Here is a 72,089-nt window from a genome sequence, read left to right as displayed (position 1 = left end):
CACATTTAAGGGGATCTGCTCAGTTCAGACCCATGCTGTTCACCTGTATTTAAGCAGCATAGCTGTTGCTGCCTGTGCAAAGCTCACAGGTAACTGCAGGTGTGAGAGAGAGGAACCATCAGTTCTGATGAGTAGTAGGTTAGAGTTGGTTCTAGCTGATCCATGTATATTTATAGCATTACAAAAGGGTAGTTTCTGAAGTTGCAGGAACTCTAGAAGACTTAGCGTGGGTCCAGAAAGAAAGAAATACGTTATTAATGACACCATTTGCATGAAATGTTTTTTTTAATAAACTCTTTCTCTAAGAATTTCAGAATTGCTACACAAAGACACTTTGGCCTTTACTGCAGCACCCCAGCATAGCACCGAGCATTTGCAGTCTTAGATGCCGGGTGGGGATCCTGTCTATGTGGTGGTTCCCTGATGGCTTTGTTCACCCTCATCAGCTTCTTCAATTCCTTACCTTGACGAGTCCTCCAAAGGCCAAAAGCCGAAGGTCTCTGTCACATTGCAAGGAGTTCAGCTGTTGGCAGATGCCTGGCACACCCCTCTCAGTAGAGTCACTTCCCCATATTCACTTTGCCACATTTCTTCCCTTTCTTCCCTTTTATGCCCTTTGAAGCCATTCACATTTTATAAGCAGATCACTCTAGTTGTCTCTCTGCCAAATTTTAAGGTCTTCTAAACAATCTGGTGTCACCCTCTCTCTCCATTTATTCTGTGTCATTCCTCTATTATGACCTTTAGCATCTCTTTAATCTCACTTCTTAACTTTTTCTTCTAAGATATTCAGTTAGGGGCCCTTTGCACTGTATCTTCTTATTTTTCTTACCAAAGATCCTTTTATTTTTAACGTATGAGACCCACCTGTTTTCATACGCACCTTTACCAGCAGCTTTCTCCAGTCCTCTTAGCTTGCTCCTCTTTCATTTCGCCTGCATCCCCTCTAGCATATTAACCGCTAAGTAGGTATGTTTCTAGTTAGCACATTTTTTCTGGGGCTTTTATTGTTGATCTTGTTATGTTAAAATGTCTTGTTCATTAGTTGTTTTTTTGTTTTTTTTTTAATTTGTTTCTCTTTCTTTCAAACTTGTGTGCTCCTTTCTAATAGACAGGAGACTGAAACCGAAATAATTACTGATTGCTTAAATGAGCAATTAGAGTACTTTCAAGTTTTAGTAAAAGTTATTTAAATTACCATGACTTTTTCTTTGAAAATTATTTTTTATTACCTGCATTTAAAAATAAATCTTAGTGTTACAGAGTATTATGTATTAAGACATCACCTTTTTAAAATAAGCTTTGGGCATAGTTATTTGTTGAAATTATGAGTTATTTTCTTATTAACATTTGGATTTTACAGTATAATATAAACTCTTTATGATGAAAAAGCAGTAGACCATTTTATGGTAAGGATGACGTCATGTGAAGAAAGTACTCTCACTTGAGAGTTTTGCCGAAAACTTGAAGATTTCATTCAATTTCCTTTCTTTTTGATTGTCTTTTAGTTCATCATTCTTGTTGTTGATAGCATTGACAGGGAACGACTAGCCATTACAAAAGAAGAATTGTACAGAATGTTGGCTCATGAGGTAAATTTTGAAAGCAAACTTAAACCATGGAGTAAGGTATCTGTATACTGGTGCTTTTTTACAAAGATTATGGGCTTTGCTGTTGGTTATTTCATCATTAACAGAATTTTATATTTTGATGAAAGTTTTTGTTTTTTGTGTGTGTGTTTTTTTTTTAAGATTTTATTTATTTGACAGAGAGAGACACAGTGAGAGAGGGAACACAAGCAGGGGGAGTGGGAGAGGGAGAAGCAGGCTTCCTGCCGAGCAGGGAGCCTGATGCGGGGCTCGATCCCAGGACCCTGGGATCATGACCTGAGCTGAAGGCAGACGCTTAATGACTGAACCACCCAGGCGCCCCTTGATGAAATTCTTAAAGTCAGAAAGTTCCATTACATTTTCAAACTTGAAAAAGCTCAACACGTTAATTTGTAGAGTATTACTGTTATTGACAAGATTTTTCAAAGTTTAAACCACTTATTCAAGCCTTAAAGAGTCTGATAAATTAAAGCAAGAAAGAGGAAAATTTAAGTGGTTTTTTTTTTCCTAAGAGTTTATAATAACTAAAAATTCTTTAGTGAATAGTATGAGATCACTTAATTCTATTTCAGATACACGAAAGACTTAGATAATAAAACACATTTGTCCACCATCCATTCAGTATAAGATATGAAATATGTGACCACCAATCTCATTTTCTTCCTTTCTCTCAATTCTGAAAGAATTACATTATCCTAAAAGTAGTGATTATCAATCCCATGTATATTTTTATACTTTCCCTACATTTTTGTCAGTTGATTTATATTTCATTGTTCATAAACTCTTACATAATGATAAGGATTTTTTTCCCTGTAACTCAGTTTTGGGTTTTTTTTGCACAATATTGTGATTATCCATGTCAGTACATAGAGCTTTAGTTCATTGTTTTTGATATGTAGTGTATGATTAAACTACATTTGATCTATTTTTTTGATCTGTTCTTTTATTAATGAACATTTAGGTTGTTTCTAAATTTTGATAGTATGAACAATTCTACAGTGACTATTAATGAATGCAGTTAGTCTATACCAATACTAGTAAGTAAAATAAGTATTACCCAGCCCTTACCCTCAGTCCTCTTCTTTAAATTTGGAGAAATTCTGTAGTATTTGGTAACATATTACCATATTTGGCCATTAGAGTATTGCTCATAGAGTTTTAAATCCGTGTTTAAGGTGCATGTTTATTTTACTTTTAGTTTGACCCCCTTGGCCCAACAATATAAAATAACTTTTGATTACCTGGCTTATGTTAATAAGCCTATCTCTGTTAGAGTCAGTCATTAAATCTCTATTATTTGAGAAAATTTTCATTTCAATACAACTTTTATTTATTTATTTTTTTGAGTTTTTATTTTTTAAGTAAGCTCTAAGCCCAACATGGGGCTTGAACTCACAACCCCGAGATCAGGAGTTGTGTGTTCTACTGACTGAGCCAGCTAGGCAGCTCTCAATAAAATTTTTAAATTAAATATTACTGCCTAATCATTGAAAGTAGGAGGATTTCATTATAACTGTCCAGTTGGGCATATCTGACCTTCCTGATGTATTAGTTTAAATTGAATCGTGGTATTTCTTGTATTAGAAATATTTCATATTGATTGCAGGATCTACGGAAGGCTGCAGTCCTTATCTTTGCAAATAAACAAGATATGAAAGGGTGCATGACAGCAGCTGAAATCTCTAAATACCTCACCCTTAGTTCAATTAAAGATCATCCATGGCACATTCAGTCCTGCTGTGCTTTAACAGGAGAAGGGTAAGTGTTAAACGATAGGATGGGAGGTATGACTTCTTTCAAATTTCTATCAACTTTTCTTTGATCCTGTTCCCTTTTTTGTTCTTAAAGATAGCTTTTATATTGTATTTCAGTTTTATAAGGTGGAAATTATTTTAGTCCGTTACTGTTGTTAAGTTACAGTTGAGCAGAGTTATTGACACATTTTTTTGTAACTTTTAATATAAACAAAAGGTTTTACCAGAAAAAGTCAATAACAAACATTTGAATTAAGTTGTCCCAATCCAGATTTTTAGTTGCTGTTCATTTCTTGCTTATATCATTGACTAGCTGGGGCGGGGACAACCGGAATGTTGCCTGGATTAAAGAGGAAGCTTCAAAGAAATTTCACATTTTCTATAAAGGCTTAATTAAGCATGAGCTCTCAGCTTTCCACAAGAGTACATCTCCTTTCCAATCAGGAGTTCCTTCAGGGGGCATACTTCGAGAGAGGAAACATTGGCGATAAATGCTTCTTAGAGTATATTCTTCTTTCCTAAGAACTTGAGTTTGGATAGAGTAGGCCAAAGAGAACCCAGCATGTTAGACATGACTTATCCAGTTGATTTCCAGGAGTTTATTTCTCCTCTAATCAACCTGACCTTCTTAGTTATGCTCATATTAGAAATAGCTTGTAATATAATAGTAGATGTAGACTTTTTTGACCTATGCTTCTGCGACTGGGCCATAAGCATTCCATTCTTTAGGATTTAGGAGGGTAAGGCAGAGTTCCTGTTGTCTTTCTATAGTGGTTTCAGTTTTAATCTTAAAAGGGCGAGAGGAGTAATTGCAATCTTGATGGTAAAACTGCCCAAACGGTTATCCTCAAGATGAGACTGAAACCATTTCCCAGTTACTCAACTATTCTGATTACCATCATTTTGTCTAAGTGAATCTTCCGCTTAAAAATTGCACTTCTTATGGTGTTACCTACATATTTCACTTACCTGTATAATCATTATCGCAGTATCAACATTTGGGTAAGATTTAAAAATACTAAGTATGCTTTAAATTCTAAATATTTCCATTTTGAAAATACTTCTGTCTTTTGTTTCAGGTTATGCCAAGGTCTAGAGTGGATGACCTCCCGGATTGGTGTGAGATAACTTTTTGCTCGAAAGAGACTGCTCTATTTATTCTGTGACATGAACATTTTCCTAGTACATTTGGCTGCTAAGGCAGCAGCATGTTTAATTTATAACAACACAAACCTCTATGAGCAACACTTGAATCAAGTGCAGCTGAACTGGAACATAAAAAGATTTTTTCTTAACTTTTTTTTAATGCACTAATCTTCAGTTGGATGAACATAATGTATAACTATGTTTTCAGCAACATAATTCTTCTGACTGCTGATTCTAATTATTCAATGACTGCCTTGTAAGAAATGTTTGTCATATGTTTAATGTTTTCTGAAGTATTGTAATAACTTTAATGACCAATTTCTTGACTACCCCCTCTCTCTACCAGATAATTACTGGTTTGACAAAGTAGTAGTGGAAATCATCAGGTACTGCTTGCAAACTTAACCAGCACTAAATATTTGCTCCCTCTCCAAACCACTGATCTTTTGGACAGAACTTATTATAGAGAAAGAAATCTGCCTAGAAGTTAGATATGTGTGTGTGTGTGTGTGTGTGTGTGTGTGTGTGTGTGTGTGTGTATGTGGAAGACTGACCATCATGAGACCTGCTTTTAAGTTAATTTCTCCCACATTATTACAAGTCATGGAATAATTTTAAGTTACTATTAGCATGGAAATTAAATAGGCTGTTTATCTAAAAGAATTAAATTCACTTTTCTGCCTCCTACACAGGTTTAGTTTTGGCTAAAAACTAATCAAGGAAAAATATTTGAAAGCCCAACTTTGATGGTAAATATTTTGGATAAATCTGATAATTTTAAAAATGTCACATTATTCAACACATACATTATCGGAAATTATTAAAGGATACCAGCACTACTATCAAAACAAGACACTTGGAATATATTTTACTATCAATTATAAGCAACTTTATTATCAGCAAAAAGTTCAACTATTCCATTTGCAAGGGAGAGCACATCTGCTTTAGGCAATAGCTAAAGCAGAAGTACAAACATTTTCGTTTCTTAAAAATTTGAAATTGTGTGAATTTGAATAGTGTTTCTACCACCAGCAGTATGTTACTTAGAAAACCATATGACTTTTCCATAAATCTCTCTTAGTTTATAGTGTAATAGGCTTAAAACAGTCGCCATCTTTATAGAACATGATGTTCTGAAGTCTTTTCCTGCGTTACAGGAAACTGCTGAATTTAATCCTAGCTTTTAAAGTATTACTAGGAGATTGAAAGTTAACTCTAACATCTTATAAATTAAAAAATAGGAAGAAAAAGTCATATCTATCAAAAGTCTATTACATATCATTCAAAAGTTTTCAAGGCAGTTGTCTAATATAAGCAGTAATATAAATAGTGCGAGGACAAGTAATTTTGATCCTCTATTTCAAATGTGTGATTTTGCTATAATGAAAGGGATAAAATGCATACTTAGAGAATAATACTTCATTTTTGCAGTATGAATACCTGTTCAAAAGTGGTATTTTAATTTTAATATTTTTTATTGTAAATTGGTTTTACTTTTGCTCTGTTTTCAGGTATACTTGATTTATTATATTTAGTCTAATTTAGTTGAATGTGGTAACATTTTCTTTCTATTTAGTGGTAGCACACCCCCTAGAACTGAAAAATGACCAGAGGAAAGCTTTCTGGACTTTGGGAACTAACGGTTTATTAACTTTGTCTTGAACCTTTTTCTTAGTGATTCTATACCAGGTAGAGAGTAAATTTTGTTTTTAATAAAATCCATAATCTAGAACATGAGAGAAAAGCAAACATAAATCAATATGGATGCTTTGTGGTATGTGTTTGGGGCAAGGGGCAGGAGGAAATATGAAGATACCATTTACCTAAAGCACACTTTGCCAGAGTTTCTGTCTTGGTTACAGAGTTTAGCCATAAATACTGAAGATAATTCTCTTAGCTCCATCCTGAGAAAACATATTTAACACCACCCCTGTATCCATTCTTATGAAATTTATCTTCTTATATCTAGTAAGATTGGCTGGTTCAGTTTTCTTCTATCAAATTATACGGTTATTTTTTTATATTACCACATCAGCATTATATTGAAAGTGTTTTTAATAGTTGATCATGTTTGTCAAACAACTACTAGTATAGATTCAAGTTTGCTGTTTAATTTTTTAAAATACGATTTATTTTCTAAATTTTTTAAAAAAGCATTTTGTTAGTTTGGGATTAGAAATGGTTTATGTTAGTTGTGTTAAAAATGAAATCGACATCCCACTAGTTTTTGTGGCAATGATTGGGAAAAGTTCAAATAGGAAATTCATGTAAGACTTTTTAAAGGTGTTTTATAGGTTCTCATTAGAGATTTCCTGTTACAGTGATATGAACACTGATTATCCTTTACTCCAAGAGAATGTTTTGTTTGACCCAAGCGGGTATCTAATACTAAAGCATTGATTCTGACATGCATTGTCAATTAACTATAAGATACTATCTGATGAAAAATGTAAATTTGTAATTAGTGCCTTTATTCACATTTTGAGATGAGTTCTCAATTTTGTACTATACCTGTTCTTTAGAAGTCAGATTAACAGCTGATTAACTTGACAATGAACTAATTCGAGATTCACCTACCCGCCAACCCTTCAGTTGCCTAGCAAAGTTTCTAGTACCTAGTGGAAAGCAAGGGACCCACCCACATTACTTTTGGGAGATTTTTCTAGATTTTATTTTTATTTTGAGGATGAAGAAATGAAAGTTTAACAAATCTTTTCAATATTTTATTGGAACTGAAATGTAACTGCCACCCAAATATGGCATTTTTCTTCATTTTGAACACTTTCTTCATATTTAAGCCCACTGTGCTTATTGCAGCGCATTTGGGAACTCTTAGAATTAACAGGCCCTTTTATATGGGAATATACTACATAATTTGTATTGTTAGTGTAATTTAATTCCTTAAAATCTGAAATTATATATATATATATAATCTTTTGGAAAACTCATGGTTAAATACATAATTTTTGCTTTTAGGTTCTGTGTTAGGTGTGCTTAAAGGTATAATTTCATTCTGTATTCATTAGAAGAAAGGTAATAAATTCAAGTTTTATTGTTAAAAATAATTTTTAAATGGGCACTTACCCTTAGAGCCAAAGTCATTTTGTTTAAGCATAAATTAACTTTTATTTTCTATAGCATCAAGAGAAAATAATTATTTTCCTATGGAAACAGTGAATGATACAGGCAGTGCTGTAAACAGTATTCTCGGAAGAGCTATGGGGAATCAACAAAGCAAAGAAAATTTTAAAGAAAACAATAAATCTTTATATTTTTAAAAATCTTTGGTGTAGTATCTTAGGACAAATTAGAAATAGAATTGTTTGTGACTAGCACTCATTTAATTCTTAGCTATGTAAAACTATATCAGTAGAAAAATGTAGTAGTAGTATGCCTATGGATGGGTAAATTCCATTGACATTTATATTTGAAGACCAGCTTCATGAGTCTCATCTTTTCATCTGTGGCTTTGGATCCAAAATATTTTATATCCAGTTCAATTCTAAAGGATCTTTTATATTTTGTTGGGATAAAGTCACTTCAAGATGCAGTCTTGTAACTTGTATCTAGTAGAATATTGTGCTGGCTGTCTAAAGAAGTGTATTTGAATCTTAATTTGACCCTTACTTGTCTAGTTGACCTTAAGATGGTTACTGTTCACGGCCTTTCTGTTTTTTCCCCATACTGTGGCACTTAAGCCAACTAGAACTCCTTATCTTTTGGTTTTAAAATCCTGAATCCTTATACACTACATTAAAGTCAAAAAACTAAAAATACTAGGGAAGGACACGTAATAGGAAATTAAGTTCACTTTTATCTATTCTTTGATTCCCACCTCATCATTTTGTTCAGTTTATGAATACAATCAAATAAGAAAACAAAGTATCAACTAGTAACTGCTACTCCGCTTCAGTTGAGCTAAGGCTAATGACAATGCAGAAGAGAAAATAAGCCATATTGCTAAGAAAATTCTTTTAAGCTGCTGATAAAACACCAGTGTTGTGTTTAAAATACTCTCTTCTAGAGTATAGCCTGCTTATTTTCCTGGCTTTTACTAATTAGAAGTGGTTGGTTTGTTCAGAGGGTGTTGGCTTTAGATGCTACCCCAAGCTCCCGGTGCTGTTTGACTTTTCAGTATTGAAACAATAGCGCAGCCAGGCTGTCAGTACTTTTACAGACGTCCGTGTAAATCTGAGAGTAGTTTACATTCAAGGTTGGTTCCTTCCGTAATGTCTCATCCTTACTCATTTAGCATTACTGTGAAGCCTGAAATCCAAGGCTCCCAAAAAGTATTTTTTTAAAAGTTCCAGGTAGCCAAAAATAAAAAGAGAAGGTCGATTAAAAATTTTTTTTCTCCATTTTAAAGTAGAAAAAATATTATGTTCAACAGATCCAAAATCAGTTTTAAATGTATATGATTTGGTAAAATGTTTGGGAAAGTTTAACTTGGGGGTATAGAGTTGTACCTAGAAACGAATGTCAAAACAGTTGATAGTAAAGATAAACATGAGGTAGAAAAATCTTCAAAAGGATATTAAGTAATAGAAAATGTGAATGAAGACAGGGAATTTCCCTCATTTAAGGCACTTAAAAATTATTAGAAAGTACGGTCTTTTACTGTAGAGCTAGATATCTTACTTTTAAAGTGGCCAAAGGACCAAAGACTGATCAGGTTTTTAGAATTTGTTAGTGTTGTCAGTCACATCTTTTTTACTTTTTTCTTAAACTGGTAACCTACATTGTCTCCTGGAAATGGAGAAGTAATAAAATGTGCCGTACATATCTTTTGGAATAGATAAAAGAGTTCTAGAAGAATGGAAATGTTCTCTTGCACAAACTTGTAAAATTTTAATTAAAAAGTTACCTCATTTTTCAATCCATAAGGTGCTTTGCTCAAGCTTGTGGGATGTTACACCCATAAATACCCCCTTCACCCAAACTGTGTTTGAAATATGCAAAATTCACAGCTAAGGGATAGCATTCCTTGGATATTCTATTTCGTTTTATTCTTGTTTGCCACCAGCAGGGCTAACGTGGTATAGCAGATTCACTTAATGTCTTCATTAAAGCACACAGGCAAGTGCTCAGCCAGTACTTAATTCGTTTCATTAAAAATCAAATAAGGGCAAGGAAAAACCCTAAAATCTGATCGATTATATTATACTGTGACTGTATTTCATTCCGTGTTGGGAAAATACCAAATGACTGTCATTTGATCTTGGTTGTGCATAATGTATTTGCATATTTTGTCCCTATTCATAAGAAATGATTATTTTAATCCTTTTACATTTTCCCTCAGGAAGTTCAAGGACTCGAGAAGCCCCTCTTTTATTCTCTTGGAGTAAACTGTTCAGTGTAGTTATGAAATTTTTAATTTCGATTAAAAAGTTTAGCTGCTATTTTGTTAAAAGTGGATTATAAAATGATGGTTATGATTTTTTTTCCAATTATGTAACAGTTTTAAATTTTACCCTATTTTTTGCACAGAGCATGGTTTTTAAAAAGAAAAGAAACAAAAACTAAAAGCAATTACCGCCTAGTCCCTGGATTTCTCCTAATCAGAATGTAATGGTTATAATCACACATTGCCATCTTCATATAAATTGGTGCTTTAGACCATTAAAGAGGAAACAGCAGGCCCTGTAGAATATACTTCTTGCTTCAGAATGTAAAACTGCTTTAAAGTGTATTTATATTTATGTTCATTTCTTAAGGTTTAAATACAAACTGTTGTTTCTACAAAAGCTGTAACAATATCTTAGCTAATTAGCTTGGTCAAAATAGATGGTATTAATATGGGCAAAATTAGGCATTGGATCTCTTTGTGGGTCCCTTGGTATTGCATAGAAGGGAAAAAAGAATGTGTTTCACGCCACCAACTGTGCTTCTTAACCCCAACCAAGCAACTGAAATGTGTGCTATTGGTCTAGTATATAGCATTAATAAAATTAAGAGCAAACCAATTACTTGATGCATTTACATCATCACTTCTTGAAAATGGTTCAAAGCATGTTCTGCTAATGGTGGGGCTGTTTAAAGACCTGTTTTAAATTTTTTTAATAGCTTTGTTACTGTCATAAAATGCTTTTATATGTTAAGTTTAGGTTGCTGGTACTCATGAATTTTTTGATCTCTGCAATTATGTTATAATGAGTTGCTTGCATGCCTACTCACCCAAGTAAAAAGGATGCTGTTTGCTCTGGAATGTTCATCTTTTAGACAGGTTTTGGCTCATTTGCAGTCATGGTGCAATACAGTGTAACATTCATTTGTTTTCAGCAGTTTTATTTTTGTCATAATAAATAATTACTTTTCCAATATGACACGAACCCAGTGGTTTCCTTTAAAGATAAAAATCTGTTTTAACAATCTGTTGCAAGTGATAGAAAACTACCTAAGCTAACAAAGCATTGGGAATTTACTATGAGAGTGAGGTCCTGTTGTGGGTGCTTACGGAACTCAAGGAAGTCCAGGGTACAACTGGGTTTTTGGAATAGGCTAGGACCAGAGACCCAGACTCAGGGATACGGAGGAGGAACCAGAAAGCTCTTTCTCTTAGCCATCTCCTTTTCACTTGTTTCCTAGGAAGTCCACATGGCAGATAATGTCCAAACCAAATAGTTCCCAGAGTTTTATCTTTGTACAAGTAAGAAATCAGATCATCATTAGGCTCTTAGTTATGTTGTTGAAAACGGACCTCCGTAGTTTGGAGTCACAATAGAACACGAAGACCGAGTTTGGGATAAAGAGGAACAATACTGATGTAGGAAGAGATGTTAGGGTTCGAAGCTGACGGCCAGGAAAGAATTCTTGAGACATCTTTGGTGCAAAAAGGGTGGTTTTATTAAATAAACCACCAGGGACAGGACCCATGGGCAGAAAGAGCTGCTACCCCAGGATTGTGAGGGGTGGCCCATTACATACTTCCGAGTTGGGAGGGGGTTAGGGATAGCGTAAGTCTTCCGGGTATACTGGAAACAAGGTTTCCAGGGCCCTGAGGGAACTAGCTATCATTAGGAAAAGGTCCTTTATTACTGTTTAGTAAAAACTCAGTCATGAGACCCTTCAGATGTGTATCGGTGGGTCGTAGGCTTGGGGGATGATGACCAACGTGAATCTTGGGGAGTAGAGATAAAGGAAGTTTCCAAAGGAATTTTCATATATGTTAAAGTAGACTTACAGGATTCTAGGGGTCGGGCTAAGATTGCCTCTTATCCTTAGCAAAGTATCGACATCGAGGCAGCTGAGTTCCTTAGAGGAACGTCACTCGGCCATTTTCAAGGACTTGTCAATGGTCTGTAAGGAGTAAGGGAATTTAGTAATTTTTCTTCTGCCTTTGTTTCCCACATCAAGTAGCTTTATTGCTTTGCTGGGCAAAGGAGGCTGCAGCAGGCTGACGTTCAAAAACTGCACGCAGCCTACCGGGAGGAAGGGGCTGGGTTGGGGGGGTAAGGGAAATAGAGGATCTAGCCAGTTTCGACAGGAGTTTGTACCTGCTGCCAGCCTTGTTGGTCATGTTTTCAGGGTGGTTCAGGGTTCCTGAGACAGAAGACCAAGAAGGAAGGAGAGGAGGTGTGCGGGAGAGAGGAAAAAGGTTACTTAGTTTAAAATCGAGTCTTGCCATGACCTTAATATGGCCATTTTGATTTTTGTTCAGCTTTTTGCTTTTAATCGGTTTCAGTTACGGTTTCATATTCCCCAGGGACATTGTTCATTTCCCTTCAGTGAGTCAGTTTCTCTTTCTGGTCTGAACAGCTGTGGCCTGGCAGAAGGTACATGTACCAGAGAAGGGGAATCCCTGGGCTGTAGGCAGGCAATCCAAGAGGGGTATGTGTGGTATAAAAGGAAATATATTTGGTCTTTGAACCCTGGTCCTGAGACAAAGCTCCTCAAACTCTTGGAATTTCCGGAATGATTGTAGTGTCTTTTGTCATTCATAAGAAGGCTCTTTTGAGCTCATGTAAATGAGGTGACTCAGGGTGGGCCCCTAGATAGGCTCAGAGTGGAGCTGGTCACAAGGAATACCAAATGATTAGAAGGTTGGAGCTTTCAGCTCTGCCTAAAGGCCTCTGGATGGGGAAGATGGAGGAGTGCTGCTGCCGAAGCTCTGTGAAAGCTCGTTTTTTAAGATTTTATTTTTTTAAGATTTCTAAGATTTATTTCTTAAATACACCCAACAGGGGCTCGAACTCACAACCCCGAGATCAAGTGTCACATGCTTCACCGACTGAGCCAGCTAGGCACCCCTCTGAGAACTCTTGGACAAGACTAATAAGCTTCCAGGTCAATGAACACACCCATATGCTGGGATGGTGGTACACCCCAGTTCCAAGGGGACCCTTTCAGACCTTGCCCTGTGTACCTCTTCCTCTGGCTGTTCTGTATCCTTTATAATAAAATGGTAAATATAAGTAAATGCTGAGTTCTGTGAGCCACTCCAGCAAATAAATCAAACCCAAGAAAGAGATTGCAGGAACCTTCCGTCTAGAGCCAGTGAGAGATACAGATGACAATCTGGTCTTGGCGTCTGAAGCAGGAGGGAAGGGTACCGTTTTGTGAGAGTGTGCCTTTAATCTGTGGGGTCTGCCTCATTCTCCAAGTGCTCAGAATTGAGCTAAATTGTAGGACACCTAAGTCAATGTCTGCTGAGAATTGGAGAATTGCTTGGTGGTGTTGGAAAAACACATTGGAGTGTGTACTCCACTGTGAAGTGTAATTGGGATCTTCTACACACTGTGTGTTCTTATTTAAAAAAAAGTTGAGGGCGCCTGGGTGGCTCAGTCGGTTAAGCGTCTGCCTTCAGCTTGGGTCATGATCCCAGGGTCCTGGGATTGAGTCCCAAACCGGGCTCCCTGCTCATGGAAGAATCTGCTTCTCCCTCTCCCTCTGCTGCTCTCTGTCAAATAAATAAAATCTTAAAATACATACACACACACACACACACACACACACACACACACATATATATATATACATATATGAGGAATAGCATTAAAAGACACTGTTAAGAGGATGAAAAGCCAAGCCACAGACTGGGAGATAACTTTAACATATCTAATAAATGGCTTATAGGCAAACTAAACAACACTTGAAACTCAATCATAAGAAAATCCAATTAAAAATGAAGATTTGAACCAACACTTCACCGAGATATAAGGCTGGCAAACAAGCACATGAAAGATGTTCATCAGCTGTCGTTAGGGAAAAGCAAATTAAACTCACAATGAGACACTTAGAATGTCTAAAAATCAGTGACCAGGCCAACAGTTAGCATGAATGAGAAGCAAAAGTGACTCTCATACACCAAAAGTGGGGATGTAATCAAAGGGACTATCATTCTGAAAAAGTGTGCCTGTTTCCTAAAAAGTTCAATGTATACTTACCATATGACCCTGCCATTCCATTCTTAGTTTTTGTGGTTTCCCCAAGAGAAATGAAAGCAAATGTTTCTACAAAGACTTACACATGAATGTTCTAGCGGTCTTGCAGCTTCATTTGTAATAGCTAAAGACTAGACGCAACCCAAATGCCCACTAACAGGGAGTGGACAAATTGTGGTACATCTACACAATGGAATATTTCTCAGCAGAGAAAGGAATGAATCACTGATATATGTGACGAAATGAGTAAATCTCAAAATAATCGCGCTATGATGGTATAAAATTCTATGAAATCAGCAGAAAGCTACTCAGAGGCTGGGATTTGAGCAGAAGGGAGGAATTACAAGGACAGTAGGAATAGTGGAGCGCTGATCAAGATAATTCGTTATCTTGATTCTTGTGATGGTGTGATGAGTGCATACACATCAGCTTTTCAAATTGTGCACACTAAACATGCATAGTTTATGTGTTAATTGTACCTACATAAAGCTGTTAATAGATAGGCCCGATAAAACCTTACTGAATTTGGGTGTTTCTCAGAAGAAATTGGAATGTTTGGCTAATGTCCTATAGTGTAGCAGAACTCTTAAAGTGAGGCACCCGACATTCCCAACCTATACAAAATTTGTAACTTTGTGTGTGATGTGGAGAAAAAGGAAAAAAACAATTAAATTTCCTTTGCAGCCATTGGCAAGTACTTAAGATAAGCAGGGTGACCTACCTCCAGGAACTCAACTGCTAGAGGCAAAAGGCAACCTTAGCTTGACATTAGCCTGACCTCCAGGATGCTGTAGATTTTCTTTAACATATAAAAATCCCTTTGGAAACATCCTTTATCTCTACTCCCCCCACCCCCATATATGTTGGAATCATCCTCCAAGTATAGGGCCCACTGATAGATATCTGAAGAGTCTCATGACTAAGGTTCTACTAGACAGTAGTAAATGATCCCTCAAGGTCCTGGAAACCTTGCTTCCAAATTCCTTAGAGACTTCTGCTATCCCTAACTCCCTCCCAACTTGAAAGTATATAATCAGTCACCTGTCACAACTCCAGTGCGACTCTTTTCTGCCCATGGGTCATGTCAGCATGTGTCCCCACATTCGGCACATGTCCCCGTGCTTTATAAAACCATCTTTTTTTCCACTGAAGACGTCTCAAGAATTCTTTCTTGACCGGACCCCAAGATTTCATATCAATATGTATGTGTAATTTTTCAATTAATCAGTTTAATCACATTCTCAAAGAGGTCTTTGAAAAAAGGAGGGAGTTAAGTCACGACTTTCGAGGAATGAATCTAATGAAATAATGAATATAATGAAAATTTATGAATATAATGAGAATTTATGATCTTGTCCAATATTAGATTATATCTCAACTTTTTAAAATTTATTTTTAATTTTTTTTAATTTTTATTTTTTATGATGAGCCAAAGGCAGATGCTTAACCTACTGAGCCACCCAGGCACCCAACTATTCCTCATTTATAGATGGCCAAATACAGGGGCATCGATAAGGGAGTCCTGGTTAATCACATGGTTAAACTGACTCAACAATGCTCTGTAGCTTCCACATACAATTTATATGTAGTTCTTTCTCTCTTTTTTTTTTTTTACTGGTGACACTTTTCTTTAATAATGCACAGCAATACCCACGACACAGTGCACCCATTACTTGGAATGATGATCGAAACTCCAGCTCTGAGAAAGATCCGATTTAAGGGAAATAAACACCCAAAACAGCAGCAGTGACTCTTAACAAGAGGAGTACTCAGGAAAGGAAGCAGTAACTACCTTGTCTGGGCTAAAAAGGTTGGAATATATTTTAAAAATGTACAAGGAGTTGTGGGAGTATCCCATAACTTGGAAGTAGTTACAACCAAAGGGAAAAGGCTCTTTTTTGATACTGGGGACACAAAAAGTAGGGGTGGAGGGGTGGGAGAAGAGTCAGCAATCACCATGGTTACCACACTCACCCTTCCCGACTGCCACTCTTGCCACAGGAGCTCAGATCTTAAACCAAGAAAAGATAAAACCTTCCATATAAAGGGACAGTCCATACCACTACTCATGCTGCCCTCCAGACATGCTAACAATCTAGCTGAGGCGCTAAGGTTAACACCCATCTAAATGCTCTATTCACCAAGGATGTTAAGAGTCCACCCTCCAGAACAGTGAAAAAGCATTGCCATTATTGCCCCCCCGGACCCCAATATCTCCTCCTCAGACACTCCTAAAATCAGACTTTTATTCTGGAGTGGCCTCATCCTCCAAACAGAACCTCTTGGTAAAAGCGTAATAGAAAACCAACAAGAATGATAACCCTTTAAAGACACCAGTTATCTAAAAACTAGTTATTTAATGACTACTTATCTTTACTGGGAAATTATGAGTTGGGAGGGGTGGTTAACAGGGATTCTGCTCCCAGAAGTGTTGCTTAGGATGCTCTTGCCAGGTTCTTTGTATGTAAAATGAGGTATAATGCTGATACTGGGCTGAGGCAATAAATTCAGAGTGAACCAACGGAATGTGCTTTACCAAGAAAAGGGACAAAAATTAAAAAGACAAGATAATTGGGGAAATCAAAGGAAAGGATTTCTGTGCTCACAGGCATAAAAGTCTTAGGAGTTCCAAACTAAAGCCATGCGGTAGACACTGACCTAACTAAGGTAAAGCCTCTAAATCCCATGCATTCTCCATTTTAAGTCCATCACCCACAAGGCTTCACCATCAACATCAACAGCTGTATCTCTACTCCAAGCCCCTCCCTTTACTTATCCAACCTATTTTCTGCATACAGCCTGTGTTCAGCCCTCTTCCCAAAGAGGGTGGTTCACCTTGAAACTCTGTGTTGTCAAGGCCCCTGAGGGCCTCCACTGCATCCTCTGCCCGCTCCATGTGTAGGAAGGAATAATCTTTCACGATGTCACATTCGATGACTGGACCACACTCCTCAAACTTGGCCTGAAGCTCTTTGTTGGTACACGTGGGACTGATGTTGCCCACATGCAACTTTGTGGAGGTTTTGCTCTTATTCTTGCTGGCTTCCATGTGGATGTTCACCCCTTGCGGCTTGTAGTGGCGCAGGTTGCATATGGCATCCTCGGCCACCTTTTTGTCCTCTATGTGCACAAAGCCGTAGTTCTTAATGATGTCGGATTCCAGCACCTTCCCATACCGCTCGAAGAGTGAGCGGATCTCCTGCTCTGTGGCCTCCAGGGGCAGGTTTCCAACGAACAGCTTCACCATCTTGACACAGCCCGCACGGAGGCGCGGACGCTTCGGACAAAACGCTAAAATAGCGACTATATGTAGTTCTCTTAATATCCCGGTCATTTTCTCATCCCTAGCCTAAGCCTGCTTGGAATGTGCTTCATGGGAGTCGAGTTTTTTGTTTTCTAAACCAAAAAGTCTGATGTCAAAGTATATTTTTGTAAAGTCTAAAACTCCCACTTAACTACATAGTGAGCACTTGTCAAAGATTTATTTAAGTTGGTAATTAAGGAAACAGCAGGCTATAAATCTGATTCAAAGGAGTACACATTAGAAAAACTTACATTGTCTTCATGTTTCCAACTAATTTTATATAGAGTCTGGGTCCTAACTGATTTGTAAATAGTAGCTCAAACAGAGCTGCACTATCTTGTAGAAAGTCAGATGGTTCTTCAGCAGACTTGGTAGACGATGCCCTAGTAAGACTTTGAAAGAGCATAGTAATCTTTCCGTCTTATTTCCAAGTTTTGGATACATTTTTAAAAGAATTTTTTTTTTATTTTATTAAAACCCTGGCCTATCGAAATATGGAATACAAAGTGGGCTGCAGGGAAGGGAATCAGCTAACCAAGTGACAGAACTTTTTTGGTGAAAAAGGGTGAAATCTAGTATAAATATCCAACTAGTGCAAAACAGGTTCTCTAACTCGCCATCTCAAAACCCAGGATGGTTTAAACCAGACTAATGATGCAGACCATCTTGTGTAACCAAGAGCTACTGGGAAACCAAACTAGAACGCTCTCTGGGCAGCGGTTTGGTAGCTTCGCAGAACTTGCCCCATATTACACTTGATTCAGGAAGCAGCCGTGTGTCACATGAGAGACTGTTTTGGTTCAGGACACCTTTAGCTCAGGAAGCTGAGAAAGGCAGAGAAAAAAACTTGTCCCCGGAAGCCTTCACAAAGAATGCAGTCCTGCTGGCAACTGGATTTTAAACTATAGTTCTGGAATACATTTTTGTTCTTTTAAGCCGTTAAATCCGTGATAATTTGTTACAGCAGCAGTAGGAAATGATTACAGGACCATATGTGTTTTCCCAAACTATTAAAGATCAGTGAACTAGGGGCGCCTGGGTGGCTCAGTCGTTAAGCGTCTGCCTTCGGCTCAGGTCACGGTCTCAGGGTCCTGGGATTGAGTCCTACATTGGGCTCCCTGCTCGGCGGGAAGTCTGCTTCTCCCACTCCCCCTGCTTGCAGAAGTTCTCTCTCTCTGTGTCGAAAAATAAAAATAAAATCTAAAACAAATAAATAAATAAAGATCAGTGAACTAGAGAAAATCTAGCAGAGATGTGTGGTTTTCGTGGCTCTTCCGGACAGAAAAAAAAAACAAAAAAAAAACTAGTTAGGTATTAAATGAATCAAGCCTTATAAATTTTAAAACCTCATTTTTCCTTACATTTTTAAGTTCAACTTTTTTTGTTTTAATTTTATTGGGACATAATTGACATACAGCACTGTATAAGTTTAAGGTATATAACATAGGGACCCGACTTACATACATTGTGAAATGATTATCATGGTAAGTTTAGTTAACATCTATCATCTCATACAGATACAAAAAAGAAGGAAAAAGTTTTTTTCTTACGATAAGAACTTTTAGAGTTTACTGTCTTAGCAGCGTTCCCAAATATACCCTTCAGCAGTGTTAACTATAGGAATCATGTTGTCCATTCCATCCCCAGCCCTGATTTATCTTGTAACTGGAAGTTTGTACCTTTTGAACTACCTTCAGAGGTCCAATTTATAATCTTAAATTCAACTTATAAATAACTATTAAAATGATCATAGTTCTAAGAGTTGGTTTCAAGGAAACTATTATTTAGTCCATTATCGAACATAGTTAATGAGGGGCGCCTGGGTGGCTCAGTCAGTTAAGTGTCTGACTTCCTGTCAGGTCACGGTTTCAAGGTGGGACTGAGCCTCCGCTTCTCAGTTGGGCTCCGCGCTCAGCGGGGTGTCTGCTTGTCCCTCTCCATCTGTCCTTCCTCCCATCCCCCACCCCTGCTCGTGCTCTCTCAAATAAATATAAATAAAATCTTTAAAAATAATTAAATCATCTTAAACAATTTTAAAGTGTATCTAAAGATATACTTGATTATTTTAAATACTTCAGATCTGACTAAACCTTCCCATGTACTTAGTTAATTCTAGCAAATCTAACAAATGTGTTAAATGTAATAGATCCTTGCTTTCTTATATATTCATCCTTAGCAAATTTTCCTATAACTTTTTAACTTAAAACCGACAAATCTAAAATCATGTATCCAGGGTGCCTGGGTGGCTCAGTTGGTTAAGCGACTGCCTTCAGCTCAGGTCATGATCCTGGAGTTCCAGGATCAAATCCTGCATCGGGCTCCCGGCTCGGGGGGGATTCTGCTTCTCCCTCTGACCCTCTTCCTTCTCGTGCTCTGTATCTCTCATTCTCTCTCTCTCAAATAAATAAATAAATTTAAAAAAAATAAAATCATGTATCCATTCATGTATTTTAAGTTAGAATCATAAGTTAGCGTGTTAGATTCTTTAATATGACAAATCTTAAATATTACACATATTCTACATACTAAGTAGGCATAGGATATTCTTAAACCTCACCCAAAAGCATTATACTATGGGTTTGACTTACTTAACCTCCGTATATTGATTCTTGGTTTAAAAGACCCTTCTTTAATTAAAAAGGACCCTTCCCGCTGAGAAAACAATTATATAGTCCTAAGCAAAGTTAACTTCTCATATTAGGGGCTGAGATTTTTGAGGAGATTTTGTGACTTGGTGCTGTAGTTACCCAAGAGGATTCTTCTGGCACAGAAACAAATATAACACGAATTCTGTGGTGGAGAATCCATGCCTTCCAGTGAGGTTGGTTATTCTGTCATTTCTTTCTCCTTAATCACCTTTTTTGGTAGATGACCTGAAGTATGTAACTTGAAGTCAGGAAACTTTATACTTGATAGCAATTGTCTAATCTATTTATTGTTTGATTCTATTCTGAATTATTTTCGTGTTCTATTTAAATTACAGCTGATTGAATTCTGCCCATTTAAAAAAAACAGGATTATTTCTGGCACTGGATCCAGTTGCTGAGCCAACAGGAAATGGGAAGCCAGTAGACAGTTACTGGGGAATTGGTAGATAGATGAGATGTAAGCCACAGTTTTTTTTTTCTATTTATTTTATTTTTTATTTTTTATTGTTATGTTAATCACCATACATCATTAGTTTGTGATGTAGTGTTCCATGATTCATTGTTTGCGTATAACACCCAGTGCTCCACGCAGAATGTGCCCTCTTTAATACCCATCACCAGGCTAACCCATCCCACCCTCCTCCCCTCTAGAACCCTCAGTTTGTTTTTCAGAGTCCATCATCTCTCATGGTTCGTCTCCCCCTCCCATTCCCCTCCTTCATTCTTCCCCTCCTGCTATCTTCTTCTTTTTTTTTTTAACATATAATGTATTATTTGTTTCAGAGGTATAGGTCTGTGATTCATCAGTCTTACACAATTCACAGCGCTCACCATAGCACATACCCTCCCCAGTGTCTATCACCCAGCCACCCCATCCCTCCCACCCCCCATCTCTCCAGCAACCCTCAGTTTGTTTCCTGAGATGAAGAATTCCTCATATCAGTAAGGTCATATGATACATGTCTTTCTTTCTTTGACTTATTTCGCTCAGCATAACACCCTCCAGTTCCATCCACGTCTTTGCAAATGGCAAGATCTCATTCATTTTGATGGCTGCATAATATTCCATTGTGTGTGTGTGTGTGTGTGTGTGTGTGTGTGTGTGTGTGTATACCACTTCTTCTTTATCCATTTATCTGTTGATGGATATCTTGGTAAGCCACAGTTTTTAAGAATGTGTTTGAGAGGATCAGATGACTAATTGTCATGAGTTAAAATAACATATACCATTTTGAGCATTCCACATGCCACGTCCTTTGCTAACCGCTCTATTATATTAGCTCATTTTGCTACAACAACCTTATGAAGGCAAAAGTATTTATTCCTATTGCACAGTTAGGAAGCCGACTCTGAGAGGTACAGTGACCTGCCCAAAGTCACAAGGTTAGTAAGCAGCACAGCCAGGATTCAAAACAGGTGTCTGTCATTCTAGAGTTGTTAACTATCATGGAGAAAGTTCTAGAAGCTTTTCATACTGGCTTCCTTTTCTCCTAATAACAGAATGAAAGGGACATGGAGAAGTTCCCTACCAGTACGCTTTGCCCGCTAAGGAGGCACAGACATAATGGAAGTCCCTTGGCTAGAGTTTGGATCCTGAACAGAGATCTTGCGCTCAGAAGAGGCAGACGGGGCTGCAAGAAGGATTCTCATTCTCGGGGGAATCTTAACTATATGCCTGATGGAACTAAATGAGGACTCTCTAAATTCGTCTGCTTAAAAACGAAACAGAAGTAAAAGTAAAGAAAAACAGTGGTTCTCTTTTGAAACCTGTTCTTTTCTGTTCCTTCCTTCCTCATTGGCATTATAATTTCCTTGTTTTTGTGAATTTGCAAAGTTGCGTAAAGTCCATAAAATGATGGTGCAACTTAATAAATAAGGTGAACATATGTCCCCACTACCGGTCGTTGTCTTCTCAGTCTCTGCAGTGTTCCTCCTGGAAAATGGCCGCCTTCCCTGGGTTATGGCCACCACTCTCACTGAACGTATTCAAGGCCATCTTCTGCCTCCGAATGGTGGGCCTGGGGCTGTGACTGATTCTCCCCAAAAGAACCCACAGAGCTCCTCAGAGAAGGGTTTGCACATTATTGCGATAAGGAGAGATGTGTTGGGGAAAAAGCTTTCGTCTCTCATCTGTGTCTTTTATTTCCTGGATCCTGTGGTATAGAGATTGTTCTGATATAAGCTAATAAGGAAAAACAAAGAGAAGCAAAACTCAGCACTGATAAATTTTACTGAATGAAATTTTACTTTAATGAAATCCTCAGCAGCCGTGGATGTTGATGCCAATGACACATAATTTCCAGAGACACCAGTGGATTCCCCCTCTGTGGATAGAGCCCTGCATTTCCAGTGAGTCTCCCCTTGGTGATCTCTTCCATTAAGAGACCGATTTCGACGCACTTTCTTGTGGGAGAAACTGGATACCCCTGCTTTTTAAGGGGGAAGAGCAATCTATGTGCCTACGAAGGTGAGAATAAAAAGGTTTTATGCTCCAGATTCAAGAAAAAGAGATTGTCCTTTTGCTGTAATCCCACAGGTCAGCATGAAACTCAAACCAACCCTAGTCAATCATTGATAGCCTCACATCGGTACATATGACTTTGACAGTCAGTTAGTGATGGCTCAGTGCTTTGGAAAGTCAGCCAATCAATAACCAACCAATCAATAACATGCTTCTACATTGGGGGAATTTGATAAAGAGTCTGAAATTCTCCCAATCTCTGAATTCCATTCAGACTGTATATAAGATCACCTTGTGCTTTGTTCATAGAGACTAATGCTTAGCATAGTGGTTCCCAGTGCATAGTGTCGGCATCACCTAGGAACCTGTTAGGAACACAGATCTATCAAATTAGAAACTTTGGAGGTTGGGGCCCAGTAATCTGTATGTCAACAAGCTCTTCAGGTGATGCTAAGGCATGTTAGGAAAACCACTGGCTTATAAGTCAGATTCTTTCTTGCTTTGAAAGAAAGATCTGTTTCAGACTGATGACCTCTTCCTTCATCAAAGTGAGACTGTTACTATTTCTGTAGGAAAGGCTGAGAGAGTAGATGGAGGGGAAAGGGTGGGGCTCATCTTACCATGGATGGAAGTGAACCCCGGAAAGGGAAAAGAAGGGTTGCTTTGGCTTAACATTGATTGGGAATTCCTGTTGAAAACATGAGATTGGCCACCACAATCCAAGCTTGCTAGAGTCACTCCAGGAAAGAGAGTTAGGTTGGCCGACTCCCATCTAAGAGCCTGGAAAAGTACAATGTCTAGGCTTTGAGGCAACTCTATATCTCCAGGCTAGTGGTGAGTGTGAATGAGACGTAAACCAGAGTATACCCTGAGAGTTGGTAAAATACCCTGAGACTGTGAATACCCTGAGAGTGGGCGAAAGCCTTGTGTATTCCCAGCAAGCAGGTATGATGGAAGGCGAATCTAACCATTGCCAGAAGTAGCCCTTTTCTTTTCTTCCTTCCTTTTTTTTTTTTTTTTAAAGAGAGAGAAAGAGAGGGTGCATGCTCTCGAGTTTGAGGGGGTGGGAAGGGAGAAGGAGAGAAAGAATCTCAAGCAGGCTCTGCCCCCAGCACGGAAGCCTAACTTGGGGCTGGATCTCACAACCCTGAGATCATGACCTGAGCCAAAAATCAAGAGTCCCACACTTAACCAACTGAGTCACCCAGGCACCCCACCCTTTTCTTTTTTTCTTTAGCAGATTTGTCATTGTCTGAGGTTTATTGAAAATATTACAAGCACAGCAGAAATACTCAAACAACTCCACGTGGGCTTTTAAAATTCATCCCAACTGTAGGCTGAGTGACCTGCAGGGTGGATCCACTGCCAAAGCCCAAGAGCTTCAGCGGTTCCTTAGGGTCACCATCTATTGCAGCGATCTTCTGATCCAGGGCTTAGACCTTAGGAACATAATTCTCTCTCCTTGTCCTGCAGCTGGTTGGAGCTACCTCTCCTAGGTATCTCTGAATCTGCTCCGTCAGATGTGTGGCGTAGCCTGCTGTCCGGTGGCGGAGCTTCTTCCTGGGAATAATGGTGATCTCCTCACACATGTGCTTGTTGATGTGGAAGCTGTTGTCCAGGCGCTTGTAGTACTTCTCCATGATGACCCAGTCTACCACCTTCATAGTTTTGGTGCGAGTGCAGCCCACGTTGGCGGTTCCCTGATTAAAAAAAGCTGCAGTAGGTTTTTTTTAAAGAGTAGTTTTAGGTTCACAGCAAAATGGAGTAGAAGGTACAGAGATTTCCCGTACACCCTTTGCCCCGTACATATGCACAGCCTTCCCCACCATCAGTAGCCCCACTAGAGTGGTACATTCCCTACAGTTAACGAACTTATATTGATATATCATTATCATTCAAAGTCCATGGTTTATCTTAGGGTTCACTCTCGGTTGTTGTACATTCTAAGAGTTTTGACAAAAATATAATGACATGTACCCAACCAGTATAGTATCCTACAGGGGAGTTTCCCCAGCTTAAAAATCCTCCCTGCTCCACCTATTCATCACTCCTCTTCCATTCAGGCTGCTGTAAAGAAAGGCCATCGACTGGGTCACCTGAACCACAGATATTTAATTCTCACAGTTGTAGAGGCAGGAAGTCCAAGACCAAGGCCCCGGCAGATTTGGTGTCTATTGAGGACCCACTTCCTAGTTCAGAGAGGGCATGTTCTCCCTATGTCCTTACGTGGTAGAAGGGGTGCAGGAGCTCTCTGGGGTTCCTAATGGACATAAATCCCATTCCTGAGGGCTCCACCTTCATGACCTAGTCACCTCCCAAGGACCCCACCTCCTTATACCATTGCATATGATTTTGGGGGGGAGGGGCGGAGTCTATATCACTCTCTGTTTTCCCTCTTCCAGGACTGAAGTACGGTAGCATAGGTGGTGTACTGCCCAACTCCAGGAGACACTGCTAACACAGACCACGGTCCCGTGGGACTGGTCTTCTGCCATGACACTGCTGTACAACAAGTTATTGTCACAGGTGGTCTCTTAATTGGTCTTGTGCTCAGTCCATTCTTGGTTCCTTTCTCTCTGTCACTCATGGATCCAGAGCAATCTTTCAAAAGCACAAATCAGATTAATTCTCCCTTCTTGAAACTCCTTGTGGCTTGCTCATTGTCTGTCATCTGTCTCCAGATGATGAGACCCCTGCACACTCAGCCATACCCTTTTCCCGCTAATCTTTTAGTTCCACAAGAGCATCGGGCCTCCTCCCATTCCGGAGCCTTTGCCTGGGCTGTTTACCCTCCTGGGAATGCTCTTTCTTTCTGCTTTGCTTATCCTTTGGATCTCTGTTTAAAAATGACTTCTTTAGAGAAGCCATACCTGATCTCTTGAGTAGACCAAGCCTGCTCCCAGTAAACTCTTTCTTAGTCCCCTGTATTTTTATAATTTTATATGATTGATTAATGTTTCATCCCCAGCAGACTATTAGCTCATAGAGAGCAGGGACTGTGTCTCTTTCATGTGGCATTCCCCCTCAGTTCCTATCACAATGCCTAGCCCATAGTAGGCATGTATTAAATACTCGTTGAATGAATAGGTAAATGAACTGGAAAAAAAAAAACTGGACTTAGATTGGGCAATGTGGGTGTTAGTGAAAGCACCAATAACCAATGTGTGATGTTGAACAGAGTATAGAATCTTTGTTGACCTCAGTTTCTTCCACTGGAGATGAAGAGATTGAAGATTATCTTACTGTCCTCTTTAGCTGTGAAGCTCTTTGATTATATGGATGGCCATCTGTTCCTGATTTTTTAAAAAAGTGTATATTAGGTTGTAGTATACTCTGAAAAGCAAATACTTTGTACCTGTAAAATGCCACATTGCAATTTATAATGCTGCTTAATGCTGGGTATATATATTTGGACGGGTAATTTAGAAAATTTTAAAATGTGGGACAGAAAATTTTGGTGGAAACCATCACAAAAAAGTTTCAGTTTAAGCTGATGCATCAACAGGCCAGGACCATGTTCTTAGAGACGTACTCAAGGTGGGGCTCTGCATTTGCAGGTGGCCAAGTCCTTGGAGGCCAGCTGGGGCCAAGTGAATTTGGCAAGGTGTACATCTCAACTTGATACATACCTAATTCACAGTTTATTTTTATTTAAGATTTTATTCATTTGAGAAAGAGAGAGAGAGTGAGAGAGAGAACACGGGGGGGGGGGGGGGGGGGGGAGTGGCAGAGGCAGAGGGAGAAGCAGGCTCCCCATGGAGCAGGGATCCCGATGTGGGACTCTATCCCAGGATCCTGGGATCATGACCTGAGCCAAAGGCAGACACTTAACTGACTGAGCCACCCAGGGCCCCCCCCAATCTACAGTTCTTTAGAAACAAATTGTTTTTTCTGTGTGGTGAAATCTGATAGTGTCGTAGAGGAAAAGAAACAATCTCTTTCACAATTCGCCCCCCACCATCCTTCTTATAAACAGAGTGTCTGTATATTTTAAACTTCAGGAGATATTAAGATTTAAAATATTTTCTAGGCAGTTAGTATGTGTCCTCTAGATGGCAGAACAGGATTTCATTTTGCACTGTTGAAGCCTCTTGGTCATTTAATTGAAGGTTTCTATTGCAGAAAAGTTCTTAGTGATTTTGTAACTGAAAGACTGAACATATATCTAAAAATGTCTTTTGTATGGATAACAAGTTGACCAATCCAAAGTCACAGGAAGAAGAAGCAAGGTGCATTAGTAGAAAATCTGAACAGTGAATTTTTTTTTAAAATCCAAAATGTTTGATGTTCTTAAGCTACTAAGTTATTTTGAATAAATTGCTTATTATTTTGCCAAAACGTAGATCCTGATAGACTAGCTTTAATGGACAGATAAAGACTTGTTGTTAATTTACCTTTATTGTTGCTACTTAATAAATGTTGCTGGAGTCCCTGAAAACTATTCTCCTTGTAGGTTAAAAATACTGTTACATTTGCCCTTATGCTACAAATTTGCTTACTAACATATTTTTTCCCCAAAGAAATTTCAACAACAAACTTTAGAATAGACTTGTCTTAGTTTTTAGGAATTTTGGATTAGTCACATCTGAAAGATGAGATTACATTAGCCCCATAAGCAATCATTTATAAGAGTTTATGATATTATGAAATGTCATTTCTGAATACAATTGCCATGGGGGATCTATTAGCTTCCTTCCATCTGTTAATAACTGATTCCTACCAGGGAATACATTTTCCATAGAGCAGACATTCAGTAAATATTTATGAATTTGAATGGACTTGAACACAGGTTACCTTCAAAGCTTGGATATAAAACATCTCAAGAGATGTACTCGAGAGTTGAAGTTTAATCTCTCGAAGAGGGATCACGTTTCTCCCACAAAAAGCTTGGATTTCATGTTTCCAAAATGAAGACCACTCTTATCCACTAATATGGAGAAAGTAATATAGACCAATATCTGGATTTTAGGTTTGCTTCTGTTGAGGTCCAAGGTCTATATGTTTTGTTTTAGGTAACAGACAAAAGTGATAGAGTCTGTGCTTTCTCAGTCTCTGATCATTTGCCTATGACTGACGAATCCAAGCAACAATGACAAATAACCATTGTCTGGAGGATGGGCAGCTGTGGCTTCTAAGAGAGACTTGCTGAAGATTCTGAGGCCAAGTCTGCGTGTGGAAGGAAAGACACTGTGATTGATGAGCCTTTTCTGTCAGGCGGAAGAACAGGGAAGAGGGGCAGGCACACCAGGAATTTGTCTTCTCCTCTGGGTTCTGACTGTGACGTCAGAGGGATCTCAGGGTCATTTCTTCAAGGGAATTTCAGTGATATGTGGCTTTTGTACTATAGGATTAGAGTAGTTCCACTAAGAGCGCTTTTCAGGGATGCCTTTCAGGAAGCTTTGCCAGACTTTCTCCACTTACATATCTCTGTTTGTGTTTTGTTTTTTTGGTTGGGCATGCATTGGAAGGCATTATTAGCTGAGAAAAAGGAGTTTATTACACATTTTAAGAAGCAATAGTACCGATTCCTTTCAATTTAGGCATTTGTTCATTTATTTCAACTACAGATACTTCTGTAAAGACTATTAGGAGGCAGGCACTTTGTTAGGGACGGCGTTTACAGTCCTGGGAGAAGAACGTTCTCACCGTCTTGGGGGTTCCTTTTAGATTTGAGTGCCTTTAAAATTACGTTATTGGAAGGATCTTCTAAGTCCAGTTGACTCCTAGAATGTGCCAGCTGGTGTCCTAGGTGCTGCGGATGGAACAGTGACTAAAACACTAAAGCACAGTTCCTACTTTCATGAAACTTTCAGTTGTGTATGCAGTATAATGTCAGCGAAGCATGTTATAAAGGAAAGCAGAAGAAGGTTAATAGGAAGGGAAAGGCTGGTCAGGGAAGTTCTCTCTGTGTATATATATATATTTTTTAACTTGAAGCAGAGCTATGAATGAAGACCTTTGTGAAGACCCATGGGAAGAGAGAAGAGGCAACCAGAGGAAAGGTCATGAGGCTCACACCTGGTGAGCCCATCGCCCACTGAGGAGGCCATGGCATTCAACCAGTGAGCCCCTAAGAGGGAAGGGGTAAGATACCAAATTAGAGATGTAGCCAGATACAGCACCATAGCAAGGACTTTAGCTTTTATTCCAAGCTTTTTGGGAGACGTTGGAGGGTTGTGAACAGAGCAATGCTACAAGCTCAATTCGTGTTAAAATATTCACACCGATAGAGTGTAGGCCAAGGAGAGAATGAGATTAGGCATGGAGACCAGAAAATAAAACTCTATTGTAAAGAGTGAGAAAGATTATTATAAAACAATATTTTTTGTTGTTATACTTTCTATGCAACTATATATAGGATTATCAAAATTCTCAGAGATTAAAACTTTATGTATTTTAAAAGAAATTCTAAGCGAGTTAGCCCTTGTATTGTTTAATACAATATAGCTCAAATATCTATATATCATATAACATCTTAGAATTTAGAAAACATATAAAAACCAGTGATTTCTGAATTTAGATATTAAGAGACACATAAGAAACATCCAGGGCCCATTTACCAGACTTTGCACAAATACTAATGACACACAGTTTGAGATTCCTGGTGACAAACAAACATGTCTAGGCTTCATCAAAACCTATTATTAGAGGACCTGAAGGTCCAAGCAGTTTGGATGGCAGTTCCAAGAATAGAGTATTAAGAAAGAATATTAATTATTATTAATACAAACCCAAATATGAATATATTAATAGGATTATTTGACCTTCAACTTGGAAATCAAGAAAAGATTTCCTCATAGTAATATTTGAGAAGGTTAAGGGGGGAGGGTGATTAGTGTTGTTTGCAAACATTTCTGGTTCTCCCCAACTCTGGGCATGTGAAAAAACTGAACTTCCTGACTCCTCATGGATGGGAAGCCATGTAAGACCATTTCACTTCTCCAAAGATACTTTAATTGACAGAGAAATATCAGATGGAATTTTAAAAACTAGCTAGTCCTATGAAGGATTAACTAGGAAAGTATACCCAACATAACTAAAGTAGTACTTGATAGTTGAAAAAGGCTATACTTTGTCCTTTTTAGATGGTTGTACAACTTGAATCTACTATAATTTTCATAAATTGATTGTTCACAATTTCCATCATCTATAGGCCATCTTCACCATCATGGCCTGAGAAGAATACCAAGCCAGGGTTCTAAATCTTATCTGATTTATAACACTAAAGTAACCCTATCGATCTAAACTTGAGAAGAAAATAAGAAACAAAACAGTTGAAACAGGATGACCAAAAACAAGGTGTCCTGGAAGAACACCAGTGGTAAGTAGTCTCTAAGAGGTCCCCCAATGATCCCTGCCTCCTAGTATTCGTGTCCGTGCGTGGTCCCTTCCCCTTGAGTGTGGGCTGCACTTGGAGACTCGCTTCTAATGACTAGAAGATGACAACCATAACTGCCACTTCTGGATTATGTTACAAAAGACTGCCTTCTATCTTTGGCTGCTCCCTCTTGTTTTCTTGCTCACTTGGTCAAAGGGAAGCCAGCTGCCATGTTGTAAGCTGCCCTGTGGACAGGTACCTGTGTAAGGCAATGAGAAAGTCCTCCTCACAGCCAGTGAGGAACTGAGCCAGTGAGGAACCAGTGAGCCCGTGAGGGACTTGAGGCCTTCAGTCCAGCAACCTGTGAGGAACTGAATCCTGCCAATAATCACAGATGTGTCCTTACCCCAGCCAACAGTGTGACTGCAAGGTCAGGAAAGACCGCAGCCAGCCACATCCAAATTCCTGATTGCAGAAGCTGAGATAATAAATGTTTTCTGTCTCAAGCTGCTAACTTTTGAGGTAATTTGTTATATGGCAATAAATAATACAATAGCTTAAGTATATCCTGGAGCACAATGCCAAAGAATATAAATGCAAAGCTATGGGCTTCTGAGAGTGTATTTTAAACGTGTCTGGGCTGAATCCAATAGCCATAAAGGAAATAGTCTTTTTAGCTAAATCATGAAGACCATGTGTCAAAAGCAGAATTACTTGTTAAGACCAAACTATACCTTGTTAATACTCACCCTTATCCGTGTGCAACTCTTCATTTCTCAGCTTCTCTTCCAGTTAGATTCACCATGTGGCTAGTTCTGTCCAGTGGAATGTAAGTAAAAGTGAACTGTTTTACTTCTGGTTGATTTCTTCCCCTAATAGACTGGTTCAACTTGAAACCAGAGGATGGTGAGGCCCCAAGATGGAAGGGGCATGTGGCAAGAGAGAGCAATAAGTTCAATGGTATTAAGCCACTAGGATTTCGGGTTTTATTTGTTCCCATAGTACAGCCTGTCATATCCTGGCTACTATATCCAGTAATAGTTACGATGTAAAGGGTAGCATGTCCATTGAAATAACAATTTTTAAGTATCCTGACTGCTCTATATACACAGAGACAATATCACTTGTCTAATTTGTAGGGCAGGTTCTTTGTATATTTTCATTTTCCCCCTAGCGAGAACACTTTTCTCCTCCTCCACAGAGGTTTGGTTACACAGTCTAGAGGGGACCTAGATGCAATCCGTGCCCTGGAAATTTGCCACCTGCATATTCCACTCCTGTCCCATTTAACCTTGATAACCAATTTACCGGGATATGAAACTTATATATTTCTGGTAGTAATTTGTGTGCTTGCTTTTCTTTTTCTTTTCATTTCTTTTAGGATATAGATACATTCTTGGATTCCTTCAGCTCTTTAGAAACTGACAAATGGCAAGAGTATATGCTTTAATAAAGAACTATCTGTTTTAATAAAGAACAATTTCTCAGTCCTTTTTTTAAAGTAATCTCGGGACACCTGGGTGGCCCAGTTGGTTAAGTGGCTGCCTTCAGCTCAGGTCATGGTCCCAGGGTCCTGGGATGGAGCCCCACATCGGGCTCCTTGCTCAGCAGGGAGTCTGCTTCCCCCTCTGCCTGCCACTCCCCCTGCTTGTGCTCTTTCTCTCTCTCTCTGACAAATAAATGCAAATCTTCAAAAAAAAAAAAAAAGTAATCTCTATGCCCAATGTGGGGTTCCAACTCAGGGCCCTGAGATCAAAAGTCACATGCCCTACTGATTGAGCCAGCAAGCACCCCATGATTTCTTAGCCTTGATTGGTATGGGAACAGCCTGGGACAAAAGGTGGGCCTTTGGTTTCACTTTTATCTTTTAGGCCACCATCTATACACCGTGTGTCTAGACATGGAATACTCTATGGAGACTCTGAAAGTCCTATGATGTCATGTTTCCAAAAGGAACAGTCTCCTGGTGCCCATCCATGCCCACCCTATAAAAGTGCATCAGAATGCTTGAATTTATTCATTCATATGTTAATCAACTAATTCAACAAATATGTATCCAGTGCCTAAAATGTGATAGGCTTCATGGTAAGTGGTAGGGACACAAAGCTAAGGAAGACCTGGTCTCAGTCGTCAGGGACAGTAGAGGCCATAGGAAAGAGCTATGGTAAAGAATCACTACGTAAAGAGCATTACAAAGGAGCCAGAGGGGCCATAGGTGGTAGTTTGGAGTGTGAGGGAAGGAGACCTGGGTCAAGGGGACACAGTGTCCGGGATTTTAAAGATTTTATTTATTTATTTTCTCAGAGAGAGAGAGAGAGGGAGGGAGAGAGAGGGAACACAAGCAGGGGGAGTGGGAGAGGGAGAAGCAGACTCCCCGCCGAGCAGGGAGCCCGATGTGGGGCTCGATCCCAGGACCCTGGGATCATGACCTGAGCCGAAGGCAGACGCTTAACTGACTGAGCCACCCAGGCGTCCCGAGAGTGACGTTTAAGTTGAAATCGAAGGGTAAGCGGGAGGTGGTGGGGAAGGGTGTGGAGAATGTGCTGTGTGGACAGAACAGACAAGGTGAAGGCTCTGAGATGAGGGGAAAAAAATGGATGAATGCACTGTAGGAAGGGAAATCAGACCAGTGTGGCTGGAGGTACGTGGGTCTTTCAGGGCCTAACCTTGATAACACATCATATAGTCGGAGAAACTTTGCAGAAAGGATGGATTCCCTAACTAAAGATTTCCAAATTCAACAGGGAAAATAAGAAAATTTTTTTCCTTTCAGATTCTGACTGCTTTCTTCCATATTGTCCATGTTCTGTAAAATGAACTTGACCGAATGCATTATTTTCGGGTTTTTTTTTTTTTTTTCAAGTTTCACTGATGGTTGAGCTTAGGGTGCTTGGTTCGAGCCAAGTACATTCCCGGCCATTTTATTTTTTCAGAATCATCTGTGACATATTAACATATTGGGGAAGCTGAGAGGTTAAAGGCTGATGCTTTAAACCGGTTGTAGAATAAATTCTGTGGTAAAGATGATGTTATATTTACAGTACAAATGTTAATAAAAGGATTCATTAAAAATCCTTGTAAAAAAAGATACTGCTATAAAGTTGTGTGGGCGTCTACCCTCTGACCCTGGAAACTCTCATGCCCAAACTTTAGTCAAAACACGGTCTTTGGTTTTTCCTGATTGTATCCCAGAAAATGTGAGCTACCAAGATGTTCTATTATTCTGTCTGCACTAGGTGATTATGTTTGCCAGCGGCTTGGAAATGAATCGTTGGCCTGGTCTAGGAAGGATCTCTTTAAAAGCAAACCATAGAATAATATTAGAGTGTATTGTTTGATGACTGTCAGTGGTGGGCAAGTCCGTGTGCTCCGAAACAAGGAGACTGCCAGTGGCATCAGCCTGAGTCCCAGGTGCTGGGCGATTCGTGGAATGACACCACTCCCTCCCCACCCCCTCATCTACATGTGGTGGCAGAACATCTGTGTCAGCAGCTCATTTATCAGCAACCAGCACCATTCGCACTGATAATGTCTGCAATTAGAGCCAATTAGTCCTGATTGAAAGTGAGGGATCAAAGGTGTTATGTAATTTGAGAGGGGAGAAACAACATCTGGAGTCCTGTCATCTTGGTGGGAGAGACGGGAATGAAATTCTGGGGAAGAGTAAATGCGAGCTTCTGTAAACAACAAGTTGTGGGGTGATTTCTTCAGGGATTGAGTTCCACGTAACTTTAGAGCTGCTTAACCGTTCTAGCTAGCATGTATTGAGTGCCGCAAGGATTGGGCTCAATGTTGACGTGTGCGAACTCGCCGAAAGCTCACCACAGCCCTATGAGAGGGATATTATCTTTGTCCCTTTACCTTTGGAGGTCCACAAACAGGGAGGGACTGCAGAAGTCAAGCACGCATACAGTGCCCAAGGATGAAGCTGACGCCAGCACTGCTGAGGCGCATGATGCTGGCCGTTAGTCCTGGTGTCTAGCTTCTCCCCCTCATCTCTGTGCTACACCACATTTCCAGCTCACCAACAGCAACACCGGGGATGAAGGACCCTGAAAGTTTCATGAACAGTAGGAAGAAGGGCTAGCTTAATATAACAGGTCAAGGTGCTCATCCACGTGATGTATCAAGGATGAGCTTCTTGGCTATCCCCTGATATTTCCTGCTATTTGCTAACTGATGCCTGGAATTCCAAAGCCTGAAACATTAGGCTCTAATCCTGTCAGAGCATGTCCCCCCTTCCTGTTAAAATGCAGGAAGGCTAGATCTTTAAGCTCTAAATAAGTAGTGGCATTTGTATAATATGAATGAGAGGCAAGTGATCTGGTCTTCCCAGGACATGGGCACATTGTGAGGCCACTGAATGGAAGAGACTACAGCAAGAAAGAGAGGGGGAACACAGGGTGGTGATGAGGGAGCAGAAGGCTAGCTGAGGATAAAGCACAAGCTGACACCCTGCAAACCCGCCCCCCCCACTCCTGGATGGGATCTGTGTGACGTTCCTCCAGGAAGCCCCCGACTACCTTCATGTTAATGCCTTTCTAGAGCGAAAAATAACCTTAACTTGACAATGGCAAGTCCACCAGTATCCTGTGAGTCTTCAACATTTGAAAATCCTTTTGAAACCTCCCTTTTCCTTACCTCCCCCAACTCCCATAGTATATAATCAGCCACCCCTCACAAGCCCAGGGCAGCAGCTCTTTCTCCCCATAGACCATGTCCCTGTGCTTTAATAAAACCACCTTTTTGCACCAAAAATGTCTCAAGAATTCTTTCTTGGCCGTCGGCTCAGGACCCCACCCCACCAAACCTCATGTATAGTCCAAAACCACATAAGGTTGGAGCATTTATTTAGACTATAATGTGAGTGGTGTCCCCAGAAGTACCCAACACTGTGGTGGGCACACACACATGTGTATGTATGTGTGTGTGTGTATAACTGAAGATGAACTGAGGACATATTTTGCTTCTTCGTCAAATACTTCTTACAGCAGTTTCCAAGGCATTTTTAAACTTTAAAATGTGCCCTTCTATTACACTGGGCTGTGTTTAAGGAGGTTTCTGCAACCTAAACTGACCCATTTAGTTCCTAAAGTCCAAGAGACTCAACAACTTGTCCACATGACCGCAGAGAATGTATGGGACATCGATACTTGGGTGTTATCCCATTCTGGTTAAAAAATGAAAATTAACAAACCATCAACCTCAGTAGTTCATAAATATTTCATTAAGCTTTAATTGTAATGGGAAATTTTGCAAAATTTGCCTAACGTCGAAGTTATAAAAAATTAGTCTTTTAAAAATTGTTCCTATAGGCAACCTGCTTTGAATTATTACTAAGGAGTAAAAACAAGGGCTGTGTTAGGGCAGATGATAGAAACTGAAAGCTGCATGCGGTTTTTCTAGCAAGCATTCCCAAAGGGGCCCTGGTGGCTAGGTACATGCTTTTGATTAAATTCACTGTTTCTTCTATTGTGGCTACAATGCCTGGGCCGGTGACCAAATGTGCTCCTTTCATGGGGATTTGTGCATTAAAAAATCACAGAAAGGTGCTCTCTGAAAATGTCATATTATATGAATGTTTTATAATATTTTGTGAATGCTGACCATTTTGGGTAAGGTTTTTGAACTTCAAGATAATTACACCCAGTGTACTCAGTATGGGCATCCAGAGGTTAGCAGGATGGAAAGTACATTGTAGTCACCCATTCCTGAAGGTTCCTTCTCCTTGTGGTATGTGTGCAATGCCCCTTTACTGAGCTTGATTTTACTGACAAGTGTATATTAGAGCCAAGCTGTGTGGGCTGGAGTCCTGGCTCCATCATTCCTTAACTGCTCAACTTCGGCAACTAGTTTAGCCTCTGTGTCTCAGTTTGCTTTTCGAATAGAAAGAGAATGATACTGATACTTTCCTTGTCAAATTGTTGTGAAAATTAAATAAGAGAATACATATACAATGGGCTTGGAATTGTGTGGCTCATAATAAATTCTTAAGAAATATTTATTACACTTGCCCTTTCTAATTTTCTTTTCCTAAACTTTCCCTTCAATCTTTCCTCCATCATTCTTACATCAAACATGTTCCTGACACCTTATGACATTTTCTATTTCATCTTTGAGATTCCTTCCAACTCTGAGTTTAAGATTCTAGGATTCTTTGACATGTCAGGCATTGCAATAGGTGTGTTGGGGAGTACAGATGAAGAGATGTGATCTCTGCTCTCAGATTACCGCCCTACAGAGGGGAGAGGACAGTTTCAGATAATCGACGCAGTAGGCAGAATGTGATACATGCTCTTACATATGTATCAAGTGCATTGGTGATACAGGAAGAGGGAGGGAAGAAAAATTTCAGTTGGAGAATGAAATATGATTTGGGATAGCTTTTCAGCTATCTTGGCCTTTGCATTTGATCTCTTTTTGAGATTTTATTTATTTATTTTGGAGAGAGAATGCGAACAGGAGGAGGGGAAATGGGAGAGGGGTAGAGAGAATGTCAAGCAGACTCCCTGCTGAGCAGGGAGCCCGGCACAGGGCTCAACATGGGGCTCCATCTCACGACCCTGAGATCATGACCTGATCCGAAACTAAGAGTCAGACGCTTAATAACTGAGCCACCCAGGCGCCTCTGCATTGCATCTTGAATGAGGACCTTTGAAGGTTTGGGAATAGGTGAGCAAAGGCTCCGAGGCTGGAAAGTGAAGAATGAGTCTGGAGAACTTGAGTAAGTCTATGGAACTGGAACCTAGATATCATCGCTGGCAATTGCAGCCTAGGAATTCATGATTCCTAAAGAACTAGCAGGACATGCTAAGATTGGATTTTGTTTTACAGATAATAAGAAGCGCTTGAAAGTTTGAAACAAGTAGGGCCAAAATCAGTCCTTATTTCTTCTTTCTTTCTGTTCTGTTCCTTCTTTCTCTTTGCTACTGATTAAAGGACTGCTTTTCATTAAAACAACTGGTCAACCCTACCTACCCTTTCCCTTTGCCTCACATTAAACTTGCTATGAATCCCTCTGGAGAAGGAGTACTATGTGTTCTGTTAAGGTGATTTATTCTCCTCTGGGAGCTTAACTTACATTTACATATTCTAAATGACAGACGCAAAGAGAACATTCTTTATAATATATATTCTAATGACTTGAGCTTCGTCAGTGATGACTTTTTTTAAAAGATTTTATTTATTAATTTGAGAGAGAGAGAGAGCGTGAGCTTGAGCACAGGAGTCATGGGGGAGGGTTAGAGGGAGAGGGAGAAGCAGACTCCCTGCTGAGCAGGGAGCCTGACTCAGGCCTCGATCCCAGGACCCTGAGATCATGACCTGAGCCGAAGGCAAACGCCCACCGACTGAGCCACCCAAGGGCCCCTCAGTGATTAGTTTTGAATAGAAACATTGTAGATTAAATTTGCCTTGAGTCAAATATTGATAACCCAAAGTAACTAGTGGATGTTGACTTATAGCAGCCTAAAATAGGCATTTTCTTTTGGAAGGGTGCTCCCTTTTTGAGTACTTGCATTATAAATCTGTAATAAGCACAACTTCAAGGTAACGTATGGAAAAAATTTGTGTTCTGAACACAAAACAATGTGATTTTCTATTGAGACGAATGTACTTCCATGTAAATTTGCTTCTTCAGTCAGTATTACAGTTTCGTATAATTTTGAGTTGCGTGTTATGAGTAGGACTCTACTTAATGCCCCCAAATTTAGCTACATTCTGTTAAAGTAGTAAACAAGGAGACCATTAGACCAAGGTGACTCTGACACCTTGGAGGCCTATGTAAGCAAACTGAAACCTAAGCCAGAGTCAATGAGAAACAAAACTTAAGAACATCTAATCACAGACAGCCAACTAGGTCTTCCCCAATAAAGCAGCCAATGAAGCTATAGCTAATCAAATAATTGCTTTGCTTTGTTTCTGCATCTGCCCCATAAGAGACTTCTTCTTAGCTTCTGTCCTTAGAAAGTTCCTAACCACTTTCAGCTTGGTGTTACTTGATTTAAATGAGTGTTTGCTCAAATAAACTCTTATAAATTTTAAGGTACCTCAGTTTCTGTGTTTTGTAAGCTCAGAAAGGAAGAACCAGCTTTCCCCCGTGCCATGTTTTTGTCTCCACAGCAAGTTACATAATCTCTCTGTTTCCTCATCTGTAAAGGAATAATTATAAAAGTAATTACCTCAAAGAAATGTTGTGATTATTAAATTGTGTATACACAGCTGTTTGAATATGTTTGACATGTAGCAAGTTCCATGTTTCAGTGAATGTACTATTTTATCAATAAGGATGAAGAGGCTTTCTTTACTTGGTAAATTTTCTTTGTTTATTATGCCAGGACCATCTTTTTATTTTTTTTCTTAAGTCTAATTTTATTATCTTAGAGCAGTTTTAGATTCATAGCAAAGGTGAGCAGAAGTATAGAGAGGGTCCCCAACGCCCCTTTCCCATGCATGCACAGCCTCTTCCACTCTCAGCATATACCACCAATGTGATATATTTGCTACAGTTGATGAACCCACATTGATGGGATTTTTAGGGCATTGAAAATACTCTATATGATACTATAATGGTGGATACATATCATCATATACTTGTCTGAACCCTTAGAATATACAACACCAAGAATGAACCCTAATGCAAACTACGCACTTTGGGTGATAGTGATGTGTTAATGTAGGTTTATCGGTTGTAACAAATGTGCCATTTTGGCGGGGGATGTTAACAGTGGGGGAGGTTGTGCATATGTAGGGGCAGGGGTATATGGGAAATCTGTGTATTTTCCTCTCAATTTTGCTATGAACCTAAAAGTGCTGTAAAAAAATAAAGTCAATTAAAAAAGAATCCTCTGAGCTCTACCTTTTCATCTTTTCCTTCTCCTCAATCCCTGGCAACCACTGATCTATTTACTATCTTAATAGTTTTGCTTTTTCCAGGCAATATGGTTGGAATAATACAACCTGTATGATTTTCAGATTACCTTCTTTTACCCAGTAACATGTATTTTTGGTTCCTCCATATCTTTTCATGGCTTGATAGCTCATTTTCTTTTCTTTTCTTTATTTATTTTTAAGAGATTTTATTTATTCATTTGCGAGAGACAAAGCCAGAGCACAAGTGGAGGAGAGGGCGAGGGAGAAGCGGACTCCCCGCTGAGCAGGGAGCCCAACTCGGGGCTGGATAAAGACATGAGCCGAAGGCAGAGCCTTAACCAACTGAGCCACCCAGGCGCCCCTCATTTCTTTTTGGTACTGAATAGTAAATTCAATTATATGGATGTCCCACAGTTTATTTTATTTTATTTTTTTTAAAGATTTTATTTATTTATTTGAGAGAGAGAGAATGAGAGACAGAGAGCATGAGAGGGAAGAGGGTCAGAGGGAGAAGCAGACCCCCCGCTGAGCAGGGAGCCTGACGTGGGACTTGATCCTGGGACTCCAGGATCATGACCTGAGCCGAAGGCAGTTGCTTAACCAACTGAGCCACCCAGGCGCCCATGTCCCACAGTTTATTAATTCATTCATTTATTAAGGACATCTTGGTTGCTTCCAAGTTTTTTGCAATTATGAATAAAGCTGCTGTAAACATCCGTGTGCAGGCTTTTGTGTGGATATAAGCTTTTAATTCATTTGGGTAAATAGTAAGATGTATAATTCGTGGATTACATTGTAAGAGAATATTTAGTTTTATTGGAAACTGTCAAAGTGGGTGGAAGGGGGTCTTCCAAAGTGGGTGTACCATTTTGTACTCAAACTAGCAATGAATACAAGTTCCTGTTGCTCCACATCCTTGTCAGCCTTTGGTGGTGTCAGTGTTTTGGATTTTGGTCATTCTAATAGGTATATAGTGGTGTGTCGTTGCTTAATTTGAAATTTCCTAATGATGTATGATGTTGAGCATCTGTTCATATGATGATTTGCCATCTATATATCTTCTTCGGTAAGGTGTCCAGTTCCTTTGTGCATTTTTTAATTGGTTTGTTTGTTTTCTTATTGTTGAGTTTTATGGGTTCTTTGTATATTTTGGATAGCAGTCTTTTATCAAAAATGTCTTGCAAATATTTCTCTCAGTCTGTGTCTTGTCTTCTCATTCTCTTGACCTAGGCCAATAATTCAAATTTAAAAAAAATTTGAATTAGAAAACAATGTCTTAACTAGAAACTTATAACAGAGTGAGGAGAAATAACATTGGAGCAGCTAAAGATTGTGGGTTTTTTTCCCCCAGTGTAAAATACTGTGGCTAGATTGTTTTTCTAGTCTTTTAAAGAACATTTTCATTTTAAAATAATTTCAGATGCACAGAATTGCAAAATTAGCATAGGGAGTTCTCTTTTGACTTTTCCCTTTGCTTCCCTTAATGTTAATGTCTTACATAAGCATGGTACACGATTACAACTAAGAAATTAATGTGGGAACAACACTCCTAGCTAAACTACAGGCTATTAGGATTCGACCAGCTTTCCACTAATGTCCTCTTCTATTCCAGGATCCAACACAGCATATCATGTTGTATTTAGTTGTCATGTCTCCTAGGTTTTCTTTACTCTTTTGTGGTTTCTCTGTCTCTCCTTGTTTTTCAAGACTCTAACACTTTTGAGAGTACCAGGTGAATATTTTGTAGAGTATCTTTCAATTTGTGTCTGTCTGATGATATCTCATGATTAACTGGACTGGAATTATGGAGTTCTGGGAAGAACACCACAGAAGTAACTTGCCTTTCTCATCTTGACATATTAATGGGTACATGATATCAACATGACTCATACTGATGGTGTTAACCTTGATCATTTGGTTAAGGTGGTATCTGCCAGGTTTCTCTCCTGTAAAGTTATAATTTTTCCCATTCCATGTTCTATTCATTAGAAGCCAGTCACTAAATCCAGACCATACTCAAAAAAGGACAATTAAGCTCCACCTCCCAGAACCACAGTAATTAATAGGCACCACAATAATTACTAAATATTATGGGTGATACTTTGAGGCTATGCTAATATCCTATTTATTTTTAAAGTTCTGACCACTAATTTAAGCATCCATCAGTGGAATTTCCCTGTGGCAATAATAACTACTGTAAAATTTTAATGATTTTCTATTTCTCTCATTTTTTTCTTTTTTAAAAGATTTTATTTATTTATTTGAGAGAGAGAGAGAGAGCATGCACAAGCAGGGGGAGCAGCAGAGGGAGAGGGAGAAGCAGGCTCCCCTCTGAGCAGGGAGCCCAATGCGGGGCTCAATCCCAGGACCCTGAGATCATGACCTGAGCTGAAAGCAGACACTTAACCGACCTAGCCACCCAGGCGCCCAGGATTTCTCTTATTAGCCCACCCTAAGACACTTTTGCTTATTAAGGCAGACACTGCTTCAGAGGTACGGGGAAGGATTTCCTTCAGACCAAAATATAATTCTCACTTGACCAATGGTACCTGACATCACCTCTGTGTGGGTGGAAGAAAACCCTTTATTCCAAGCATCATCTAAAACGCACACAACCTGCCCCACATTGACCCCCTTTTCTGTTTCACCAACTAGCTCAGACCTGCACTTTGACATCCTGATTAGGACCAACTCTGCCATCTGTTTGCGCTGTCTTCTCAGCTGCTCCTGGGGGGACCGGTAACATACCCCCTTCCTACTAGGAGCCCTGTTTGACTTGACTGTGAGAATAGCCACTGTTGAGCCAGGCCTAGATTCCCTGCCTGGCTGGTCTTTGCCACAAAACCGATGCCAAGCCTGGCTCCGAAAGGCTGGGCCTGTGACAGTCGACAGTCAACAAACGTGGCTTGAAAGTTAAAACTGAGCATAGAGAAAACCAGATCCTGGTGGAGTCAGCAAATTAGCATATTCCCCTGAGTCAGTTTCCCTTAAACTAATTAAGTTTCCCTTTGCTCACCACTCTTTGTTGAATTTTCTCAAGCTTTTTATGATTCAATGAAACACAAGCTTGTGGATTTCTTTGTATATTGCTTAATAGATCAGCATGTCAGCAAATAACTTCTTTACAGGGAGTTGGTGAAATGCAGGGGTGACTGACAATTGCTCAATGCCTAGAAAAAAACACATCACCAAATAGGGCAGGTGGGAAAGGAGTACAGTTACATGAAAGCTTAATCTGCAATTCTAGGTTTTAATGCACAGTGGATTAATATAAAAATGGAGAGTGTTCCTATTGATTTCTGAGAAAAAAAATCAGGCTATTCCTTTTATGTGGTTTATTCATTAAGCATTGACAAAGACACCATTTCACCATACTTTGGCTTTTCTTATCTTCATCAGAGACAGGAATTGATTTTTTTTTTTATTTGGGCCTGTCAAATCTGAATGTTGAAAATAGCTAGCAAATAAGCTAAAAAATTTACAGTGCTGAATGTGTGCCTTTTGCTGTTTGGCATAATAAGAGTTGAGATTTTAGAAAGAGGCTCTGTGGATAAGGCCTGGGTAAGAGGAAGAAGTCATTAAAGTTACAAAGCCTTAGTACTTTTACAGAAAATTGAACTTTAGGGAAGAAAAATCTGGTGGTATTTGTTACAGGGTTGATTGTTCCTAGCTGGTCTATGTTCAAATATTGAGCATCTTCCATGTGTGGGAATGATAGTGACGGCAATGGCAATCCATACGGTAGGTTTCCATGTGGGATTCACGTAGGGCTTTACTGACAGGATTTGTGCAGAGCCTGAGAGCCTGCCTGCATCATTCTGCTTCTAGAGCATTCAGCGATGTCCGCAGTTTCTCCCATTAGAATGACATTTATATTTTTGCATCATCATTTGGATTTCTAGGGGGTGAATGACCCTGTTATCAGGACAGAGAAATATCTTAAACATTAATAGGTATCAATACTCTAGATTAATTGCTTCCCTCCCCACAGTGAGAAAAATCCACTAAAATAGAATGCGTGTGCACTGGGTAGTGGACAGTGATTAAAAAGATGGGAATAGTTCTGCTGAAGGTGGAAGGAGGAGCAAAAATAAATATGCTGAACATTCTAGAGCAAGAGCTCATGTTGTGGCTCTGGAAGATTCAGATATTCAGGGGGTGATGAATGAAAAATAGGTCTTTGGATCATATCAACACATTTTTGCATTTTTCTTTTCTTTTCTTGTTAACCACTAACCATACTTGATGTTTCTTCTGTTTAAAATGCAATTTAATAAAAAGGGGGCACCTGCATGGCTCAGTTGGTTAAGCGTCCAACTCTTGATTTTGGCTCAGGTTGTGATCTCAAGGTCCTGAGATCGAGCCCCTAATTGGGTTCTGTGCTGGGTGTGGAGACTGCTTAAGATTCTCTCCCTCTCCTCTGCCCGCTCCCCTCAACTCCCCTGCTAGGACATGCTCTCTAAATAAATAAATAAATAAATAAATAAATAAATAAATAAATAAATACATAAAATGCAATTAATATGATTGAAAGCATAGTGATAGCAGGAGAAACCATTTCACCCAGACACAGATTCCTGTTCTGCATAAATTCCAGGCGATTCCAAGAATTTGTATCCAATTCTATAATACTGTAAGCACTATCCTGTTATTTAAAAAACTTCAAAGCTGTAGTCAAAACACAGCTAAAATATCCTATTACGTATGTTTTCTTTCAGAGGAATCAACCGATAAAACCGGAAACAGCCATTAACTTTAGGTAATCATCTGTGTCTGAGAGTTCAATGCTCCAAGAACTACAAAGAACATTTGCTGACAAGGTCATGCAAAAAGTTTCCCTGTTTTGATTTGACATTCAGAAACATTCCATTACACAGTGGCGCCAACTTGAGTTTTTTTTTTTTTTAAGATTTTTATTTATTTGACGGAGACAGAAATAGCAAGAGCAAGAGCACAAGCAGGGGGAGTGGGAGAGGGAGAAGCAGGCTTCCCGCAACGAACAGGGAGCCCAATGCGGGGCTCGATCCCAGGACCCTGGGATCATGACCTGAGCCGAAGGCAGACGGTTAACGACTGAGCCACCCAGGCGCCCCGCTTAAGGACTGAGCCACGCAGGTGCCCTGCCAACTTGAGTTTTTATCTTTACAGTCGTTCCTCCTCATCCCCAGGGCAAGTTCCAAGACACCCCTCCCCCCACCACCACCCCATGGATGCCTAAAACCTCAGATAGTACCCAACCCTATATATACTTTGTTTTTTTCCCCTATATACACATACCTATGATAAATTTAATTTATAAATTAGGCACAGTAAGAGATGAATACCCCAACTAAGAGTAAAATAGAACAATTATAAAAATATGCTGTAATAAAATGTGAATGTGATCTCTCTCAAAATATCTTAAGGTAGGGCACTCACCCATCTTGGAATGCTTTGAGGTGACAAAGCGCCTGCGCGTGAGTGAGGCGAGCCAATGACGCAGCATTGTCACGTATCGTTATGCTGCTCTTGACCTTCTGAGGTTACAAGGCTGCGTCAGGAGGATCATCTGCTTCCCACTGCGGTTGACCTCGAGTAACAGCCTTCGGAAAGCAAAGCTGTGGATAAGGTAGGACTATTCTACTACGTTGTGATTTCTGTTGTAAGGATTTGTATTGTTAGGAGGCGAAAAAAGCCACTTTTCCAAAAATGGCGTGAAGAACAGTCGTTTGTCCTTAGTACAGAGCACTGATAATTCGGTTTTCTCTCATTTCCTCCTTCTACTCTTAGCCCTTTACATTTTATTTGCAGATAACAACTGGAGTAATCTTCTAGAAATGTAAATACGATTATTTCACCCTCTGCTTAACTTTCCTTTTTTTTTTTTTTTTTTTTTTGTATTTAAAATTTAAACTCCCTTACCCCAGCTATGAAGCTGGAAGGAATGAGCCCTTTCTCACCAGCCTTAACTCATGACACTTTCCCATTTCCTTACTTGGTTCCAATCACACAGACATCTTTCTGTTCTTAGGTAAATTGCCAGCTTCCTTCCAACCTTACGCCTTTGTAGTTGCTGTTCATACTGCCTAGAAAGCTCTGCTCCCCAATTTTTGCATGACTGGCTGCTTAGTCAGTTTCCACTCACATGTGTTTCCTCCCAAGTAAGGTCTTCCTTTCCCTCCAAACCTAAGGGTAATTTGATCCCAGTCAACATCACATCACCTGGCTTTTTTCTTTTATACTGTTTTTCATGATCTGAAATTATCTTGTTCAATCCTCTTTTTACTTTTTGTCATCCTTTCACAAGAATGTAACTCCATGGAGGAGAGTCATTGTCTCCATTGTTTCCTTCCATACTTCCGGACTGATAACAATCTGGAGTTATGTAAATATTTCTTGAATGAATAAATTAATAAATTATTTCCTTTCTTGGTTGGTCAGTTGACAATCCATAGAAACTTCACAGTAGAAAAGGAGATGTATTCCAATTAGTTTGTATACACAGAGAGATTGGCAATTACCGTCACCAACTCCTAGGAGATTGGGTTTCTCTGGGCTTTGACCTAGTAGGGTCTCAAAAAAGAAAATGCTACTGGTTCATTAAGAATGTGATCTCTTCAGATGAGTCAATCAGACAACACAAATTACTAATTAAGTAAGTACAACAAATTAAAAGAGGGAAGGGAAGGGAGTTCAACAGAGGTTGGAAGGTAGACGTAATGTATAGATTAGCCTGGAGAATTCTTATTCTCATTGTCGATGCCGAGAGAAAGGTCTGTAACCTGAAAGGACACTGACAGAGGGCCTGGCAGTGACTCTCCAATGCTTTCTAAATGTGCCAGGAAAACGAAGAAATGTGAGGCATGTGGTGAGGAAGGCAATCTGTGTATTTAACCAGCATTTAACATTGAGTAAGGAAAAATTTTTGACAAAAGAAAGGGTTGGGGATGCAGTGATAGAGCTATCTATGGAGTGCTGGAGAGTGAGTCTCTGTGTGCGTAGCCTAGGGGGTAACACGTGGCTAAAACAGATAGGAAGGGTCTTCTGTAAGGGAGAAAAATTTCTAAAAATAGAGGTTGTGTTTAGAGGGAGAAAGGGACTATCTCAAGCTTTGTCCTTAATGAAGGGGGAGAAATGGAGTATAGTGTTGGGAGCTGATTGTAGGGAAATAAAACTCCCAGCCATTTTTGGACAGCAGTTAATAGAGTCAAATGTTTTCTTATTTATTTATTTATTTATTTATTTATTTATTTATTTATTTATGAGGGAGAGAGCACAAGCAGGGTGGGGGGGGGGGAGGAAGGGGAGAGGCAGAGAGAGAAGCAGACTCCCGGCTGAGCAGGGAGCCTGATGCAGGGCTTAATCCCAGGACCCTGAGATCATGACCTGAGCTGAAGGCTGATGCTTAACCAACTGAGCCACCCAGGCACCTCTAGAGTCAGATTTTTTCTGTCACCATTTTAAGCCACGGTGCAGATACAGTTAGCACAGAACTAACAATAACCTCCTTGGGCAACTGAACCCATTTCAAAAGCCATGGGCAGGAATTTTAAAACCTGGGTCTCCGTGACTGAACTTTGGAAATGTGGGAATGCCTAAAACCACACACATGTTTGTGATTATCCTCACATGTATTTATTTCTGGAGAAATTATTCATAACTTTTTCTAGGATTCTTAAAGGGGTCTGAAATCTTTAAAAGGGCAAGATACTCTGCTGGATGGCTTTGTGGATGCTACCCTTTTTATGAGAAAGATCCCCCACTTGCCCTTAGGTAGTGACAATCAAGAGGATTCAGCAAGGGGGCAAAAGACTAAAAGTCCTTCTATGGCTTGGTAAATTTATGAATGATCCCGCTACACTGAAAGTAACTCTGGCTATCCAGAGACTCCAAAAAGAGATCCTGTTGCTTAGTGCATATAACTATGTAGAGTTTGGCAGGTGGACAAATGACTCATTGCCCTTGGAAATACTAGGGAAAAGCTCTACTTTGCATCTGTCTCAGGTGTCAGTTTGCTTTTGATTGACATTGTGATCGCAAACAATTTAAAGTAAAGAAAGACAAAATGTCATCTATGGGGGCAGATGCTAGTATTAGAAGTCAAAAGTGTGAGGGAAGTGCTTTTAAAAATGTGCTATTTCTCTGTGTTCTTTTACGCCACTGTAAGCACAGGAAAAACATTTTTGTTCTTACTCTCATTTAAAAGTTAGTGACTGCAGCATTCATTGTAAGTGAAAAAACATTGTCCACCTGAATTTTATGGTGGGCACACAAGGGTTTGGCAATAAATGGTTTAGGGGGCCCCGTAACTTCAATTATTGTTGCAATTTCAAATAACCAAACAACTATCTTTGTGTGTGTGTGAAATACTATTTTGTGAAAACTCACAAGTGTTTATTAGAAATTCCCTATAAACATCAGATGTTTATTGTCCTGGAGCATTGGGCTCAAAATCTTTAATTTATTGGCTGTAATGAATTGTTCTAGTACCGAGATACTATTATGGCCCCTTTAATTCAGTTAGTGTATTTGGTATATGCAGATAATATATTAATTAAAAAAAAAGTTAGGGAGGCTTTTAAATAAGTATTTCCATGAAGGCCTGAAAGGGTCCATGCCTCTTCTCCCAGGGAGTTGCCTTGACACTGGGAAAATCAGATTTCATGAATATAACTTGATATTATCCTTTATTTACCCTGGAAAGATAAGATGGCAAAACAGCACACCCAATTCAATAATAGATAAGAAACACACACATTTTCCTTTCTGAGAGTTATGTAACCTTTGGGTCCATTTGGATGTTTAGAAAATTTTTCTTTTTGTACTTTGTGGGAATTTTAAAGATATATATGGCAAAGAGTTTATATCAAACAAAATGACCTACTTAAAATAGAAAAAAACGAACCAGTTCCATTCATCTGAGCCAAGCAGAAGCTGAAAAATCCTTGATGCTGATCTTCTCTACTGACGGTTTCACTTCAGAGTTTCTTTTTTAATTTTCTTTCTTTTTTTTTTAAAGATTTTATTTATTTATTTGAGAGAGGGAGAGAATGAGAGAGAGAACACGAGAGGGGGGAGGGTCAGAGAGAGAAGCAGACTCCCCGCTGAGCAGGGAGCCCGATGCGGGGCTCGATCCCGGGACTCCAGGATCATGACCTGAGCTGAAGGCAGTGGCTTAACCAACTGAGCCACCCAGGTGCCCCTTCTCTTTTAATTTTCTTGACACTCCTCATTTCAGAGAGACTGACATGTATCAGCTGGAACGCCCCTTCAAATGTGCACCGCAGATTCTCTCCAGGAGACCTCTTGGGCTCTTCACTCTGCGCTATTATCTGATAAGAAAGGACTCACGTCCAGACGCCAACTGTCACTCAAGCTCCCTCCACGCCAGTCATCCTTGAAAGTGACCTAACAGTGCGGGTCTGTCCCCACTGGCCTGGGGACGCCTCCGCTCCCTGGCTCAGTGGATCCACAGCAAGGCTCTCCTTTGCTCTGTGACCCAGTTGCCATCTAGCTTTGGGATCTTGAGGATTTAAGATTTTGTCACCTTCTTGGTCTCAAGTGTCTGCATCACCTTGTCATTCTCTACTTCACTCTACTTATGCCTCGCAGAACTCAGAGACCGTTCAGAACGTGAAAAGTTTAGAAAGGACTTCAAAAAGCTGAATAATCTGACTTCCAAGAACTACACTTTCCTCCTTTCTGGTATTCATTTCTTTGAGAACTTTTGCTGTTCTCCAGATTGTAGATGGCTAATGTGAGAATAATCCTCATTACTCACTTTCTAACAAGTTGTAAATTATTTGGATAGACATTGAAACTGTTGCTAATTAATTCTGCTTGTTTTCTCTTGGAGCCAGGAGGTGGGAGGGGAGAGAGAGAGAGATGTGTTTGTGTGCATACCCTTGTATATGTGCCATCCATGAAAAACTGGTATCCAGAATTCTACATTTTTTTATTGAGATATAAGTGACGTATAACATTATATTAGTTTTAGGTGTACAACATAATGATTCAATATTTGTATATATCATGAAATGTTTGCCACAGTAAGTCTAGTTACCATCCATCACCACACATAGTTACAAATTTTTTTTCTTGTGATGAGAACTTTTAAGATCTACTCTTACCAACTTTCAAATATCAAACACAGTGTTGTTAACTATAGTCACCATGCTATATATTACATCCCTAGGACTTCTCTATTTATAACCAGAAGTTTGTACCTTTTGGCCACCTTTACCCATTTTTCCTACCCTCACCCCAGAATTTTAGAATTTAAAGACCTATTTTCAACATGCCAAATTATTGTATCAGAAATCTCTATTTCCTTTATGCTTTTTTAAAATGAAAATTTCATTTGTGTGTGCCACACACACAGGTGCCACACCAGTCTAACACATGATTTCCTTAATCATCATCTTACCTTTTTAGAAGATTTTTTGTTTTGGTTTTGTTTTTAAATTTTATTTAAATTAAATTAATTAACATATAGTGTATTATTCGTTTCAGAGGTAGGGTTAGTGATTCATCAGTTTTATATAATACCCAGTGTTCATTACATCATGTGCCCTCCTTCATGCCCATCACCCAGTTACCCCATCCCCCACCCCCACCCCTCCAGCAACCCTCAGTTTGTTTCCTATGATTAAGAGTCTCTTATGGTTTGTCTCCCTCTCTGATTTCGTCTTGTTTTATTTTTCCTTCCCTTTCCCCTATGATCTTCTGTTTTGTTTCTTAAATTCCATATATGAATGAGATCATATGATAATTGTTTTTCTCTGGTTGACTTATTTCACTTAGCATAATACCCTCTAGTTCTATCCACATCATTGCAAGTGGCAAGATTTCGATTTTTTTTTTTGATGGCTGAGAAGAATTCTATTGTATATATATATGCCACATCATCTTTTTCCATTCTTCTGTTGATGAAGATCTGGACTCTTCCCATAGTTTGGCTATTGTGCACATTGCTGCTATAAACATTGGGGTACAGGTGCCCCTTCGGATCACTACATTTGTATCTTTGGGGTAAATACCCAGCAGTGCAATTGCTGGGTCATAGGGTAGCTCTATTTTCAAATTTTTGAGGAACCTCCATACTTTTTTCCAGAGTGGCTACACCAGCTTGCATTCCCACCAACAGTGTAGGAGGGTTCCCCTTTTCTCTGCATCCCCGCCAACATCTGTGGTTTCCTGTGTTACTTTTAGCCATTCTGACTGGTGTGAGGTGGTATCTCATGGTGGTTTTGATTTGTATTTCCTTGATGCTGAGCGATCTTGAGCATTTTTTCATGCATCTGTTGGCCATTTGTGTATCTTTTTTGGAGAAATGTCTATTCATGTCTTCTGCCCATTTCTTTTTTGGATTGTTTGTTCTTTGGGTGTTGAGTTTGATAAGTTCTTTATCAATTTTGGATACTAGCCCTTTATCTGATAAGACATTTGCAAATATCCTCTCTCATTCTGTCGGTTGTCTTTTGGTTTTGTGGACTGTTTCGTTTGCTGTGTGAAATTTCTGTATCTTGATGAAGTCCCAATAGTTCATTTTTGCCCTTGCTTCCCTTGCCTTTGGCGATGTTTCTAGGAAGAAGTTGCTGCAGCTGAGGTCGAAGAGGTTGCTGCCTGTGTTCTCCTATAGGATTTTGATGGATTTCTGTCTCATATTTAGGTCTTTCATCCATTTTGAGTCTATTTTTGTGTGTGGTGTAAGGAAATGGTCCGGTTTCATTCTTCTGCATGTGGTTGTCCAACTTTCCCAACACCATTTGTTGAAGAGACTGTCTTTTTTCCGTTGGATATTCTGTCCCACTTTGTTGAAGATTGACCATAGAGTTGAGGGTCCCTTTCTGGGTTCTCTATTCTTTTTTTTTTTTTTTTAAGATTTTATTTATTTCTTTGTCGGTGAGAGAGAGAGAGCACAAGCAGAGGGAGAAGCAGGTTCCCTGCTGAGGAAGGAGCCTGATGTGGGACTTGATCCCAGGACCCTGGGATTATGACCTGAGCCGAAGGCAGACGCTTAACCAACTGAACCACACAGGTGTCCCTGGGTTCGCTATTTTGTTCCATTGATCTATGTGTCTGTCTTTGTGCCAGTACCATACTGTCTTGATTACAACTTTGTAATATAGCTTGATATCCAGAATTGTGATGCCACCAATTTTGGTTTTCGTTTTCAACATTCCTTTTTAGAACACTTTGATCTTAGAAAGCATGCCCTAATTTATTCATACACTACAAATTCAATAATCCTATGAAATCATGTTATTAATTATGATGTTTTGAATAGATTTAGGGGAACTTTGTCAAAGCAGAGATGGTTTTTCTTTCTCTTTTTTTTAAGATTTCATTTATTTATCAGAGAGAGAGAGAGAGGGAGAGAGCACATGTGGGGGGGGGCGAGCAGCAGACAGAGGGAGAAGCAGACTCCCTGCTGAGCAAGGAGCCTGATGCTAGATTCTATCCCAAGAATCTGGGATCTTGACCTGAGCCATAGGCAGACACTTAACCTACTGAGCCACCCAGGCATCCCCATAGATGGTTTTTCTAATACTAGTTTCAATGTGACTAGATTCATATACAGTTTTATATAGGAACTGCTTACCTCTGCAGACAGATGGGACAAAGTGGGACAGAAACCTGCTGTCTAGTGGCTTGGGTGTCTATTAAAAACTGACTCCGGGCACCTGGGTGGCTCAGTTGGTTAAGCGACTGCCTTCAGCTCAGGTCATGATCCTGGAGTCCTGGGATCGAGTCCCACATCGGGCTCCCTGCTCGGCAGGGAGTCTGCTTCTCCCTCGGACCCTCTTCCCTCTCATGCTCTCTATCTCTCATTCTCTCTCTCTTGAATAAATAAATAAAAAAATCTTAAAAAAAAACTGACTCCATTTTCAAGTAGCAAATTTAAGAAAAGAAATAACAGTGATTCAGAATCCATTCAGCAATATCAAAACTCTACATAAAAATAGAAAATCTTTACTTAAAAGATATCAGGATATGCAATTCTATCAGTTATAATTTTCTCCCTATTAAGACTTGGAGTAATTTACTCATATTTGGAAGCTGAATTGACTCTGTCAGGCTACTAGAGTGTGAGCTTTCGATAAACCAGTGCGTGTCAAGATTTGCTTACTCTGTGAGGGAGCCCTCTCATTGTTGAAGTTGTGCCTGAAAAATGTCTGAGAGAACTTCCTGGACTTATTTTTGTTTGTTCCTCTCAAGTCTGAAATTCTAATGGTGACGTTTGGAATCAGGCAAACAGAATGTTCAGGTATTCTCAAAAATAAATGGACTTTCCTTCCAGCATGAGAATGTTGACCTGAGTCATGAGCAAACCACGTGGGAGAGTGGTCTGGTCGGAGAGCTTACCCACTCTCCAGTCATTTGAAAGATAGGATGTACTCCGAGGAACTAGCGAACAGTAATCAGACCAATTTTTATCCACCATTGTAATTCTGAAGGTTTTAAATGAAAAACTCAGTAATCTTATAAAATGATGTACTGTTAAACCACTATGATTTTGTACTTCATAAATATATAAGCACGCATACTGAAATTCATTTTGATAGAAAATTGATGTCTTTTTAATCAGAAAATTGGTGTCATTTATTATACCCCAAGTGTCATTCTATTATTCCTTTCTGGGAAGCCCTGAAGTAAGCTGATCAAAGAAAAGAGCACTACATTGTAAAATGATAAATTTTATGTCTGTTTGATATGAAAGAAGCTATGTTGTAAAATGGAAAAAAATAAATGCCTTTGTCTTTGAAGCAAACATTTTGGAAATGATTCCCTTACTCTTAGTAAATTAAAAGATAACATCTCTTGATCAGAAAGAATCACTCCTGGGGCCACTTTTCCTTTCCTCACCTCAGAAGATTTTTATGAGGATTGAGTGAGAAAATGTAAAACTGTTTATTCGTTCATTCTTTAAAAATTTTTACTGTATTCTCATTTTATGGAAGCTTCTAATAGCAAATCTATAAAATATCTAATCTGTAAAAGCAGCAGTTTACATGTCAGTGCATTATGTCTATTTTCTTTCACCTAGCACGGTGCCTTTGTAAGTAGTATATGCAATGACGCACAGGAAAACAAGGGGGAAAGGAACTGCTGACTTTCTGTTGGTGCATGCAGTGTCTTTTCCATTCCCTTTTCCATTTCCCTGCTATTTCTTCAGTGCAGTCTGTAGCAACTTGAGAATGGAAACAATCCCCCAAAAGTGGGCGACTTCCCGAGATTTGGAAGTGTCCTTTGGAATGGATGTTTTAAGTTACCAGAGTCTCACAGAAATCCCTGGAGTTAGATGCAGGTAGAACTAAGCTGAAATTCTGCCTTAGCATTATTTCATGGGTGGAGCCTTTACTTAAGATTGAGGAAGCCAATGTCTGTTCACAGGGTGGCTGAAAGCATTTATTAAATGAAACCAGTTATAAAGCACCTGGCATCTTGCTCAATATTGCAGGGGGGCCTGGCTCAAGAGTGTTGAGGGTCTTTTCATGACACAAGCCCCCTGGGGCTGTCTTTTCTGGGATGGGGTGTAAGACAGTGGGGTGGTCCTTTAAACTGTGAGTCGCCTTGATTTGCACTGGAACTGCTTGGCAGGGAAAATATCTCGTACTTCAGTAAAACTGATGGTTATAAATATTCAAGAGTATGTAACAAAGGAAACCTCTCAGTGAGCTCAAGACACTATCAATGCCATTCAGCCAAAGCCCACCAAGAACACACCTGTAGACGGAGCCAGGGATGCACACTTTGGGGACAGTGAGGCATTTCAGTAAGAAGTAGTAAGGAAAGACTTACAGCATTTGGGCCTGTGCTGGGGATTTGGGGGATGGTTTAAGAAAGCAGAGCTTTCCTCTAGATTGGCTGCTGTCAGGAAGGGGGTGGTGGTGGAGAGAGGTAGATAAATCTATGACTAGGTATTGTATTAGTCTGTTAGGGTTGTCTGGAACATTTGCCAACAGCACCAAGCAATTATCCAATGCTAAGTGGACACCAGCTGGGTGTCTTACAAATTTAACTTAATTCTCACACTATCTATGTGAAAACAGCATCAGATCCCTCAGGTTAAAGGCTCAGTCCCACAAGGCTGCCTCCACTTCAGATCCCGATTCAAGTTGTCACCTCTATTTCTGACTGACTGGCTATAAATCAATTTCTCTCAACTTCCTCCTACAGTTTGCTAATTTGGTATCGTAGCTCACAATGCTCAGGAGAACATTTACTTACATTGATTATCAGCTTATCATAACGAATACAGATGAACATCAGGTGAAGAGGTACACAGAGTTCTGGAAGGAGCTCAAGAGCAGGAGCTTCTGTCTCCGTGGGACTGGGGTGCACCACCCTCCAGGCATGTGACATTCATTCACCAGCCCAGAAGCTCATCAAATCTTGTTGTTCAAGAGTTTTGGAGAGTTTTAGCTTTAATCTCCAGCCCAGCACTCTCCTACCCTTCATAGAGGTTGGTGGCTGGGGCTGAAATTCCAACTCTGTAATCATTTGGTCTTTCTAGTGACCAGCTCCATCCTAAGGCTATGTAGGGACCCCACCCTAAGTCACCCCATTAGCATAAACTCAGGTGTGACCCAAAGGGATTACTATGAATAGCAAGACACCCCTGCCACTTAGGAAATCACTAGAGTTTTAGTTCTGTGTCAGAAGCCAGGAAGAAGACCAAATATATTTCCTATTATACCACAGGCTGCTATAACAAATTACCACAGACTGGTGGCTTAAAAAAACAGAATTTATATCTTCACAATTCTAGAAGCTAGAAGTCTAAGAGCAAGGGGTTGTTAGGGTTGGTTTCTTCTGAGTCCTCTCTCCTTGCCTTATAGATGGTCATCTTCTCTCTCTGTCTTCTTATGGTCTTCCCTCTGTCTCTGTGTTTAAATCTCTTTTTAGAACAACTTAATTGACTTAATCATATTGAGTTAGGATCCTCTCTGGGAACCTTGTTTTAACTTATCTCTTCAGAGATCCTTCCTCCAAAAATAGTCATTTCCGATGTACTGGGGTTTAGGGCTTCAACATATGAATCTTGAAGGGCCACAGTTCAGCTGATAAGAGATGTCTTAAATAATCTTATCCAGAAGTGCAGACTAGGGTAAGGCATTTACTCACACTAGCTAGGATAGGGATGTTTGGTCATTAATGTGGCTTTGCCACTGTTCATGTTTTGCCTATGTTCGTTGTTTTTATCTTGATCCATCGTGGCCATAGAACATCCTTATCTGATGCTGATGTTCTGTAAAATTATTTATGTTCAACAGGAGTACACCAAGTCCTACCTGGGTGGGCCAGGCCAACTCCTAGATGCCAGGGACTGTTTTTCTCTTTCTCAGCATCATTAAAAAAAAAAGAGGACAAACTGAAATACAACACCAGTTCATAACGCTATCCTTACCAATTTAAAACTAGGTGTTTTGGCCAATACAACAGAGGGAACTTTTCCAAATAGGCTGGCACCTAATAAGTGTGAATAAAACCTCTTCCTAAGCAAGATAGATGGGTAAATAAGAAGTTGCAATGACTATCACCCAGCCACCATTGGGGAGGGTATGTGCTATGATGAGCGCTGTGAGTTGTGTAAGACTGTTGAATCACAGATCTGTACCTCTGAAACAAATAATACAATATATGTTAAAAAAAGAAGAAGAAGAAGAAGATAGCAGGAGGGGAAGAATGAAGGGGCAGCAATCAGAGGGGGAGACAAACCATGAGAGACTATGGACTCTGAGAAACAAACTGAGGGTTCTAGAGGGGAGTGGGGTGGGGGATGGGTTAGCCTGGTGATGGGTATTAAAGAGGGCACGTACTGAATGGAGCACTGGGTGTTATATGCAAACAATGAATCATGGAACACTACATCAAAAAAATAAATAAATAGAGAAAAAAAGGAGTTACAATGAAGACTGTGATGCTAAACTGTATCACAAGACTTGCATAAATCGACTTACTAAAAACTGAAATAAGAAACAAAATGATTTCTTGTGATTACTCAACATAACAGGGAAGGCTGAGTGCATACTGCTCAAGTGAGGGGTAAGCACATGACACAATAGACATGGTAACAGGATGAGAATTAGGGTCACAGTGGGGGGGAACTTGGCTTTTAATGGCAGGATTGAATTTAAACCTTGACTTTTCTCCCAATTAGCTGGGCTACTTAGCTTCTTTGAGCCTGCTTCCTCACCTGTAAAATAGATATCATAATAATACTTCAAGGGTTATTGTGAGGAACAGGAGGGGAAAATGCATGTAAAGGACAAAACTTAGCATACTGCTGATATATATAATATGTAATATTATATATGATATAATATATAATAACTATAATAACTGTATAATAACTGTAATATATAATTAACTAAATGTATAGATATATAACTAAAATATATAAAAACTATAATAAATATAATAGTAGTGATGATGATGATGATAATGATGATGGGGAGGAGGAGACTTCCTTAACTTTTTCATTGCTCTTTCTCCAGATACAATCTTTCGGCAAATCTTACGAGCTCTACCTTTAAAATTTGTATTGAATCTGGCAGCTTCACCATCTTTTCTACTTCCTGGTCCAGGTCATCCTAACATCTTGCATGAACATTGTACACTCTTCCTAGGTGGCATACCTACTTCCATTCTTGCCTCTCTGCTCCTATACCACAGCTTATTATCCACTTAGGGCAAAACTGAACCCTGGTACATCTCTATTTGTCCCAACCCCCAGAATAAAAGATGTACAGAAGATAACTAAGCATATGAAAAGATGCTGAACATCATACATCACTGGGGAATTACAGATGAAACAACGAGATACTACTATATACCTGCTAGAATGGCCAAATCCAGAACACTAACAAGACCAAATGGTGGTGGAAAACAAAACATACTCTTACGCTATGATCCAGTAATTGTGCTCTTTGGCAGTTACCTAAATGAGTTAGAAACTTAGATCCACACAAATCCCTGTGCATGAATGAATACAGAAGCTTTTATCATAATTGCTAAAATTTGGAAGGAACCAAGATGCCCTTCAGTAAGTGAATGGATAAATAAACTGGTAAATCCAGACAATGGAGTATGGTTCAGTGCTAAGAAGGAATGAGCTATCATGTCATGAAAAGACTTGGAGGGAACTTAATCGCATATCATCAAGTGTAAGAAGCCAGTCCGCATACTACTATTTGTATGTATTAAATGTTTCAGACGCTGGCACCCTGCACCGCCCTGCCCCCCATGTGAGATGTGTGATGTTTGTTCTTCAGGCACTCCTGGATGTCCCTGTGCTTTAATAAAATCAACTTTTTGAAAAAAAACTTTTTTAAGTATTCTGTCTTTATATATGTTATTACACCTGCCTTATACAAATTCCAAAGTTGACAATATGCTCAGACAGAGACACTTAGATATATTTATTTATTTATTTATTTTTAGATTTATTTATTTATTTATTTATTTGAGAGAGAGAGAATGAGAGATAGAGAGCACGAGAGGGAAGAGGGTCAGAGGGAGAAGCAGACTCCCTGCTGAGCAGGGAGTCCGATGTGGGACTCGATCCCGGGACTCCAGGATCATGACCTGAGCCGAAAGCAGTCGCTTAACCAACTGAGCCATCCAGGCGCCCTTGATATATTTAAATATCAGGAAGCAACCAGCTCCTGAGTGCAGTGAATTCTGAGGTCGGTCTATAGTAAGAAGACTGGTTATTACCTTAAAGTTCTGTTTAAGAATAACTTCTCAGGGCGCCTGGGTGGCTCAGTCAATTAAGCGTCTGCCTTCGGCTCAGGTCACGCTCCCCAGGGTCCTGGGATCAAGCCCCATGTCAGGATCTCTGCTTTATAGGGAGTCTGCTTCTACCTCTACCTGCTACCCTTCCCCCTCCTTACCCCTGCTCATGCTCTCTCTCTTCTTCTCTCAAATAAATAAATACATAAAATCTTAAAAGGAAGAATAACTTCCCATCCTTAACAACTATAAAAAATGTGATCATAGTGAATGCTATCACATGGGAACATTAAAAAAAGGAGATTTCAGGGATATTACAACACTACTATTAGAGTTTCCGGTATGACTATGTGATATAAAGAAAAGTTTAAGTAAGTCTCCTTTGAGTTTAGCATTGGGGTCTGAAGGAGAAAAAGATATAAGGAATATGTCAGAACAACAGCAAAAGTCTGAGACATTGTTTTTTGTGTGGAAAAAAATCCTCATCGCTGTGCAGATATCTCTAGAAATGTTATACTCTAGGGTTTGAGAGACTGAGATGAAGCAACAAAAAATAAGCTCTCTTCTGGAAGAAACCCGAGCTGAAAACTGATGAAGTAAGAACGGTGCCAAGGTTCAGCTGCATTTTTATCTCACATGCCCGCCTGCATTCAGATTTGACCAGGTCATGAGGTAAAATGGGTTTGTCTGGTCATGCCTGGTGGCCATTTATCTCCATAACGAACCCGCTCAATGACACAAAGGCAAGGAGAGTGTAAATCAGGCCATTTCCAAATGTGATTTTCTAATTTACCTAAGAGCCCAAGACTGTTTGACAATTGACTAGATAATTCCACTGACAAATTGTTAATGATTATATGTATTTAATTACTTACTAATTTATACACCACCATGGTCCACGAGTAATACAAAGCAACTTAATCAGGATATTTATATAGTTCCTCACATTTAATGCGTTTTAGCAGGTTTCGTCTGTTCTTACCATAAGGCTGTGAGACCAGGATCAACAGCTCACTTTCACAGCTAGAGGAGCTGCAGTCCACAAAAATTAGTCGACCTGCTCGGTTGTGAGGGAGGTATTGGTGTTGTCTCCTTGATAGACGGGAAGTGAAACAGAAGAGAAGCTGATTGCTAAAGACGACATACCTAGTTGGAGGTGGGATTTCAACTCAGATTTACTGACCTCAAAGGACTGTCATCAACTACTGTGGTGTATTACCTCCTCAAAATGTTTTTCTGAACATTTTAGCCAATAAAAAAATGGAGTCATTCAGTTGATTCGTATTTCCAAATACTACTTTTTAGAACATGGTTGCAATTTAGAGTAAATTTCAAATTCTTCTGATGCTATGAGACATTCCATTTTTATCTTGGAAATACCGGTCCATCTAGAGAATTCTGCTTATATTTACTTGTGTGATTTTACCCAGTAAATTCTAAAAGAAAGTTAACCTTGGTAGAAAAATATCTGCTGTTTTATCTGTGGAGAAACCCTGAGTCATTGCAGTTGATTTCAAAAAGAGTTCAAAATAGTGTGTTAACCTTTACCGTCCATCGTGTGCACTCAACAAATATGTTTTTCAACCTGACAAAACAGAATTGATTACCCATGACTCAATTTCTTTACTATTAAAATGCCATTAGTCTCCAGTGTATTATAGAAGTTAAAATAAAGATATAAGAAGTGACGGGAAAATTAACACTGGATGCTATCCCATCTAAAATTTGGACTTCTTTTAGTCGTGAGGAAAAGCCCGAAGTGGTTTTGGGAGACATTTTCTGAGAGCTCTTTACCATGTGTTTAGTCAAAGTAAACACATTCACTAACTGTCTGGTTTTTGCTGAGTACTAAATAGCGATAAAGTGTTACTGTGCTAACACGTTTCCCTGGCCACCAGGTTTTGAGACTAAGAATCCAATATGGCTGATGCCGGAACTTGGCAGTTCAGTTCACCCTCCTCCAGGGGTCCCTGGAACTCAGCCTCTGTAAAGCTCTTCCTCTGTGTGGGGGTGGAATAGGTGGTCCTTGAGATGTGACAGTTGCCATGTATCTTCTTTGTTCCACTTGATATCTGGGTCATCACACTTCTGAAGTGCTTGCCTAGAGGACCCCTTAAGAATTCTTCCGCTCTGATGCCAGGCAAAGCCTTTCTGTATAACCCAGCTGCTGCTACTTGGGCAAGATACCTCTGGGTAGGGGCCTGAGGCTTCAGTCTCCTGCAGTGGGTGATGATGACCTTTATCTTTTTCTCCCTTTCCTTCTGCTATGGACACTCCTTTTAGGATGTAAAGCTGATTCCCCCGCACCAGCACGTGTCTTTGAACCATTCTGACAGTTCTCAAATATGGTTGAGAAACCGCCAACGTGCATCAGCCCCACTTCTCTGGATTTTGGTGCTTTTTTTCTCCCTTCTATTTCTGGGCAGTCACCTCCCTGGGATTCTGTCAACAGATTAGACATAGGTCTTGTCAAAGCTTTTCCAACGCGTGGGTAACAAGTTGTAGATTTCTACATGTTGTGGAGAATTAAATTGGGAACGTTCTATAACAATTAGAGAAAAATTAAAAGTTAATTATGAAAGAATTAAACATGAAACACTTAAGAATTAGGAAAAAGACCAAAATATAACATTTAAATTTAAGGGTGGCATATAAACTTCCAGTTATAAGTTAAGTCCTAGAGATATACAGCACGGTGACTATAGTTAATAATACTGTGTTGTGTACTTGAAAATTGCTAAGAGAGTAAATCCTAAGAAGTTCTTATCACAAGAAAAAAAATTGCACTTGTGTGTGGTGACAGATGTTAACTAGTATTACTATGGCGATCATTTTATAATATATACAAACGTGGAATCATTATGTTATACACTTGAAACTAATATAATGTATGTCAATTATATCTCAATGAAAAAATAAAATAAACATAAGGGTGATAAACAAAAGATAACGGTAACAAGCGCTTCTTTAAAACCAAGTAGTTTTAGGTTTATGCCTAGGCATCTTGAAAGTCTGAATGGTTCACACATAATATTGTCTTTAAAACTGGCCTATTTTACTAAGAATGTATTGGATGCAACTTTTGCCTAATGATGGGGAAATGGATATTCATTGTGAGAGCCCAGTCGCCAATAAGACCTTCGTGAGCTTTTGAAGAAGCACTATGCTCGGTATTGACTTTGCTTTTGGAATCTAGGACACAGCTGAAATTGCTTAGCGCCAACGGCTGACTCTCTCATCTGGAGTAATCTCACAATCTTTTTTTGGCCTAATAGATATTTCAATCTCACACATTCGCCAAACAGACATCAGCTCTCTTCTCTTTCCGTTGTCTCCTTGAAGAGAACTGATAGTCTTTGAAATGCGAAAACAAAAACAAAATAGCAAACTTTAGTTCTAAAATAGTAGTATAGAACTAAGATTACAGTTTAATATGAGATAACTTGCTCATATAACAAACTTTAGAACCCTTGTTCTATGCTCATAAATGACCCAATTTAACATTGAAAAAATAATAGTTTTGTTTATTCCTCAGTGGAAGGACATTTGGGTTATTTCTAGTTTTTGGCAATTATGAATAAAGCTGCTAAAAAATTTGTATGCTAGTTTTTAACAGAAAATATATCAGTAGTTACCAGGGGTGTGGGTAGGGGTAAAAATTGACTACAAAGGCAAAGGGGAATTTTTTGGGGGGAAGAGGGTTAATGAAATTAGTCTATATCTTGATTGTGGTGCAGATTGAACAACTCTAAGTACTAGTGAAAACTCATAGAGCTGTTCACTAAAATGGAGTTTTGCTATATGGAGATCATGCCTTAATTAAAAAAAAGGTAATAGTTTTTATTTAGTTGTTCCCTTACTGCATCTCACTTCCTTTGTGAAGGAGTTCTGAAAGCATCAAGGACATAGAGTGGAAAAGAGTACAAGAGGTTAAGAAAGGAATTATATAATCATATCAGACAAATGATATTATAGATAGAAAACATTTATAGAAAGTGAGATAGAACTGTTTGCTCTCTGGTTAAGTAGGATGGTGGGGTATTGTGACAGACACTGCTATGTGTTTCTTAAAACCATTTTATCGGGACTTCTAGACACCGAGCTGCTCTGCAAGTCACCATGCCGCGTGGAAGCCGGAGCCACACCTCCCGCATGGCCCCTCCTGCCAGCCGGGCACCTCAGATGAGAGCGGCGCCTAGACCAGCGTCGGCGGCTCAGCCTCCGGCAGCGGCTCCACCAGCTGCTGTCGGCTCACCTGCTGCTGCACCCCGGCAGCCAGGGCTCATGGCCTAGATGGCAACCACTGCAGCTGGCGTGGCTGTCGGGCACACGATAGGTCATGCCATCACTGGGGGCTTCGGTGGAGGAGGCAATGTTGAGCCTTCAGGCCTGACATCACTTACCAGGAGCCTCAGGGAACCCAGCCAGCATTCCAGGAGCAGCAGCAGTCTGGCCCCATGCCACTATGAGATGAAACAGTTTCTGGAGTGTGCCCAGAACTAGGGTGACCTGAAGCTTTGTGAAAGTTTCAGCGAGGTGCTGAAACAATGCAGATTTGCAAATGGATTAGCCTAATCAAGAAGTTCAAATTGAAGACATGGAAAATCATCTCTCATACCCAAGTTAATTTAGCATAAAAATATAATTGATGGTGATTATATAAAGTGTAAAACCACTAGTTAAGCTTCTCCTTCATTAAATACAGCTTTCTTCAGAATTGGAATGAAACAGGTTGTTCTTACTGTATAGAAGTTCATGAGATGGTTTGAATTTGGGGTTGGGCAGATATTTGTGTGCCTCCTTAAATCACCTTTTGTGATGTTCTTATTTGTGAATTAATTAGAATAAAGTGATTTTCTCCCCCCCCAAAAAAAAACATTTTATCTACCTCCTGGGCACACTCTCAGATGATAATTTCCAGCCTCCCTTGCAATTATGTCTGACCATATGATTAAATCCTGTAGATGTTTTCATGCCGCTTCCAAGCTTGGCCCATAAAAACTTAAAACTCTCAACTCTTTCTCTTCCCACAAATTCTGGGTGGATGCAGAAGATCCACCAATAGGTTTAAGTTGCTGTGGACTTAAATGGAACCACAAAGTGGAAGCTACCTGGGTCCCTGAATCACCATATGGAAGGAAACTTTCAACTGGTGGGTAATTGGAATAAAAAATAAACTTTTATTTTGTTAAAGGAACTGGAATTTTTTTTTAAAGATTTTATTTATTTATTCATGAGAGACAGACAGAGAGAGAGAGAGAGAGGCAGAGGGAGAAGCAGGCTCCCAAGGAGCAGGAAGCCCGATGCGGGACTCGATCCCAGGACCCCGGGATCATGACCTGAGCCGAAGGCAGACGCTTAACCATCTGAGCCACCCAGGCACCCAAAGGAACTGGAATTTATTAGGTTTCTTTGTTGTAGAACTCTGTGTTACTTCTCCTAATCCAAACAAAAACAATCATATTTCTTTGCCTATTCAGGCATATTAAAAGCTTGGAATTTTTGGTAAGAAGAAAATGAGATGATAAGTCCATGAGGGTGGAGGGCTTCAGATATTTTTGGATGTGGCATTTTTGGTGGGAATATTTTGAGGGGGTTTCTTTTGACCTATGGGTTTTAAGAACACTTTTTGCATTTTCATTTGGGCTATATTGTTATATGGTATCTGATTTGTCTTATTAATGGGGAGGGTATATTAAAAACATTCTACTATGTTGGTAGATTTCTGTTTCTCATTGTGTTATATAATTTTTTGCTTTGTATTCATTGAACTTATGTTATTAGTTACATATAATTTTAGAACTGATATTCTTCCATGTGTATTGAAACCTTTTTTTGAAAATTGTATCATTATGAATTGACCTATTCCTTTTTTTAGGACTTTTTAAAAAAGATTTTATTTATTTATATGAGAGAAATAGTGAGAGAGAGTATGAGTCGTGGGGAGAGGGAGAAGCAGGTTCCCTGCTGAGCAGGGTTCTCAATCCCAGGACCCCGAGGTCATAACCTGAGCCGAAGGGAGACACCTAACTGCCTGAGCCACCCAGGTGCCCCTGCATTGACCTATTTCTAATAATGCTCTTAGTTTATGAATGAATTGTTGGTATTAATGGAATTATGCAGGCTTTCCTTTGGTTAGTATTTGCTTAGCATATAAATTTCTATTTTTTATGCTTTTGTACTTTCTATATCTTTGTTTTTGATATATTTCCTATAAATAAGATGTAGCTGAATTAAATATTTTATAATTTTTCTTAAATTGAAGTATTTGGTCCATATAATTTTAAATCATTAACATATTTGGAATAATCTCTTTTATTTTATTTTGTGACTTCAGGGTATCTTACCCACAGAATGGTTTTAGTGAAAGGATAGATGTGTAGATCAGTGGGACAAAATTGGGAATCCAGAAATCTACTCATACCTATGTATGTAACTTGTTTTCAACAATGGTGATGAAGCAACTTATTAAAGGAAAGTCTTTTCAACAAATAGTGCTAGAACAAATGGATATCCATATAAAAAAATAAACCTCAATCCTTACCTTACCTTATATACAAAAATTAACTTGAAATGGATTATAGACTTAAATGGAAAAGTTAAAAGTAAAAAACCTCTAGAAGAAAACCTAGGATGAAATATTTTTTGCAACTTTGAATAGGAACTTTTCTTAGATACCACACAAAAAGCATGACCTACAAAAGAAAAATATTGGACCTTATCAAGATTACAGATTTTGCTCTTCAAAAGATACTGCTAAGAAAATGTAAGATAAGCCACAGAATTGAATAAATTATTTGCAATACATATTTCTGACAAAAGACTTATATCTAGAATATATATACTTTCTTTTTTTTACCATTTTTGCTATTTTTTATTTTATTTTATTATTATGTTATGTTAATCACCATACATTACATCTTTAGTTTTTGATGTAGTGTTCCATGATTCATTGTTTGCGTATAACACCCAGTGCTCCATGCAGAAGACTTCCTTTTTTTAAAGATTTTATTTATTTGTTTGAGAGAGAGACAGAGAGAGCACAAGCAGAGGGAGAGGGAGAGGGAGAAGCAGACTCCCCACTGAGCTGGGAGCCTGACTTGGGGCTCGATTCCAGGACCTAGAGATCATGAGCTAAGCCGAAGGCAGACACCCAACCATCTGAGCCACCCAGCAATCCTAAGTTTCTTAATTAAAAAATAAGAACATGAACTGCCCAATTTAAAAATGAGCAAAAAATTTCAAAAGATACTTTAGAAAACTGTGGTGAATACGACGTAAAATGATGTTCAACATCATTAGGAGAATGCAAGTCGAGACCGTGAGATGTCACTACTTATCAGTAGAACACTGACATTAAGTGCCTGGGTGGCTCAGTCAGTTAGGCATCTGCCTTTGGCTCAGGTTGTGGTCCTGGGATGAAGCCCTGCATCAGGTTCCCTGCTCGAAAAGTGGGGAGCCTGCTTTTCCCTCTGCCTCTGCTTGCCACTCCCCCTGCTTGTGCTCTCTCTCTCTCTCTGTCAAATAAGTAAATAAAATCTTAAAAAAAGAACACTGACATTAAAATTGCCAAGAATACACATTTTCATGAGAATGTGAAGCAACTGGAACTCTCATACACTTACAAGTACTTTGGAAGATTGACACTTACTTTAATAAGTAAGCGAATACCTACCTTATGATCCAGGCATTTCACTCTAGGTATGAAATGAAAAATAAAAAAATAAAAAAATAAAACATTCACACTAAAGTGAATGATTGTAACAGGTTTAGCAATAGCTAAAAAGTGGAAACCACCTAAATGTCTGTCAGTGAATTTTTAAAAATGTGCCATATCTATTCAACTGAATGTTATTTAGAAATAAAAAACAATGAAATACTGATTCATAATACAAGATGAATTATCCTCAGAATTGTTATGCTAAGTGAAAGGATCCACACAAAAATACATTTTGTATGATGCCATTCATGCAAAAAAGAATAAAAAATGCTATACTGGCAAAAATATATATCTGTGGTTGTCTGGTGCCAGTGGTAAGGGATGGGATACACTGCAGAAGGGCTTGAGGAAATTGTACACATTAAATGCTTGCAGTTCATTTTCAATGCATTATAAACCAATAAATTTGGATTACATACTTTTAATTGGGCTTAGTATGCGGGTAGCTAATTTTTCTCAGCATACATGTAATTCCACCATCTTCCGGTTTCCACTGTTAGAAATGATAATCATCTGTTAATGTAATTATTATTCCTTTATAGTAATTGTCTTTTTTTTTCCTCTGGTTCTATTTAGACTTTTTCTTTTTCTTTGGTTTTGATGGTTTCATTGCAATATGGATTTCTCTTTCTTTTTTTTTAAGATTTTATTTATTTATTTGAGAGAGAGAGAGAGAGAGAGAGAGAGAATGAGAGATAGAGAGCACGAGAGGGAAGAGGGTCAGAGGGGAAGCAGACTCCCTGCTGAGCCGGGACCCCGATGCGGGACTCGATCCCGGGACTCCAGGATCATGACCTGAGCCGAAGGCAGTTGCCCAACCAACTGAGCCATCCAGGTGCCCCTGGATTTCTCTTTCTTTATTCTACTTGATATTTGTGAAGCTTTCTGAATCTATGGGGAGGGGTCTTCTGTAAGTTTTAGAAACGTTAAGTCATTGTTTCTTCAAATATTTCCCATAATTCATTCTCTTTCCCCCTCTCCTTCTATTAAACTCTTATTTGTGCATGCTTTGGGCATTGTTTTCTACTCCTGCACCTTTAAAGCCATAAAAGTCAAAGCTTCAAATTCCTAAGCTCAGAAATTGGCTTTCTCCAAGGAATAACCTATTTTAAATTCTCTATTTACCTTGCTGGGTTTCTGCCCTCACTTAAATTTTGGCATCTGAGTATTACTTTCTTGCTGGATATAGGCATTTGAAAAGATTTACAAATATATCTGACTTAGCATTTTAATTTGTTTTTCACTGGAGGATCAGTTATGGAACCCAGTCTGTACTTTCAGAAAATGGAACTGCATGGTACAGATGACCTCATTTAAATAATTGCATTATGATATATCTATTACAATTTAAATTAACGATTATCCCTTAACCACTACATACCTCAAGTTTTGTTTTGGGGAGCTGAAAAGAGTTTATAAACACAAAACACGTTAGGAAATCCTGGAGAGAATTTGTTTCGGTGGTATCGAATGATCTCAGGTCTACTTGCAATGAGATTGCAACAAAGCCAAAGACTTTTACATTGAACAGGAGATTATATTGCGAAGAGTATGCAATTTCTTAACAGTTCACATTAGAAATTGTATCTTTATTTCAGAATGATCTCAAATTACGGGAAGAAAATTTGGTAGCTGTGATGAGAATCTTTTAAGACACTTGTGATATTAGAAGAAAAAGGAACAGTTCATTTCTTTTCTCTAGGTTGGTGAAATAATATTTCAGAAATGACAGATCTTACAGATAGAAAGTTTTTAACTTGATCGTTATTCAACTCATGCCAATTTAAAGTGTATTCAATAGACAAGTTATTCTCAATATTTTGGAATTTGATACCTAGTTTGACTTCATAATCATTTTACTTTATTTTATGAAACCTTTGTGAATTTCAGATAATGTAGTGGTGTTGACCAAGTTTGAGCCCCAGCATTCCTAATGTGCATTGGCCAGTGTCCTATCTTCTGCTTATATATGCGAATTTTAGCTGTTTTCCACATCTCTCATGTAAATAACTGTACTCTTAGCTTATAAAATTGATTATACACACACAAACACATGCATCAATGAAATAAGCGGTTTACTTTCAGCTCCAAAAGATTTATATAAACATTTATAATGAACTAATTTATATGTCTCTATTATTTTTGGTACTGCCATCAATGTCCTAAATATATTTGTTGTTCAATGTTTGTTAATAAATAAGGAGATTTTGAATTTATATCTTAGTATGGGCCATTCTGGATGAGATTCCTACTTTTTTTGAATAAAACATTTCTAAATTGTCACGTCTTGCAATGCACTTCGAAGTTTGTTAGTTGTGCATTCATATTTTAGATGCATGGTAATTTTATATCCAGCCCTATTTCTGAAAAAAGGTATTGTTTTAATAAGCCATACTTTAAATTTCTGAATGGAAAATTAAAGAGGAGCATGGGCTTACATCAGGCTCCAGTTTTGAAAAAGCCTGTGTTGTTTGGGTAAGCATACTTTAAATCTTTGAACAGAAAGTAATAAGGAAGACAGAGAGCAATATTGGAAATTGTAGAATGAACATAGATTTGGAAGTTTAAGTCTAGTTCTACTGTTTAACTGATATGTAGCAGCAGCAGAAGAAATTGTATTTCTATAAATTTTAAATCACTCAAATCTAAAATGAGTTGAATATCAATAAAAGATAAATAAAATAGGTTGAACATTGCCCATCGAACAGGGTTATATGTATCAATTAAGTAGAATATGTGTGATCACTGTTACATAGCAACTCAAAAAATTAACTTTTCTAATTTTGGATCATCCAAAGTTTATTTGGGGGACAAGACTAAAGGAGCCTGCAGCTTATGCTTAAAGCTTTAAAAAAAAGAGAAAAGGAACAATGAGAAAAGGAGCCACCTTTGCTGAGAGGAGGCCCTCTATCACTCTTTTGCTGGAGAAAATTTTAAATGAATGGCTGCTTCTGTTTTTGTATTTTGTATTTTGAAAACCTCTGCTTCTGATGCCCAGCTAGGGCCATCATAGACCGGAGAGTTAGGACAGACGTTCAACTAAAGGCGGCATACAAAGAGTCAGTTAGCAGGAACTTACTCTTTTTAGTATTTTAGTATTATTTTAGCACTTTTCCAAGCCCCATTGAAATAAGCAATTTCTGTGGAGGATTGTTTGAAGCAGCCCATTCGCCTCTGTGAACTAAGTCAGAGCATCAAAGAGCTGTGCAGTTAGTATTTATTTATTTTTATTGTGCGTCAGGTACCACGCTAAGAGTAAAAGAGAATGGTAATAACGTTAAGTGACCTGTCATCAGCTCTTGCTAAAGTCAATTAATCCTCCATCTTTGAAGCACTTTACTTGGTTTCTGTTCTGTCTTGGTTTGCTCCACCCTCACTGGCTTTCCTTTCCAACGCACCTAGCTGGTATTGCTTATCTCCTTGACCATTAAGAGTTAGAATGTCCCTGAACTCAGTCCTTGGTCCTTTCCCTCTACATCTCCCTTGGAGATCTCAGACAGTCTTGGGGTTGAAATATTATGCTGAAAACTACAAAATTTATATTTGCAGCCCAGACCATGCCCCTAAACTACAGTCTTATGTGTCTAATGGCCTCCTTGGCATTAGTACTTGGATCTCAAACTTTACATTTCTTTTTTTTTTTTTTAAGATTTTATTTATTTGACAGAGAGAGAGAGACAGTGAGAGCAGGAACACAAGCAGGGGGAGAGGGAGAGGGAGAAGCGGGCTTCCCCGCGGAGCAGGGAGCCCGATGGCGGGGCTCCATCCCAGGACCCTGGGATCATGACCTGAACTGAAGGCAGATGCTTAATGACTGAGCCACCCAGGTGCCCCTCAAACTTTACATTTCTTAAACTGAGTTCCTGATTTTCCCCAGAACCTGATTCTCTCAGAGTCATCTGGGCTCAGATGAATGCAACGCCATCCTTCCAGTTCCTCAGGTCAAATATGTTGGACTCCTCTCTTTCCCTTACCTTTGACTCCTCTCTGAATCTCTCATCCCAAATACAATCTATGAGTAAATTCTATTGGTTCGTATTCAAGCTATGTCAAGATTCTGACTGCTTCTACCATTGTGACCACTCTGATCCAAGCCACATGTCAGGTTTTACCTGGATTACTGCAAAGCTTCCTGTGTTACACCAACTGCTATAACACAACTCTAAAACCTCAGTGGCTTAGTGCAACAGATATTGGTTTCTTTGCTCACATGAGAGTAAGTGAATGAAGGGGCTCTGATCACGGTCACTTAGGGACCCAGGATTCTTTTATCTAATGGATCCTTCTCTCCCTACAATGTGGAGTTCTCTACTGGATTCTCTGCATGTGGCAGAGAATGTGGGCAGTGTGTTTTCTTACAGGCTAGGACTGGATGCATATGTCACTTCTGATTGCTCCCCATTGGGGATGTCAGGCCCATGGTGCCATCTTCAAGAGAAGCTAGGAAATTGCCTTGCACTGTGTATAGAGGGAGGGAATAAGATTATTTGGTGAACACCTAGCTGTCATGGCCATCCTGTTAAATGTAAGCACCAGATTGCTTTATTGCTCAAAACTTTCCAATGGCCTAACTTCTCACTCAAAGAAGAAGAAGAAGAAGAAGAGGAGGAGGAGGAAGGAGAAGAAAAAGAAGAAGGAGAAGAAGGAGACGGAGAAAGAAGAAAAAACTAAATCTGTACCATGGATAAGGGATCTTCCATGAACTGGCTACCATTACCTTTTTCACTTTATTTCCTACTCCTCTTCCCCTGTTTGCTCCTCTCCAGCCACACTGACTTCTCTGATGGTCCTTGAACGTGCCAGGCATGCCCCCAATCTCAGGGCCTTTCCACTTGCTGTTTCTTCTGTGTGCAGTATGTTTCTTCCTAGCTAGCTGCATGGCCTTCTGCCTTACTGTCTTTGTATCGTGGCTCAAATACTGCTTTCTCAGCGAGTCCATTCCTGCTGACCCAAATTGAAAGGGCAACCATCAACCTCAGTACTCCTTATCCTGCTTCCCGGACTAATATTTTTTCATAGTTCTTATCACGTTGTATTCTACTATGTATTTATTTTGTTTATTGTCTCTCTCCTAATAGAATGTAAGTTCCAACAGGAGAGGGATCTTGTTTGTTGGGTTCACTGCTGTATCCTTGGCTCCAGAGGCAGTACCTGGCATTTGGTAGATCCTGAATAATAATTATAATAAGCATAATTATGCAAATACAACATTAATGACAATGATAATACTACTAATTTTTTGAGTAAATGAATTCTCCATTCCCAAGGATCTTAAATCAAGCTAGGAAGACAGACAACTGTAACATCTCACTACAAGGCACAGATATCAATTGTTAAAGAAACAAAGAAAAGATGGACTTGTTCTGCCTGGAACCCGAGGTTTCACAATGAGGGTAGTGTTAGACCTGAGCACTGAAGAATGAATAGGCATTTTCCAGGTGTTAAGGGGCATTCTAGGAAGAAATTAGCACAAATGAAGGCTTGGCGGTGGGAGTATTAAGACATTTGGGTAACGACTGAGGAATCAGAGGCATCTGAAGGTGGATGTGTGTGTATATATATTTAAGAAGGGGGATATTAAGCTAAAATGTTAGGTTAGTACAAAAATGTCTGGTATTTTAACACATTTGGATTTTACTCTGTTGGCAGTGAGGAGGTTGGCAGTCTCTAGGAAGAGTATGATGAGTCCAGGTGTGCATGTGTGAGAAATAAGCTTCGTGCAGCGTGTAGGGAGACTGAAGGGCGAGTGGCAGGGGCGTAGGTGAGAGGCCGCTCTGATACTCCAGACACAAATGATGAAAACTTGATCTAAGAGACTCAACAAGGGCTCAGATGCACAAATCTAATCAGTCACAAAGATCTCATCTAAATTGCTTGCTTGCAGGCTCCCAGTGGCAGGGGTGAGAAGTCTGCCCAAGTGTGGATAACGCTTGGGAGCATAGAGATCACTAGAAACACTGATTTTGGCTGAAGCTAAGCTTTCTACACCTTCATCCACGTGAAAGCTGTCTCCAGTGCTGTCCGTGGCCATGATAGCCAACTTCTCAAAGTCTGGGTCTCAGCCATCTTCTCATGAAGATAGATAGGACTTTGTGATCAAAAGACGGTATGAGCATTCACATTATTAAATGTTCACAAATTGCTTGGTTTTGAATTTGATCCTTGATTCCTCAGGCCTATTTGGCTTTTCTCAAATGAACATCATGATCTGTAAATGATTTATGTCATTATTGATTTTATTCCCTACAACTTAAAAAGTATTGAATACCTATGATGTTCACTTTGTAAGGGGCTATAAGACATACAAATATGACTAATACTTAGAGAAAAGCATTCCAGCCACAGCGCCTGTCTATCACTGCCTTGGCCCCTTACAAGCATCTTCTTAATGAAGTGATAATAAAAACTTGTGGGCCTTGCAAATAATACTTTAATAGGATGGCTTCCCTGACAGCAAACCATTTGTGTTTATATTAACCTTCTAAATCTGAATTGAATAATTTCCCAAAAATGGTCTTGTTTTTGATGTCCTAGAATGCTCTGAAATTTAGCATGTGATGTTGGTTATACAAAGTTGCATGTGTGTATGTGTGCGTGTGCGTGTGCGTGTGCACAGTCCTCTGACATGGCTAAGGCACAAGATTGATGAACAACTAGGCTACAACCAAGTGAGTACTAAGGAGCCAAGACCATCCATCACTTCTAACTGACAGAACATGTTTATCTCTCTAGACAGTACAAAATCCAGAAACAACTTGTTTTGCGTTTTCAATGATAGATGATGCTTCTTATTAATGATTTTTTCTCTATTTGACATATGTGTATGTTAATAGTGAAGAAATACGAAAGCCCAAGCTTCCTAGGAAACTGCACATTTGTAAAATCCTCTAATGTAAAACGTTATGAAGAATATGTCTTTTCCCAGCACTGGAGAAATTGGTGATCTAAAGCATCTGAGCTTGGATTGTAATTCCTCTGTGAGTTCATTTCACACTGAGTAGTAGAACTCGATAAAATATACCTGACTAAATTCTGGGCATTGGTGGTATTTCATTTTTGTGTGTGTTCTTAGCTTCACTGGACTTAGAAATAGCTTTGTTCTAGGGGTGTAAATAACAGTTTTCTCATAGCCTTCTCATCCTTTCTATTTCCTCTGC

General features: G+C 39.2%; 1 protein-coding gene and 3 pseudogenes across 5 annotated transcripts in view; 2 read left to right on the top strand and 2 right to left on the bottom strand.

The window, feature by feature from the left end:
• The window catches only part of ARL5B (ARF like GTPase 5B), a 30,617-nt gene extending 17,748 nt beyond the window's left edge, over positions 1 to 12,869 (top strand). For 2 of the 5 annotated variants that reach the window (XM_073885541.1, XM_073885538.1), the window contains 4 exons: positions 1,509 to 1,592; positions 3,217 to 3,368; positions 4,444 to 4,481; positions 12,691 to 12,869. In XM_073885541.1, coding sequence (XP_073741642.1) covers positions 1,509 to 1,592; positions 3,217 to 3,368; positions 4,444 to 4,481; positions 12,691 to 12,782 — 366 coding nt within the window. In that variant the 3' untranslated portion in view covers positions 12,783 to 12,869. Of the gene's footprint in view, positions 1 to 1,508; positions 1,593 to 3,216; positions 3,369 to 4,443; positions 10,834 to 12,690 lie in introns of those variants that run through there. The other 3 variants (XM_073885540.1, XM_073885539.1, XM_025891883.2) reach the window with 3 other exon arrangements.
• A 3,770-nt stretch (positions 12,870 to 16,639) lies between these two features.
• On the bottom strand, positions 16,640 to 17,137 carry LOC112839019 (RNA-binding protein 4 pseudogene; annotated as a pseudogene).
• Positions 17,138 to 23,585: 6,448 nt separating this feature from the next.
• LOC112839092 (small ribosomal subunit protein eS17-like) lies at positions 23,586 to 43,951 on the bottom strand (annotated as a pseudogene).
• An 88-nt stretch (positions 43,952 to 44,039) lies between these two features.
• On the top strand, positions 44,040 to 62,317 carry LOC112839046 (putative coiled-coil-helix-coiled-coil-helix domain-containing protein CHCHD2P9, mitochondrial; annotated as a pseudogene).
• Positions 62,318 to 72,089: the final 9,772 nt, after the last annotated feature.

The sequence above is a fragment of the Callorhinus ursinus genome, unplaced genomic scaffold (genome assembly GCF_003265705.2).
Source record: "Callorhinus ursinus isolate GAN/ISIS: 27379988/994484 unplaced genomic scaffold, GSC_fseal_2.0 scaffold63, whole genome shotgun sequence".
NCBI lineage: Eukaryota > Metazoa > Chordata > Mammalia > Carnivora > Otariidae > Callorhinus > Callorhinus ursinus.
The sequence above is the reverse complement of the archived record's forward strand: the minus strand, read 5'-3'. Positions and strand labels throughout refer to the sequence as shown.